Source organism: Coregonus clupeaformis, chromosome 25 (genome assembly GCF_020615455.1).
Source record: "Coregonus clupeaformis isolate EN_2021a chromosome 25, ASM2061545v1, whole genome shotgun sequence".
Lineage (NCBI taxonomy): Eukaryota > Metazoa > Chordata > Actinopteri > Salmoniformes > Salmonidae > Coregonus > Coregonus clupeaformis.
In genome coordinates, this window is record NC_059216.1 from 4,278,026 (window position 1) to 4,350,114 (window position 72,089).

Consider the following 72,089-nt stretch of genomic DNA (forward strand, 5'->3'; position numbering starts at 1 on the left):
CAAAGACGCTCTCTGACTGACACACACAAACACCCACACACACAGAAACACACACACATATCCACTACAACACACACACACACACACAAAAACACCCAAACACACAGACATAATGCAGACACACTTGCACGCATGACGGCACACACGTATTCACGCACGTATGCAAGCGCAATCACACACACACACACACATTCCCCTTTTCATCATTTTATGGGCCTTTGCTAGAAGAGCAACTACAAGACCGTAAGGAAACGTTATTTCTTAGACCACCAAAATATCTGTGCTCAGGCCTTGTCAGAACTAATTAGAGTGTAAATAGCGGTTGCTGCCAGATTCACAAAGAGCGCTTATTGCTCATTTAGCGTTTTGTGTCTCTTCTGAGACCGCCAACATTCCAGAATGTGTCATCAGGCCAACAACAGTCAGATTAGTTAGGGAAAACATGACGGCGTGAAGTCGGCTAGGTTGTCACTTATCTTGGTTTAGATAGAATCAACTCTGAGTTAAAGAGTTACTGTCACGATCGTCAGGGTAAGGAGTAGACCAATGCGCAGCGTGATGAATGAACATGTTACTTTATTATATTACAGCACGAACAAAAACAATAAACGACTCGTGAAGTCCACGGTGACAATGACCGAACACGGAACAAGAACCCACAAACACAAAAGGAAAACAGACAGTATAAATATGGCTCCCAATCAGAGACAACCAGCCAACAGCTGACACTCGTTGCCTCTGATTGGGAGTCACTCAGGCCAACATAGAAATACACAACCTAGAACCCCCAACATAGAAATAGAACACATAGAATGAACACACCCTGGCTCAACATATAGAGTCCCAGAGCCAGGGTGTGACAGTACCCCCCCCTAAAGGCGCGGACTGCGACCGCGCCTCAATAAGAGCAAAACAGGGGAGGGCTGGGTGGGCATACCTCCTCGGCGGCGGTTCTGGCTCCGGCCTTGCCCACCACCCTCCAATAATCCCCCCATAGCGCCCCTGGTCCGGTCTGGCCCCGCTGGCAGGAGCTGACCTGAACGTAGCAGGAACGGCTTGCTTCAGCTCCGTTGTGGAGCAGTTGAGCGGTACCTGATTTGGCACCGATGACCCAGGCACGGTTGTGCCGGACTGACGACGCGCACCCCTGGCTTGGTGCGTGAGGCCGGAACGGACCGGACCGGGCTGACGATGCGCACCCCTGGCTTAGTGCGTGGAGCAGCAACGGGCCGAACGGGCTGACGATACGCACCCCTGGCTTGGTGCGTGGGGCGAACGGGCCTCACCGGACTGACGACTCGCACCCCTGGCTTGGTGCGTGGAGCAGCAACGGGCCGGACCGGGCTGACGATCGCACCCCTGGCTTGGTGCGTGGAGCCGGAACGGGCTTTACAGGGCTGACGACTCGCACCCCTGGCTTGGTGCGAGTAGCAGGAACGGGCTGGACCAGGCTGACGACTCGCACCCCTGGCTTGGTGCGAGTAGCAGGAACGTTCTGGACCAGGCTGACGACTCGCACCCCTGGCTTGGTGCGAGTGGCAGGAACAGGCCGGGCCGGGCTGGCGACTCGCACCCCTGGCTTGGTGCGAGTGGCAGGAACAGGCCGGGCCGGACTGGCGACGCGCACCGTAGGCTTGGTGCGAGTGGCAGGAACAGGCCGGGCCGGGCTGGCGACGCACACCGTAGGCTTGATGCGAGTGGCAGGAACAGGCCGGACTGGGCTGGCGACGCACCCCGTAGGCTTGGTGCGTGGAGCAGGGACAGGCCGGGCTGGGCTGGCGACGCACACCGTAGGCTTGGTGCGTGGAGCAGGGACAGGCCGGACTGGGCTGGCGATGCACACCGTAGGCTTGGTGCGTGGAGCAGGGACAGGCCGAACCGGGCTGTGGAGACGGATAGGAGACCTGGAGTGCAGAGCGGCCACAACCCGTCCTGGCTGAATGCCTACCCTCACACACTCTGTGTGAGGCATCCGCACAGGACGTACAGGGCTGTGTACCCGTACTGGCATAACAGCACGTGACACTGGAGCAGGATATCCGGGACCGCGGAGAGGCATTGGAGACCACGAGCGTTGAGCCGGCACACTCCGTCCTGGCTGCATACCCCCCTTCGCACGACACGTGCGGGGTGCTCGCACAGGACGTACAGGACTATGCCGGACCACTCGTGGCACAGTACGCCGCTCCGCATACCGCGGAACCTGCCCCGTCCCATGCTGCCATGCCTGAGTACGGGAAGTTGGTTCCGCTCTCCATCCAGGCTCCGCCAACCTGCCTTCTGGCCCCCCTAACCCGGTGGCCTCCTCTCCAAATCGCCCTGTGGCAGCCTCCTGCTGCCCAGCCGCCCATGCCGTGTGCCCCCCCCCCTAAAAAATGTTTGGGGTTGCCTCTCGTCCGTCCGACGATGGCACTGCTGACGCCGCTGCTCCTCTCTCGCCAGGGCCTTAATCCTAGCCCAAGGTCCCTTGCCCCCGAGCATGTCCTCCCAGGACCACGATTTGCCCACCTGGGCCATCGCCAACCTCTCCATCTCCTTACCCGGCGCTTCCTCCCATGTCCAGTCTGCCTGCTCCTGGACACGCTGCTTGGTCCTTTTATGGTGGGTTCTTCTGTCACGATCGTCAGGGTAAGGAGTAGACCAATGCGCAGCGTGATGAATGAACATGTTACTTTATTATATTACAGCACGAACAAAAACAATAAACGACTTGTGAAGTCCACGGTGACAATGACCGAACACGGAACAAGAACCCACAAACACAAAAGGAAAACAGACAGTATAAATATGGCTCCCAATCAGAGACAACCAGCCAACAGCTGACACTCGTTGCCTCTGATTGGGAGTCACTCAGGCCAACATAGAAATACACAACCTAGAACCCCCAACATAGAAATAGAACACATAGAATGAACACACCCTGGCTCAACATATAGAGTCCCAGAGCCAGGGTGTGACAGTTACCCTCTGCTTAAACCTTTTAAAACAACTATAGTAGCTGTTAGCTTTTTCCATAGGAAAACATGTCACAATTAATGTAGTTGCCTTGCTACCATGAGTCACGCCTGTGCAAACTGGAAGTTCGGTCTGCGAGTTTGGTCTGTTTAGTGACATTTGCTGATGATGCAACAGGCGGATCGCTTTACTTACAGTATGAAAAATGAATACCGTCCTTGACAAATGTACAGTAGGTGATATGCACAACTTGTAAAATCCAGCATTAAAGGGGATGTTCAGCATTTTACAACGTAATGTTACATGGATCCTGCAAATGTCTGGTTTGCATCACTTAATACCCTGTGTTACATATACGTAACAAACCTTCAAGTGACTATAATTCGCCAACAATTACTCAGGCGTCTCTGGACATCATATGAGCATTTTGCATGCATTGAATTTCAGAAACTCACATTTTTGACAATGTTTGAGGCACATTTTAGATTTTCAGTGCCAATCTCCGATAATGGAGTCACAAAGATCGGCCACCAGATGGTCCCAAAGTGTTTATTGGGACCTCTTCTTGAAGATAGTGGTTTCCTTTTATGTATTGATTGTGTACAGACACTTTACCAGGTGTTTAGAGACAATTTTACATATATGTCACATTGGGCTTTAAGTATGCCACCGCTAACAATCAATGGGAGTGATAGGGGCAATTGTGCAAAGTTTTAATTTTTTTATGTCAAAATCAACTCAATGATTGTTTTGTTGTTACTTATAGGTAATTTATAAATGTTTATGTTTCCCAAACTATTTTCCACTGAGACACATAGAGTCGATTGACTTCGGGGTGACAGCACACAAGCATGCACGCACGGACGCACACACACACACAAACCACTTGAGGACCATAGTGATGATCTTGTTATAGCTCACTCCCACTTTGAGGGCTGGCAAAAGTAACAACTCTTCATTGCACAGGTGTGTGTGTGTGTGTCTGAGAGAGAGAAGGTTTTGAGTTAAAAACATGACTTCCATTCCATTTCAAATGGGTCATCGAGTCCCCACTCAGACATTTGCAAACCAACACACTATCACAGACACACTATCACATGAAATAGACACAAATTACTTATTTAAAATTTGTGACAGTCACCACACGATTTTCTTCATAACGCATTTGTGTCCAATACACAATTTCCTTGTTTTGGCTAACTTTAGCTAGGTTTGCTAGGTGGCTAACGTTAGCTAGGCTAGGGGTTAAGGTTAGGGTTAGGGGTAGGGTTAGGTAACATGCTAGCTAAGTAATTAAAGGGTTAAGGTTAGGGTAGCTAACATTCTAGCTAATCAGCTAAAATGCTGAAGTTGTCCATCATGTGATTTGAACACACAATGTTTGGGTAGCTTGACCTTCGCGTTATACGCCCACCCATCATCCCCTACCAACCTCCCTCCTATCCTTTATGACTAAAGTAACTTACTGCCTTTATCTGTAATTGAAATGCACTCTATACAAAATCATGTGGTGGACGTGAATTTTTGCATAAGTAATTCCTGTCTATTTCACGATAATTTGTGATAGTGGGTTGTGCACTGCAAACATAGCAACACATTATGCAACAAAAAATGCTTCATGCAAATTCTAGTTGTCATTCCGTATCTACATTATAAACTAAATGTATTCATTTCCCTTATGGCATGATAATTATTTTCATTATGGTTCCAGGCAACTCATGCCTTTGTATTGAATAATCAGAGTTAGACATAATATCAATAAAGTGGAAAGAATGATGTGGAACTGGCTTCGAGGTTCAGAGTTGAGTTTGATGGCACTAGTTGGTCCATCTGTTACACCAGAAGGGGTTAAGAAAGCTCCATGTTCCTGGACTGGTTGGCTAGGAGCTGTCCATTACGAAAGGTGCTGAATTATACTAATGGGCCCCATTCCAACACTTTCAAGATGCACCCTTCCTGCTGCCCCTTCCTTGAGGCAATCACTTATCTGGCTTGGTGCCCATTCTATGACTTTTCCATCATCCAACATGGTCAGTTTATTGAAGACTTCCATCAAGGAAGGGATAATTGAAGAGAGGAAAGAAGGTTTGGAATGTGTTTGAACGAGGCCATGGACTCTATTTCGCTTTGTTGTCTCTCCCACCCCCCCCCCCCCCCCCACCCCCCCCAACCCCCCAGCACCACCTGAGCCAAAGTCTCACTCCAGGGAGAGGAAGGTAACACAATGATATCTGGTCTTCTTTGAAATATAACATGTTACACTGATACTGTACAGCCCTAGAACGATTTATTATACTGAAAGTGTAACGGTGAAATCTAGCAAAGCTTCTTTTGCTACACTGTAATTATGTGCCACGATTGGTGCATACATTGGCGTAGCCTGTACTTCTGTATCCTGATTGGTGTGCTTCATTCTGATTCTGGTGTGTTTCGTGGTTGCTGTTTGTCCTGCAATTGTCCTGTAATTACAAATCAATGGCCTTATGACTCATCCTCATCATCCACCATATCAGTAATTTAACTCAATTATATACGTCTTGTTTTGATGAATCCCCCTTCAAACCTTTGTCTTGTCTAAGTATCTGTCCTCGTAAAGGGCCAGGCCCTGTTCCCTCATTCATCTATCTGCCTAACGTGTGTGTGTGTGTGTGTGTGTGTGTCTTAGGCCTCCTCTGATGTCTATCTCATAATGAAGCGCAGATGGGCAGGGAGGGAGAGAGAGCGGAGATAGAGAGGAGAGAGAGAGGAGAGAGAGAGGAGAGAGAGAGAAGGGAGAGAGTGAGGCGAGAGAAAAGAGAGAGAGGGGAGAGAGAAGGGAGAGAGGGGAGAGGCAGAAGGGAGAGAGGGGAGAGAGAAGGGAGAGGGGAGAGAGAAAGGGGAGAGAGAGAAGGGAGAGAGGTGAGAGAGAGGAGAGAGAGAAGGGAGAGAAGGGAGAGAGAGGAGAGAGAGGAGGGGAGAGAGAGGGGAGAGAGAAGAGAGATGAGGAGAGAGAGAGGGGAGAGAGAGGGGAGAGAGGGGAGAGAGTGGGGAGAGAGAGGGGAGAGAGGAGGGAGAGAGGTGAGAGAGGGGAGAGAGAGGAGAGAGAGGAGAGAGTGGGGAGAAAGAGGGGAGAGTAGAGAGTGGAGAGAGAGTGGGGAGAGAGGGGAGAGAGGGGAGAGAGAGAGGAGAGAGAGGGGAGAGAGAGGGGAGAGAGGAGAGAGAGGAGAGAGAGAAGGGAGAGAGAGGGGAGAGAGAGGAGAGAGAGAAGGGAGAGAGGAGAGAGAGAGAAGGGAGAGGGGAGAGAGAAGGGAGAGGGGAGAGAGAGAGGAGAGAAAGAGGGGAGAGAGAGAGAGGCAGAGCTCTGTGGAGCAAACAAAGGGATACGACTTCTGGGTCGTATCTCTGCAGCCACCAGCAGCCCACAGACCAGGAGCCACCAGCTACCCACAGACCAGGTCGCTGCCTCTGTCCTCCACAACTACAGAGAAAAAAACTAACATTTACACAAACAAGACAAAATGGTGGAATACCTTCAACTGTGAGGACGTCTACACTGATTGTAGTGGATTTAACAGGTGACATCAATAAGGGATCATAGCTTTCACCTGGATTCACCTGGTCAGTCTATGTCATGGAAACACTCAGTGTATATCCCAATGAGAGGATCTGTTTGGGTCAAACGTAGGGAAATTAAAACTTCATATTCATCATCTCCAGCACCACCCCAACATCAATATATGTGAAAATGGCGCATTTTTATGTTTTGTAGTAAAAAAGATAGAGGAAGATGATGTGTTTCCAATGACATCATCAACCAATTAGTGGACAATGCCTACTCATAATTGGTTAAAATCACATGATGCCATTGGAAACACTTATTCTACATTTTAGCAGACACTCTTATCCAGAGTGACTTTTAATTTTTTTATTTTATACTGTCCCCCCGTGGGAATCGAACCCACAACCCTGGCATTGCAAGCACCATGCTCTACCAACTGAGCTACAGGGGACTACAGTTTTAGTGAACTAAGGAGCAGCAGCTTGACTCCAGCCCAGGGTTACAGACTGACTGAGCTACACGGCCCATCTTCCTCTTTCTTTTTTACTATGAAACATAGAAATGCGCCATTTTCACATACAGTATGTTGATGGTGGGGAGGTGCTGGAGATAATGAATATGAAGTTGACATTTTAAAAAATGTCCCTTTAAAGGTTGTGAATCCTTTTGGTTGGATTTTTGTTCTTTGGCTAGAATGATGAACCAATGCTACCTGTAAGTGAGTAGCTGCATCGATAAGGATGAGCGATTAATGGACTGGATCATTGATTCGGACCAGGGTTTAGAGATAACACAATGAGATGAAGAGAAAGGAAATTATTATGGCTTTGTCATCTCGAGAATAGACTCAATTAATATAATTATAAAAAGGTCAGTCTTACCAAGATTATTATATCTTGAAGTAGGAAAGCGCAGAGGCGTCATGCTCATAGGGGGCATATAACTAGCTACCAAGAAGCCATTTCAGGCTATCAATCAAGTTAGAGTAGCTAGCTTGTCTAACTATCTTAGCTGACAAGCCTGCTGGTAAGGTTGGTAGTCTTCAGAAAAACAAGCAATAACTAAATGTACTGAATAAGACACATTCCTTTCCCTCTTTTAGGCCAGATTTTAGCAGAGATGCAGAGAAGCATATTTCGTTGCTTTAAAAAATGAACCACCAGTCAGGAGGATACAGACAGCTCAAGATGTATGCTTCGATATACAGACAAATATACATATATTTATATAGCATTAAGCATAATGATTATGGCTCTATAATGCAGGAAAAAGCTGTTACAGGTGTTAAAAAATGCAAAATGTGTTGGCTAGCTGAAGTAAGAGACTGCAGGTTATAGTCTGCATTGACACACTGATGTAAGTCTGCCTGTCCATCATATATAACAAGCCCCCCTACCTCCCTCCCTCCCTCTCTCTCTCTCTCTCTCTCTCTCTCTCTCTCTCTCTCTCTCTCTCTCTCTCTCTCTCTCTCTCTCAAGTGTCCCCCTTTCTCTCCCTCTCTCCAACCTCTCTCTCTCTCTCTCTCTCTCTCTCTCTCTCTCTCTCTCTCTCTCTCTCTCTCTCTCTCTCTCTCTCTCTCTCTTTCAAGTGTCCCCCTTTCTCTCCCTTTCTCTCCCTCTCTCCATCCCCCCTCTCTCTCTCTCTCTCTCTCTCTCTCACCCTCTTTCAAGTGTCCCCCTTTCTCTCCCTCTCTCCATCTCTCCAACCCCTCTCTCAATCTCTACCTCTCTCTCTCACTAGCTCTCTGTCTCTAAGTCTCCAACCCCTCCCTCTCTCTTTCCTCTCTCTCCATCCCCCTCCTCTCTGTGATGAAAGTGAAAGGGGGATGCAGGGGGCAGCACCAAAGGGAGGGATGTGCCCCTCTATAAGAGGTCTGAGCAACAGCCTGTCTGTATAGATGAAATACACTGAGAAAGAAGACAGGACACTAACTAGAGCTACTGCACTGTAGACCTAAATCACCTAAAGGACCTGCGCCCAAACCCGTCTCTAGTACTCAGGTAAGACTGACCTTAGACCTTAAGGCTTTGGCTTAAGGTGTGGGTGGGAGTGGGGGCGGGGAGGGGAACTCACCTGGCATGGTTTGAGCTGGGACATTTCCCAGACTGATACTGAAGGAGTTTGGGTTCAGTTTTAAACCTGAGAAATTGCCAACGGCTCAGTGCAGTTTGGCTTATCTTCTGGTGGCTAGTTCATTTATAAGGTGGCATGTGTAGGGCATTGGGTTGTTAGGGTTCGTTAGTTATGGGTTTGAGCAATGTAGCATTTCTCTCTGGGTTCTTGCTGATGTGAAATAACATGGCAATATATTAACCTGTTAGCGAATTCATTGTGCTGTACGGTATATAATTAATGGAGTTTTGCGATGTGTGCAAGAATAACTGCTGGTAGACACTCACTGCTTAAGCTGCTCATTTACTCTATCTCTCTCTCTCTGTTCTCTCTCTCACTCTCTCTGTACTCTCTCTCTTTCTGTGCTCTCTCTCTTTCTGAGCTCTCTCTCTCTCTCTTTCTGTGCTCTCTCTCTCTCTGTGCTCTCTCTCTCTGTGCTCTCTCTCTCTTTCTGTGCTCTCTCTCTCTTTCTGTGCTCTCTCTCGCTCTGTGCTCTCTCTCTCTTTCTGTGCTATCTCTTTCTGTGCTCTCTCTCTCTTTCTGTGCTCTCTCTCGCTCTGTGCTCTCTCTCTCTTTCCATGCTCTCTCTCTCTGTGCTCTCTCTCTCTTTCTGTGTTCTCTCTCTCTCTCTGTGCTCTCTCTCTCTTTCTGTGCTCTCTCTCTCTCTGTGCTCTCTCTCTCTTTCTGTGCTCTCTCTCTCTGTGCTCTCGCTCTCTTTCTGTGTTCTCTCTCTTGCTGTGCTCTCTCTCTCTTTCTGTGCTCTCTCTCTTTCTGTGCTCTCTCTCTCTGTGCTCTCTCTCTGTGCTCTCTCTCTCTCTGTGCTCTCTCTCTCTCTCTCTCTGTGTGTGTTCTCTCTGTCTTTCTGTGATCTCTCTCTCTGCTCTCTCTCTCTTTCTGTGCTCTCTCTCTCTTTCTGTGCTCTCTCTCGCTCTGTGCTCTCTCTCTCTCTGTGCTCTCTCTCTATGTGCTCTCTCTCTCTTTCTGTGCTATCTCTCTCTTTCTGTGCTCTCTCTCTCTGTGCTCTCTCTCTGTGCTCTCTCTGTTTCTGTGCTCTCTCTCTTTCTATGCTCTCTCTCTTTCTGTGCTCTCTCTCTCTTTCTGTGCTCTCTCTCTCTTTCTGTGCTCTCTCTCTCTCTTTCTGTGCTCTCTCTCTCTTTCCGTGCTCTCTCTCTCTTTCTGTGCTCTCTCTCTCTCTGTGCTCTCTCTCTTTCTGTGCTCTCTCTCTCTTTCTGTGTTCTCTCTCTCTCGCTCTGTGCTCTCTCTCTCTCTCTCTGTGCTCTCTCTCTCTTTCTGTGCTCTCTCTCTCCTTCTGTGCTCTCTCTTGCTCTGTGCTCTCTCTCTCTTTCTGTGCTCTCTCTCTCTTTCTGTGCTCTCTCTCTCTTTCTGTGCTCTTTCTCTCTCTTCTCGGTGCTTGTGGAACAGTTAAAGTCCTGACCCATGACAAGAGCATATTTCTCCCATCACTCTCATGATCATCCTATTGATCCCCTTGTCTTCAAATCAATGCATCTCCACCAAGATGATGCAAGACTATTATTTTCCACAGCTAACACCCCAGAGAGAAGGTTAGATGTTAAATCTTTATGCTTTCGGTGCAAAATACTGGCTGCAAATAAATGTCCTGTTGATGAGCTGATGACGGCAGAGAACAAACCACATAGCTGCCCATGACTTAGGCACGGGGGCAGTTTTTGTTGCTTTCCAGGACTCAGTTTGTGTGTTCTGTCAATGGACCACCACCATCACTTAATGAGGGGCTATCTACAACCGTAGTCCATAAATTGTATGTTTACAGTCGGAGAGAGTGGGGTAAGTTGAGCCCTTTTATACATTCAGCATCACTCTGTCAAGGGAAATATAGTATTAATTCTAACAAAGATCTACATATATTTCAGGATGTTGTGTATCCCTGGAAATAATCAGAATTCATGTAAACATTACAGTTTTGAAAACATAGCTTGTCAAAAAAAAGTGGTCTCTTGGCACAACTTAAGCCACGGGACAGGGTAAGTTAAGCCGCCTACACATTTCTGTACTGAATGAAATATTACCACTACCTTTTTAAAACCATGTCTATCTTTATTTTCCAAACACAATTCAACACAATCACAATTGCTTTTTTTTGTCTTTTAATCATTTTCTTAAGCATCTTTTACCACAGGCTTAACACCTAACAAACACTTTGTACTTAGGCCAGGCCCCATTGTTACCTCATATCTCAGCAATAATGCCTTGCATTTGCCTGGGAAGAAATACTTAAATTGGCTCAACTTACCCCAAGGTAAACATTTTGACTATATTAGCCCACACAGCTACAAGGATGCACTTTCATGCTAGGTTTATGACCTCATATTGAAGCTTATAGAGACCCCAACTGATGCATAGAACAATCTTAAATTGATCTACTTTAGTTTAGATACAAGCATCATGAAATCTCTAACACAATACATTCATTTGGGCCTAACTTGCTTACCACTTTTTTTCCATGTGGTTTCTTCCTTCACAGACTGATGACCTATTTTGAAATATTTTGTCAAATTATTAATTTTGTGTATGGTTTCCTAGAAACAAGGGTGGCTCAACTTACCCATTTGGCTCAACTTACCCCACTCTCCCATACTAGAATGATATTTACTGCCTTGAGCTATTCTGGTGCTGTGAATGAGAGGAAAGCCCTAGACAGTTAGCGGTGCAGTGGGTTAACATACAAGCCTTACTGCACTATCCACCAACCCTAAACGAACCAAGCCAATATAAGAGTGCTAGGGAGGTGCTCAGGGTCCTACAGTCGTGGTCAAAGGTTTTGAGAATGACACAAATACAAATTTTCACAAAGTCTGCTGCCTCAGTTTTTATGATGGCAATTTGCATATACTCCAGAATGTCATGAAGAGTGATCAGATGAATTGCAATTAATTGCAAAGTCCGTCTTTGCCATGAAAATGAACTTAATCCCCAAAAAACATTTCCACTGCATTTCAGCCCTGCCACAAAAGGACCAGCTGCCATCATGTCAGTGATTCTCTCGTTAACACAGGTGAGAGTGTTGACGAGGACAAGGCTGGAGATCACTCTGTTATGCTGATTGAGTTAGAATAACAGACTGGAAGCTTTAAAAGGAGGGTGGTGCTTGAAATCATTGTTCTTCCTCTGTTAACCATGGTTACCTGCAAGGAAACACGTGCCGTCATCATTGCTTTGCACAAAAAGGGCTTCACAGGCAAGGATATTGCTGCTAGTAAGATTGCACCTAAATCAAATATTTATCGGATCATCAAGAACTTCAAGGAGAGAGGTTCAATTGTTGTGAAGAAGGCGTCAGGGCACCCAAGAAAGTCCAGCAAGCACCAGGACCATCTCCTAAAGTTGATTCAGCTGCGGGATTGGGGCACCACCAGTGCAGAGCTTGCTCAGGAATGGCAGCAGGCAGGTGTGAGTGCATCTGCATGCACAGTGAGACGAAGAATTTTGGAGGATGGCCTGGTGTCAAGAAGGGCAGCAAAGAAGCCACTTCTCTCCAGGAAAAACTTCAGGGACAGACTGATAATCTGCAAAAGGTACAGGGATTGGACTGCTGAGGACTGGGGTAAAGTCATTTTCTCTGATGAGTCCCCTTTCCGATTGTTTGGGGCATCCGGAAAACACCTTGTCCGGGGAGAAGACAAGGTGAGCGCTACCATCAGTCCTGTGTCATGCCAACAGTAAAGCATCCTGAGACCATTCATGTGTGGGGTTGCTTCTCAGCAAAGGGAGTGGGCTCACTCACAATTTTGCCTAATAACACAGCCATGAACAAAGAATGGTACCAACACATCCTCCGAGAGCAACTTCTCCCAACCATCCAAGAACAGTTTGGTGACGACCAATGCCTTTTCCAGCATGATGGAGCAACTTGCCATAAGGCAAAAGTGATAACTAAGTGGCTCGGGGAACAAAACATCGACATTTTGGGTCCTTGGCCAGGAAACTCCCCAGACCTTAATCCCATTGAGAACTTGTGGTTGATCCTCAAGAGGCAGGTGGACAAACAAAAACCCACAAATTCTGACAAACTCCAAGCATTGATTATGCAAGAATGGGCTGCCATCAGTCAGGATGTGACCCAGAAGTGAATTGACAGCATGCCAGGGCGGATTGCAGAGGTCTTGAAAAAGAAGGGTCAACACTGCAAATATTGACTCTTTGCATAAACTTAATGTAATTGTCAATAAAAGCCTTTGACACTTATGGAATGCTTGTAATTATACTTCAGTGTACCATAGCAACGTCTGACAAAAATATTTCATAACACTGAAGCAGCGAACTTTGTGAAGACCAATACTTGTGTCATTCTCAAAACTTTTGACCATGACTGTATACAGATGTAGGATCTTAATTTGATCACCCTGTTGCAGGATAACTTTCCTAGAATGCAGGAAATGTAAAACTTGTAGTGTATTTGAGGTTTAAAAACGGGTTCAAATTAAGATCCCACATCTGTAGTTCTTGTTCCTCTGTCATTGCTTTGATTTAGAATCTTATTCCGGATTGTCTGGGGTTAATCAGGGTCAGTTTAATTCCTGGCTTTTAATTTGCTTTGATTATAGACTTAATATATACTTGGTTACCTAGATTATTTAAAAGGCTTATTCCATACCTGGTTTAACAGTAGTTTGATGTAGGTGTTTTTCTTTGAATATAAGTCAATATCAATTTGGGTTTGTTCAAAGGAGTCAATCAGGATTAGCTTTCAACTGATTATAGGCTTAAACTGTACATGGGTAGCTGCCCTATGGGTGATAAAGGCTAATCGGGGGGTGAATACTGTGGTTTCCAGAGAGAGGTGAAGGCACAGAGGGACCCAGGAGGTCAGGTTGAAAGCTGCACATCGACTGGAGCTGCTGTCGGTCAAACTTCATTATAGATAGAGGTTTCAGAGCACAATGGGAATCTACTCAATCAAATTAGCCTTTTCTTTTTCTCAGAAGATACTCGTTATATTCGCTGTGTTTCAAATTAGGCTTGTGTTAGCTCCCTTAGCAAATGCTTAGCCTTTAGCTCAGTGGGCTTTTACAGCTTTACGGTGCACAGACGACCCAGGGTGAAACCCAGTAGATCACACATGAGCTCTGTGACGGATAATATTGTCTCAAGGAAAATGTTTTTCTCCTCATACCCTGCGTCTTCTGATTAGACACAGAGAAAGAGAAAGAGAGAGAGAGAGAGAGAGAGAGAGAGAGAGAGAGAGAGAGAGAGAGAGAGAGAGAGAGAGAGAGAGAAAGAGAGAGAGAGAGAGAGAGAGAGAGAGAAAGAGAGAGAGAGAGAGAGAGAGAGAAAGAGAGAGAGAGAAAGAGAGAGAGAGAGAAGAGAGAGAGAGAGAGAGAGAGAGAGAGAGAGAGAGAGAGAGAGAGAGAGAGAGAGAGAGTTTGTGTGTGACTAGCTCTCACAGTCTCACGTCAGAATTAGACGTTCATCCATGTTTCTCAAACGTCAAATTTCAAAGTGTTTAAGGTTAAGTTTACGCGTTAACTCTTAATTTTTAAGGTTAGGGTTAAGTTTAGGCATTAACTCCGAAATCTTAAGGTTAGGCATTAACTCCGAATGGTTAAGGTACGGGTTAAGGTTTGGGATAGGCTGAAAACAAAAATCTCATAAACAACTTTCTATCGCTGGATTCGAACTTGCGACCTTTGATATCAGAGGCAGATGCTTACAAAACCAAAACCGACTTAAAGGTAACAGCGCTCACTGTTGCCCCTAGTGCCCGGTTGCCATGTCATCTCCCAACGTCCTCAGACATGGATGGACGTTGAATACTGACTTGTATCACGGGTCACCTGGCTGGTGTGTGTGTGCATGTTTGCTTGTTTGATCGCCTGCGCGTGTGTGTGTATGTGTGCCTGCGTATTTGCTTGCCTGTGTGTGTGTGTGTAAACGAGAGAGAGAGAGGAGTGTGTAAATGGGATTTTAAAGGGATTCCAAGACAATTATACGCAGCCTCCTCAGACCTGGGGGCAAAATAATTCAAAGCTCTTCCCATCCGGCGCGACACAGATTTGAGGAAACTGTGAAATTAGCCCTTGATCGGCTCTCTGTTGTTCTTCTGTGCAACAGTTTGAATGAGCCTCAGCATCAGATAGAGGAGCAAGATACGCTCTACTCTGGAGTCATGTTAATGATATAGTTTATGTTACGCTAGTTTGTAATAGTTTAACAGTTGTTGGAAACCCTCAAGTATAGTTGTAGATCAGTTGTATAGTACTACTACTGGCAGTAGTAGGCAGCCACTTAGCTTGAGGAAAAAGAGCGCATTAAGGCAAAAGGCATCCATATTAGGAAGTCGTCAAACTGCATTCCTAATATGGATGCCATACTGAACACGTTTTACAAATTTCGGATGAATTGAGGGAGAAATAAAAAATGAATTCACTACGTTTTGCATATCCCTATAGTACGCAGACCCCCAATTGAGAACCCATTCCAACAAGTCATGTGTTCAATAGGCACGAAATAGAAGAAAACGTTTTGAAACACTGAAATGGGGACATGCAACATTAACTCATCCAATAAGAACGCTCATTTTCATTTTCACGGTGGTGGGTGAGGACTTTGTGTCTCTCCATTCTCCCTCAATTCCTGACAGGGGTGTTCTTTGTCTAGAGGTCAGAGGTCGTGTGTGTGGAGGTGAACACCTGGCGAGGACTGTCCTAAACTCATGGGATTAGAGTGTATGTTAATCCAACCATAATGCCACAACTCAGTGGGGCTCCCCTCTATCTTTGTGTGTCTCTGTCCCAATTAGTATCCCTCTCTACAGTCAGGGAATGCAATAATCATGCAATAAAATGCACATTAATTACTTAAAAATCATACAATGTGATTTTCTGGATTTTTGTTTTAGATTCCGTCTCTCACAGCTGAAGTGTACCTATGATAAAAATTACAGACCTCTACATGCTTTGTAAGTAGGAAAACCTGCAAAATCGGCAGCGTATCAAATACTTGTTCTCCCCACTGTATGTGCGCATGTGTGTTACACACCTCTTTAAACTATATCACCTCTACTCTTAACCTCCAGTCAAGTGAATTAATCTCAATCAGAAGAGATATTGATTTAGGTCCATGTGTAACATAAGCATGAACATCTTTTAATGCCTTCTCCATTAGATCAGCCTCTGCCACATCACAGGTGTCACATCACATCAACTCTGCAGCTGCCTCTCACAGCATCACTGCAGGTCTGAGTCAGGTGTGTCATGCTATTATGGATAAATACAGATGTATGATCTTAATTTGACCCAGTTTCCTACAGCAGGAAAATAATCCTGCAGCAACAGGAAATGTGAATTATTATGTGGATTATAATTTATGGACATTTTTGTAGGGGTTGATACATTTTTCGTGACGGAAATGCAAGTCTGAAATTTCGAAGTGGAAATGCCAAACTTCAGAAGCCTTTTTAAACCTCAAATACACTAGAAGTTTTACATTTCCTGAATTGCAGGAAAGTTTGCCTGCAACAGGGTGATCAAATGAAGATCCTACATCTGTATAAAACAGTGTATAATTATATAGCCTCTGCCGAGTCCCCAACAACTGGATGTTCCAGATTTCAGGGGAGATGGAAAAAGAGCCTGTGACGTGACTTCCGCTTTTGGGCGTTAACAAGGCGACACTGCATCTGCTCCTCCTCTACATTTACTGAATTGGTTAAACAGAGCAGAGGAGAACCTCCCCCGACAGTTTTTGTCCTTCTCCTCAAGACCAGTATGTAGGGGATCTAGTTTCAGGCGTTTCTTTTACGCCTGCTAAGTTAGGTTAATAATTATATTATAGCTTATTGATAGATATTCATATTAGGTTCACAATGTTCTCACCTTGGCATGGTCATTTGGAGTCAGTGTGACTCAAATATAAAGGAGAATTTTCCATATTTGTTGGTCCGTTCAGATTGTGGGTTCATCTTCATCGACTTTTAGTGGTGGATGAATTTTTGCACCCAGGGGGATCCCTGATGGTGTTAATGATGGTAGAATGATAGTGTCAATGATGGTGTTAATGATGGTAGAATGATGGTGTCAATGATGGTGAATGATGGTGAAATCATTATGTTATTATTACAAAAATTACCAAAAATACACACATCAATATCAATAAAAGCAGAAAGAAAAATACTGTCATAAAAAACAAACACATTCATCAGTAATAAGGTCCTCAATGAGCCTGCTGAATTGCCCTACCAAAACATCAAATTTAACAAAATGTTGAAGATTGTTCGAAAGATAAAGTGCAAGAAAACTGATTTACCTAACTCCGTAGAGACCAAAGGACTTTCCAGAGTTAACCATCCCTGAGACATTTACATTTTAGTCATTTAGCAGACGCTCTTATCCAGAGCGACTTACAGTTAGTGAGTGCATAATTTCAACAAAAAAAATTATATCTATTTTTTTTTTCATACTGGCCCCCCGTGGGAAACGAACCCACAACCCTGGCGTTGCAAACGCCATGCTCTACCAACTGAGCTAAATCCCTGCCGGCCATTCCCTCCCCTACCCTGGACCAATTGTGCACCGCCCCATGGGTCTCCCGGTCACAGCCGGCTACAACAGAGCCTGGATTCAAACCAGGATCTCTAGTGGCACAGCTAGCACTGCGATGCTGTGCCTTAGACCACTGCGCCACTCGGGAGACCAGGTGTGGTAACTCGTATGTCTAAAGTTTAGTAAAGATGTTAGGTACAGTGGAACTTTTTGTAAAAGGGCTTTATAAATGAAAACATAGCAATGTATCAACCTACGTGACATCAAAGAGGGCCAACCGACTTTCTGGCAGAGAATGCTGTGAAGAGTACTAAAACTGACGCCCATAATAAAGCGCAGTGCGCTGTGATAAACTGCATCTAAAGGCTTTAATGAAGTGGCTGCTGGGTTCATATAGATGATGTCACCATAGTTATTCTGTAATACAATGAAGGCAGACTGTAGTTCAGATAGAGCCTGGTCAACCGTGGGGGCAATAGCATACACAACAGTATCATCGGCATACAAGTGCAGGTTACATTTTTTTTTATAGACAAGTTGTTAATGTAAACAGTAAAAAATACAGGACCCAGAATTGACCCCTGCGGGACACCTTTCGTAATATCCAGGAAATCTGATTTAACACCATCAGTAGATACACATTGAGTTCTATCTGTCAAGTAATTTTTAAACCAGTTACATTCAGCCTGGTCTAGGCCAATTGAGGAAAGCCTCTGAATTAGCAGTGAGTGATCAACAGTATCGAAAGCCTTTGACATGTTAATGAAGAGGGCAGCACAATGTTGCCTTTTACCATACAATTAACCACATCATTTATAATTAGGGATTCAGCAGAGATAGGGCTATGACCTGGTCTAAAACCTGACTGATGTACATTTAGAATACATTTCAAAGATAAGAAAGATCTTAGCTGAGAATTAATCAAGGATTCTAATATTTTTGTTGGCAAGAAAGTTTAGAAATAGGGCGATAATTATTTGATGGTGGAATGATGGTGTCAATGATGGTGTCAATGATGGTGGCAGTGGCGGCTCCTGAAAAAATTCTCAGGGGGGGCAATTTTTCTGATGATTTAGGTGACCTACACACATTTTAAAAAAGATATGTCCAGCAACAACATGAAGACAGGGGCAGCATATAAGTCAATACCAGAAGCATTTATTGACTGATCTCAAAAGTGTTGGCTTACCAGGGTTGGTGGAGCCCTCAGTTTCATCTTTGCCTCGCAAAGCTAACTCAAACACTCCGCAAAACTTCACACACTGGATTAGCCGGCTGAGGATGTGGCGGTTCTTGCTAATGTCGTAGTAAATATATTTGTTATAGTGAATATGGAATATGATATGTTGAGTAAAATGTTGTGCTAAGATCTATTTAGGTCAGGAGCTGGTTATAAGTTCTGTTCCTATCCAATAACAATGGACAAAAGGGTCCTATCTTGTCAGCCTTGTCAGCAGGTGGCCAAGGACAACACCCACGCCATAGGCCTCTCAGTTCTTCCAACTCACGAGTTCTTGCTCTGAGGCACACACACACACACACACAAACACACACACACACACATCATCACTGTTAAACAACACACACACACACACACACACACACACACACACACACACACACACATCATCACTGTTAAACACACACACACACACACACACACACAAAAATCCCCTCTCTTAGGCTGAACATTTGAAGACAGAGAACCCGACTCAGAGCCAATGCAACAGTGACACTAGCCTGGAGGTGACCTCGCCCAACTCATCAGGACCAATCAGAAGATCAGAACTACTAGATTCAACCTACTTCATTTATTGCATAAAATGTCTGCACACAATGAAACATTGTCTTCAGATAACGAACGGGTCCGTGCACGCGATTCCAGATATCTTTACCTCTGAATAAACTGCCTTTATTATACCATATCCAACCTGTCCAAAGTCTCTACTTGGTCTCAGTTCTCCAGTAAACTTGTGATTATCAACACTAACCTCATCGTTGTGGCGGCGGACAGCTAGCCTGTATCCCTCATCCAGTTGAGTGGCAATGTTCACTCCCCAAAGCAGACAATCTCAAACAGCTATCCATGTGGGTCTTTGACAGCTCATGTTTCTTAATCTTTCCTGAAAGATGGTGCATGTCCGTTACACACCAGTCGCTGTCCAAGCGGTGCTGTCTGCCGTGCCGCCTTCAGGGTGAAAGAGTAAGCAGGGGGTAGCAGAAGACTGCATTAGCTACATCGCAGCCTGCTAGCCAGGTTTTTCGTTCGTACTAATTTTTGGAAAATCCTCGGGTGTAGGACTTTCCGCCTTTAGTAGAAACCTGTTGAATTATTAAATTTGGTCTGGGAGGTCCTAATTGTTTCGTTGCCAATTTATCTTGATTTGTTCGCCGACAAAAAGTAACTTATTTCAAAGAGACAATCGAGTTGCACTGAACGCTATAGCAATCTTACCAGTAGTACGTGAATTGATTGACGCTGCTACCCGCTCTTTTCTTAGTTATGTTCATGGTTACGTTACGTATGACGAAAGCGCGTAAGTGCAAGCCCTCAGAAACCCATAGAGATTGTATTGAAAGCTCTGATATTTGAAAAAATAGATTTTACATGGGAGTCTATGAGAGACTTCTGGGCGATTTTCAACCTGACTGAAATCGCCCCAAAAGGGGGGGGGGGGGGCATTTGAAGCACGACTTTAGCCTGATTGGACATTTAGTGGCAGATCAGACGTCTAGATTACAACACTGATAACTACTGTTGCCGTGATATAATTGATTAGAAAAAAATCCCTTCCTTTTCCCGTTTGGCAGTGCGTCGCCCATATCGCCCTATTGAACACACCGCCCCTGGATGGTGGATGATGGTGGAATGATGGTGGAATGATGGTAGAATGATGGTGTCAATTATGGTGGAATGATGGTGTCAATGATGGTGTCAATGGTGGTGGAATGATGGTGGAATGATGTTGATTGATGAGTGGTTTGGCAACAGTGTGTTCTAATCTCCTGAGTGGCGCAGTGGTCTAAGGCACTGCATCGCAGTGCTAACTGTGCCACTAGATCCTGGTTCGAATCCAGGCTCTGTCGCAGCCGGCCGCGACCGGGAGATTCATGGGCGGCGCACAATTGGCCCAGCGTCGTCCAGGGTAGGGGAGGGAATGGCCGGCAGGGATGTAGCTCAGTTGATAGAGCATGGCGTTTGCAACGCCAGGGTTGTGGGTTCGATTCCCACGGGGGGCCAGTATAAAAAAATATGTATTCACTAACTGTAAGTCGCTCTGGATAAGAGCGTCTGCTAAATGACTAAAATGTAAATGTAAAGTGTGAATGGGGTGTGAGTGAATGATGTGGTGAGGTTTGTGATAGATCAGTGTTTCCCAAACCTCACCTCGAGTTTTCCATTCCACCTATTATATCTATACCTGTGCTTGTGGATTAGTTAAACAGTTGATTTGGTTTTCATATTGTGAAGAAGCTCAAAGTAAAACATGTAAAATGTATTTGCCAGTTGTAATGAATACATGGGTATTATTTGCCACAAGCTTTCACCACTGTGTGCTGTCCCTGTGTTGGCCTGTGGCTTGGTGACAAAGTTATAATCACATGTCACATTTGATCCATCAACAATGGTAGGCGAATATACACCCTAATAACCACTATAATACACTGCCCATAGCCAGCTGGGTGCCTGGACTGTGTACTGTCTCAACATGGTTTTCAATCTGATCAATGGGCCTAGTCACTGTCTCATGACTGATGTGTGCCCGCGTGTGTGTGTGTGCGCGTGTGTGTGTGTGTATGTATGTGTGTGTGTGTGTGTGTGTGTGTGTGTGTGTGTGTGTGTGTGTGTGTGTGTGTGTGTGTGTGTGTGTGTGTGTGTGTGTGTGTGTGTGTGTGTGCATTCGTACGTGTGTGAGCGGGCCTCGTGATCCTTAGTTACCTCTCTCTCCATTGATCTGACACATTTATTAGGGTTACTCCTGATGGGTTGAAACCCATTCATCGAGATGTATCCCTTGCTAGCTATAACCAGCCATTGATTACGTGGATGGTGAAAGCATTGGAGGGGATCTCTAAGTTAATATCAATCCATCTCTATATTGATCTGTGGTGCTGTGGGACCAATATTGACGTGGGTTTACGGGGTGGAAGACATTTAAGGGACAGATAATATACTGTTTATGCCGATAGAAGAGGAGTAAGATAGTGATGTATTTTATTGATAGAGTTAGGGGTGTATAGTATTGTTACGGAGGCTAATGTGTGGTATATTGCTGTTTGTCACTTTTGCCCCCTTGGTCACCGATAATTATGTATTGTAATGTGTTGAAGAACATTATCGTGACTGTCATTCTCGGTTGTGGTTGTTCATTTCCTCTTAGTACCATTCAGTACCATTCAGTACCATTCAGTACCATTCTATTCTACTATCTTTTCTTTCTTTTACCATTGAAGTCATGAGGTTGAAATGTTTTAGACACAGACCACAGTCACCAGAGTGGATGTAAAGTTGATGCAATGTGTTTACAATCTACTATTATTTTAAATCATCAACATCATTAGAGACTAATCTACTCCATCAAACAATATACTGGTCCTATTACTATTCCAGTGAGCACAAGATGTTGAAAATACATATTTTCAAAGTCTTTTCAACCCAAAATACATATTTTCAAAATATTTTGCTCATAGGGATGACTGTAGTGTAAGGGTGGGCAACTCCACTCCTCAGGGGCCTGATTCGTGTCACACTTTTGACCCAGCCTCAGCTAACACACCTGACTCCAAGAATCCTGATCTTCAGTTTAGAATGCAATTAGTTTAATCAGCTATGTTTGCTAGGGATGCGGAAAAGGTGTGACACCACTCCGGCCCCCAAGGACTGGTGTTGCCCATCCCTGCTGTAATGGGTACAGACAGTCAGGAGAGACACAGACCCTGTGGAGGATTCCTAGGCTATTATTAGCAGGTCTAGCAGTCAGATTCACCAGAGGACTTTGATTAATCAAATCAAATTAAGAAACAGTTGCTCACATGTGCCGAATACAACTGGTGTAGACTTTACAGCTAAATGCTTGCTTACAAGCCCTTCCCAACAATGCAGAGTTTAAAAAATATAGTAACACAAGGAATTAAATAAAATACAAAAGAATGGAGCTCTATACAGCTATTACCAGTATCAGATCAATGTGCAGAGGTACTTGAGGTAGATATGTAATGAAGGCAGGGTAAAGTGACTAGGCATCAGGACAGATAATAATAAGAATAAAGAACAGAGTAGCAGCAGCAAATGATGTGTAAAAGTGTGCACGTGTGTAATGTGTAATGTGTATGTATGTACAGTGGGGAGAACAAGTATTTGATATACTGCCGATTTTGCAGGTTTTCCTACTTACAAAGCATGTAGAGGTCTGTAAATGTTATCATAGGTACACTTCAACTGTGAGAGACGAAATCCAGAAAATCACATTGTATGATTTTTAAGTAAATAATTAGCATTTTATTGCATGACATAAGTATTTGATACATCAGAAAAGCAGACTTAATACAGATATCATATGTTTCCTGTAGGTCTTGACCAGGTTTGCACACACTGCAGCAGGGATTTTGGGCCACTCCTCCATACAGACCTTCTCCAGATCCTTCAGGTTTCGGGGCTGTAGCTGGGTAATACGGACTTTCAGCTCCCTCCAAAGATTTTCTATTGGGTTCAGGTCTGGAGACTGGCTAGGCCACTCCAGGACCTTGAGATGCTTCTTACGGAGCCACTCCTTAGTTGCCCTGGCTGTGTGTTTCGGGTCATTGTCATGCTGGAAGACCCAGCCACGACCCATCTTCAATGCTCCTACTGAGGAAAGGAGGTTGTTGGCCAAGATCTCGCGATACATGGCCCCATCCATCCTCCCCTCAATACGGTGCAGTCGTCTTGTCCCCTTTGCAGAAAAGCATCCCCAAAGAATGCTGTTTCCACCTCCATGCTTCATGGTTGGGATGGTGTTCTTGGGGTTGTACTCATCCTTCTTCTTCCTCCAAACACGGCAAGTGGAGTTTAGACCAAAAAGCTCTATTTTTGTCTCATCAGACCACATGACCTTCTCCCATTCCTCCTCTGGATCATCCAGATCGTCATTGGCAAACTTCATACGGGCCTGGACATGCGCTGGCTTGAGCAGGGGGACCTTGCGTGTGCTGCAGGATTTTAATCCATGACGGCGTAGTGTGTTACTAATGGTTTTCTTTGAGACTGTGGTCACAGCTCTCTTCAGGTCATTGACCAGGTCCTGCCGTGTAGTTCTGGGCTGATCCCTCACCTTCCTCATAATCATTGATGCCCCACGAGGTGAGATCTTGCATGGAGCCCCAGACCGAGGGTGATTGACCGTCATCTTGAACTTCTTCCATTTTCTAATAATTGCACCAACAGTTGTTGCCTTCTCACCAAGCTGCTTGCCTATTGTCCTGTAGCCCATCCCAGCCTTGTGCAGGTCTACAATTTTATCCCTGATGTCCTTACACAGCTCTCTGGTCTTGGCCATTGTGGAGAGGTTGGAGTCTGTTTGATTGAGTGTGTGGTGTCTTTTATACAGGTAACGAGTTCAAACAGGTGCAGTTAATACAGGTAATGAGTGGAGAACAGGAGGGCTTCTTAAAGAAAAACTAACAGGTCTGTGAGAGCCGGAATTCTTACTGGTTGGTAGGTGATCAAATACTTATGTCATGCAATAAAATGCAAATGAATTACTTAAAAATCATACAATGTGATTTTCTGGATTTTTGTTTTAGATTCCGTCTCTCACAGTTGAAGTGTACCTATGATAAAATGTACAGACCTCTACATGCTTTGTAAGTAGGAAAACCTGCAAAATCGGCAGTGTATCAAATACTTGTCCTCCCCACTGTATGTTTGTGTTGTGTCGGTATGTAGTGTATGTGAATGTGTGTGGGTTTTGTGTGGGAGTGTCAATGTAGTGTGTGAGTGAGTGTGTATATGGTGTGTATATATTGTCTAGTGAGTGTGTATATGGTGTGCATATATGGTCTAGTGAGTGTGTGTAGGGTCAATGCAAGATAGAGTCAGTGCAGATAGTTTAGGTACCTTTAATTGACTATTTAGCAGTCTGGCTATTTAGCAGTCTTATGGCTTGACCCAATTACTGTGTTTAATTAAGTGATTTCCTCAGCAATAAGCCAGTTAATTAAACAATTATAACTGGGCTATCTGGAGAAGGGGACCTGGAGAGGAGGACCTGGAGAGGGGGATGTGGAGAGGGGGATTTGGAGAGGGGGATTTGGAGAGAGGGACCTGGAGAGGGGGATGTGGAGAGGGGGACCTGGAGAGGGGGACCTGGAGAGGGGGATGTGGAGAGGGGGATTTGGAGAGAGGGACCTGGAGAGGGGGATGTGGAGAGGGGGACCTGGAGAGGGGGACCTGGAGAGGGGGATGTGGAGAGGGGGATGTGGAGAGGGGGATTTGGAGAGAGGGACCTGGAGAGGGGGATGTGGAGAGGGGGATTTGGAGAGAGGGACCTGGAGAGGGGGACCTGGAGAGGGGGCTGTGGAGAGGACCTGCTGAGGGGGACCTGGAGAGGGGCTGCAGATGTGAAGGATGGAATGAGAGCGCCAGGACAAACTCTCCAGACACTGGGGAAAGAATAGACAACACAGTATTGTGCCTGGCAATATGCTGTCTGAATTTGGATGTCTAAGTAAAAAAAACAGCCAAAATAATGTCTCTATCTCAAAGGTGTTGAATGGTATGCTGCTATGCGCCAACATTGGCAAACGGCAAATCCCTCCTTCACTCTCTCTCTCTCTGGCTCTAGTACTCCAACTTTAATTCCATTTCAGTTCTAGCTATTTGATTATGCTGTCTGTTCTGGTCTTGAACGTTCACCATGTCAGACACAAAATGCTTTTCCACAGAAGAATGTTCCGGACAAAGAATTTGAATTAGAATCCATTCTGATTCTATGGTTCCTGATTAGTCAGTGTTCCGGTGACGTCATCAGTCCACTATCTCTCTGTTGTTCTCGCAACACTTTTCTCATTACTGCAGTGTCCTCATCAAGGCTAGGAAATGTAAAACGACTAATCTCAAGGAAAGTGTTAAATCTGGATTATTCACACATGGCTGATTTTTTTGTCTGTCTAGGCCTCTCTCTACTTTCAAGGCTAATAAGTGCAATGATAACACAATAAGTTGGACTAAAGTGCAAGTATTTCCTGTTTTTCTTTTCTCATAGTTCCCCTGTGTTTGTAGAGGACTTTTCTGACAGTTAGCTACAATACCTGAAATCCCTCTAAATATTTTTCCTTATCCATGACATTCATTTGGAGTGCATTTTTCGCTTGGCCACAACCACACCCTGTTGTGATGTCATAATGCATTATTAGAAACTGGGTAGTTTGGGTCCTGGATGCTGATTGGCTGAAAACTGTGGTATATTTAAGCAATAAGGCCCAAGGGGGTGTGGTGTATGGTCAATATACCATGACAAAGGGCTGTTCTTATGCACAACGCAACCTGGAAACAGCCCTTAGCCGTGGTATATTGGCCATATACCACAAACCCCCTAAGGTGCCTTATTGTTATTATAAACTGGTTACCAATGTAATTAGAGCAGTAAAAACAAATGCTTTGTCGTACCCGTGGTATACGGTCTGATATACCACGGCTGTCAGCCAATCAGCATTCAGGGCTCGAACCACCCAGTTTATAACAGACAATATATCAGGGGTATGGCGCAAAATTACTTGTTTATTGTTCAAATTATGTTGGTAACCAGTTTATAATTGCAATAAGGCTCCTCAAGGATGTGTGGTATAGGGCCAATATACCAAGGCTAAGGGCTGTATCCAGGCACTCCGTGTTGCGTCATGCATAAGAACAGCCCTTAGCCGTGGTACAGTGAGGGAAAAAAGTATTTGATCCCCTGCTGATTTTGTACGTTTGCCCACTGACAAAGAAATGATCAGTCTATAATTTTAATGGTAGTTTTATTTGAACAGTGAGAGACAGAATAACAACAAAAAAATCCAGGAAAACGCATGTCAAAAATGTTATAAATTGATTTGCATTTTAATGAGGGAAATAAGTATTTGACCCCCTCTCAATCAGAAAGATTTCTGGCTCCCAGGTGTCTTTTATACAGGTAACGAGCTGAGATTAGGAGCACACTCTTAAAGGGAGTGCTCCTAATCTCAGTTTGTTACCTGTATATCAGACACCTGTCCACAGAAGAAATCAATCAATCAGATTCCAAACTCTCCACCATGGCCAAGACCAAAGAGCTCTCCAAGGATGTCAGGGACAAGATTGTAGACCTACACAAGGCTGGAATGTGCTACAAGACCATCGCCAAGCAGCTTGGTGAGAAGTTGACAACAGTTGGTGCGATTATTCGCAAATGGAAGAAACACAAAATAACTGTCAATCTCCCTCGGCCTGGGGCTCCATGCAAGATCTCACCTCGTGGAGTTGCAATGATAATGAGAACGGTGAGGAATCAGCCCAGAACTACACGGGAGGATCTTGTCAATGATCTCAAGGCAGCTGGGACCATAGTCACCAAGAAAACAATTGGTAACACACTACTCTGTGAAGGACTGAAATCCTGCAGCGCCCGCAAGGTCCCCCTGCTGAAGAAAGCACATATAAATGCCCGTCTGAAGTTTACCAATGAACATCTGAATGATTCAGAGGAGAACTGGGTGAAAGTGTTGTGGTCAGATGAGACCAAAATGGAGCTCTTTGGCATCAATTCAACTCGCCGTGTTTGGAGGAGGAGGAATGCTGCCTGTGACCCCAAGAACACCATCCCCACCGTCAAACATGGAGGTGGAAACATTATGCTTTGGGGGTGTTTTTCTGCTAAGGGGACAGGACAATTTCACTGCATCAAAGGGACGATGGATGGGGCCATGTACCGTCAAATCTTGGGTGGGAACCTCCTTCCCTCAGCCAGGGCATTGAAAATGGGTTGTGGATGTGTATTCCAGCATGACAATAACCCAAAACACACGGCCAAGTCAACAAAGGGGTGGCTCAAGAAGAAGCACATTAAGGTCCTGGAGTGGCCTAGCCAGTCTCCAGACCTTAATCCCATAGAAAATCAGTGGAGGGAGCTGAAGGTTCGAGTTGCCAAACGTCAGCCTCGAAACCTTAATGACTTGGAGAAGATCTGCAAAGAGGAGTGGGACAAAATCCCTCCTGAGATGTGTGCAAACCTGGTGGCCAACTACAAGAAACGTCTGACCTCTGTGATTGCCAACAAGGGTTTTGCCACCAAGTACTAAGTTATGTTTTGCAGAGGGGTCGAATACTTATTTCCTTCATTAAAATGCAAATCAATTTATAACATTTTTGACATGCGTTTTTCTGGATTGTTTTGTTGTTATTCTGTCTCTCACTGTTCAAATAAACCTACCATTAAAATTATAGACTGTTCATTTCTTTGCCAGTGGGCAAACGTACAAAATCAGCAAGGGATCAAATACTTTTTTCCCTCACTGTATATTGGCCATATACCACACCCCCTCGGGCCTTATTGCTTAAATATTCTCTTTCTACTCCATTTTCCTTCCTGATGATGCCTTCCTATCGATAGTGACATCGTCAGTCATTCTAAATGTGTGTTTCTCTGGGGAATACCCCTGGTCCCACCATACCACACACACACACACACACACACACACACAAGTGCTCAATGAAGTTTGAGAACCTAATGGTGCTTTCAGCACACGACTCATTTGTCAATCCTATCAGTGGCTCAGACCCAGTGGTATTTACACTGGTACTGGTACTAGCTGCTTTAGTCTAGTAATGAGCTCTCATAGAGGGAGTCTCCCTATTTCTTATCAGTAATGTATCTGGATGAACTACCCCTACAACAAGCATACAATAAACAGTTTTAGTGACTAGGTAAGACCACTTGTTGTCGAGTGAAGAGTGAAAATCTCCAAAAACCTAAAATTGAATGATTTGGTGCCTCTAGGGCATTTCAGACAGCAGATTGTGGAAATGTTTTATGTAGATTGTGTTTGTTTTCTATGACTATGTTTTGTATCTCTGTTTTGCTTATCATATTGTATTGATGTGTATATTTTATAATTACAGGGCTCACCTGGAAAAGAGACCTTGGTCTTAACATGATTTCCTGTCAAAAGAAAGGTTAAATAAATAAATAAAAGAGTGCAGTGCTAACTCTGAGCCTTGGGCATCTCATATCTCATTTCAATCACATGTCCCCTTTTCTCACATCCAGACCTTGAGGCTAGAAGTACTTGAGATTTTCAGCCTTTCTTTCCTTTTTCGAGTGCCTTCACTAATTCAACGTGGTCCTTCGAGCCAGATAATCAGTGACTGATTCAGACCTGGGACACCAGTTGAGTGGACTTTCTGGCCAACCAGTGACATCAATCAATTAATTAATTACCAGGTAAAAAAGAAAACCAGCAGGGCACTCCAGACCTCCAGGCTGGGTTATGATTACCGCTGCCATATACAGTCCATATACTGTACAGTCCTTTGTCTATCATACAGTCCATATACATCATGCTTCAGCCTCAATCTTATTACCTTCCCTTCAACCTGTCTTCCTATGTCCAGCCACGAGCCACGGGCCAAGCTAAAAATCAATAAGGTGGTTTTAAGAGCACACCATCGCCAAATCCTCCTTTGTCCGCCCTGCCAGATCCCCGCGTATCGTATTCTTCATTCACTCCCCTACTTTATGATCACTCGCCACCGCCAGACTATCTTTAGCTGTTCCACGGGACGGCATTAAATAAAAACTCCCTCAAGGCGGATCTTGATTCGGTGAGGAGTGGTGAAGGGGCTTTAGTTTCTTGACTGAGTTAGATTAGGGCCTTTAGGCAATACAGTGACAGAAAGAAGAAGAGATGTGAAAGACATGTATTTCTACTGTTTGTAGTAAAAGTGCTGATTCCACAATAGAGAGAGGAGCGTGGAAGTGTCCAGTTCACTGCAATGGGAAATAATAACCAGTAAACACTATAGATTTAAAAAATTTAAATTTTAGTCATTTAGCAGACGCTCTTATCCAGAGCGACTTACAGTTAGTGAGTGCATACATTTTTCATACTGATCAGGGCTCTCCAACCCTGTTCCTGGAGAGCTACCATCCTGTAGGTTTTCACTCTAACCCTAATCTAGCACACCTGATTTTAATAATTAGCTGGTTGGTAAACTGAATCAGGTTAGTTACAACTGGGTTGGAGCAAAAACCTAAAGGAGGGTAGCTCTCCAGGAACAGGGTTGGAGAACCCTGCTATAGATTGTTAATGAGGAAATGCAGGCACTGTCTTGTACTGCACTCAACGGAATGACGTAATTAATAATGGACAACACAGTGTACTTTTTGATTCTTTTCAGCACTATTTCCCCTTGGGGTCGCAGGTGAATGGCCTGTGGTTCCTGGATATGTAATGTTCTCTCTCTGTGTATATCCATGTCTCATACAATATGAAAATGTATGCACTCACTAACTGTAAGTCGCTCTGGATAAGAGCGTCTGCTAAATGACTAAAATGTAAAATGTAAATACAGTAGACACCTTTGGTTATATGAAAAATAAATGGGAAAGTTTGTGATGCTGCATTGGGGCCTGCATCTCCCATTGACTCAATAAAGTACTTGAAAAGCTAAAAACACAGGGGAGAGACTACTGTCAAGATAACTACTTTTCCCTTTCCTTATCTGGGTTCATTCACACATGCTATTCTGCAATCACACTCATCCTTATCCAACTGCCATTTTTCTATAATAAACCAGTTTTAATTAGTTTAGGTATGCTGCTCTCAGGACATGAATGATAAAAGTGAATCATCGTTACCCCATTATTACTGCAAATTAATTAAAACTTTCAGTACAATTAAAATGTCCCTGCCAAACAAGTTTATGCTCTAATTATTTTAATTCCATAATAGATACACACCTATTAATTGCAGTTTTGGGCATAATGCCTTTGTGTGTGCCTCACTGAGATAAAGATGTGTGTGAATGTGTGTGTGTGTGTGCATTATTCCTTGTTCTCTGTCTGTTTCAAGTGCAACACAGCTTCAGATTCCTCTCTCTATATCTATCCATATCGGCAATTGTGCTCCCTCTCATCATGCAAAAAGCACTAATTCAGACTTCAATTAAGGCGATGATGAGTCTGGTTAATGAGGTACAAATAGGTGTTGCTTTTCTTATGTCGTTGTTGTCGTGTGGGGCGGAGAGACAGAGAAACAGCCAGACAAACAAAGGCTTAAGTGTTTTTCACTTAACTTGTCGGGCGATCCTGTCTGTCTGGCTGTTTCTCTGTCTCTCTCTCTCACTTTCTCTCCCCTTCTCTCGCTCTCTCGCTCTCCCCCCTCCTCTCTTTCAGTCTGGCTGTTCACTGTAAATTATGACTGTACAGAAGACAGTGAATTGACCTCTGATCTCTCTCCCCTGTCATGTCCCAGGCTGTCCCTATCATCTCCATAGTTAGGATACTGAGGACCATGAAGACCCCTCTCTGGTCCCTGCTGCTGCTGTGTCTGTGTGTCCCGGGACACTGTAGTGAATGCCAGGGGGACTGCCTGGCCTGTGGCCACATCCTGCCGCAGGAGATCAACTTCAACACACTGGTGAGGGTCTCTACAGCCTCCTGTTGTCAACTCTCTCTCTCTCTGCCTCTGTCTCTGCCCCAGCCAACAGCCAGCTCTGGCCTATACACACTCTATCCTACAGCCTTCTGTCCCTCAATGTATTTATTCTCCATTCCTGTTCCTATCTCTGCCACAATCAGTTCCTGCCCACAGATATCAATGTCAATACAGTAAGAGACCTCCTTGACTCTATTGTGTCAACAGGGCCCTGACTGAATCACACAGTCCTTAAAAGGTTGTTTGTCTGTGGGGCAATAGAGCTAATTCACTCAGGAGATGTTGTTTTGACTTTAAATGTCTGTGGCAATCCAGTTAACTTATGAAAACCACACACAATAAACAGCAGCTGGTTGGCCCGCTGCCGCCGCCACCGGCAGAGATCGAGTAAGTCACAAAGAGGTTGCCTAAGAGAGAGTGAGCAGGACCCCCCATACAGAAACAGGCATGCACGCACAGACGCATCTACCATACCGCTTACTCTGCGTACCCCTCCTCCTCTCCTTCCTCCTCCACGTCTCCCACCCCCCGTCCTTCTCCCCAACTACCCTTCCCTCCTCAAACTACTCTTCCTTCCTCAAACTACCCTTCCCTCCTCTAACTACCCTTCCCTCCTCAAACTACCCTTCCCTCCTCTAACTACCCTTCCCTCCTCTAACTACCCTTCCCTCCTCTAACTACCCTTCCCTCCTCAAACTACCCTTCCCTCCTCAAACTACCCTTCCCTCCTCTAACTACCCTTCCCTCCTCAAACTACCCTTCCCTCCTCTAACTACCCTTCCCTCCTCTAACTACCCTTCCCTCCTCAAACTACCCTTCCCTCCTCAAACTACCCTTCCCTCCTCTAACTACCCTTCCTTCCTCAAACTACCCTTCCTTCCTCTAACTACCCTTCCCTCCTCAAACTACCCTTCCCTCCTCTAACTACCCTTCCCTCCTCAAACTACCCTTCCCTCCTCTAACTACCCTTCCCTCCTCTAACTACCCTTCCCTCCTCTAACTACCCTTCCCTCCTCAAACTACCCTTCCCTCCTCAAACTACCCTTCCCTCCTCTAACTACCCTTCCTTCCTCAAACTACCCTTCCTTCCTCTAACTACCCTTCCCTCCTCAAACTACCCTTCCCTCCTCTAACTACCCTTCCTTCCTCAAACTACCCTTCCCTCCTCAAACTACCCTTCCCTCCTCAAACTACCCTTCCCTCCTCTAACTACCCTTCCTTCCTCTAACTACCCTTCCCTCCTCAAACTACCCTTCCCTCCTCTAACTACCCTTCCTTCCTCAAACTACCCTTCCCTCCTCAAACTACCCTTCCCTCCTCAAACTACCCTTCCTTCCTCAAACTACCCTTCCTTCCTCAAACTACCCTTCCCTCCTCTAACTACCCTTCCTTCCTCAAACTACCCCCCCCCTTTCTATCTCCCTCCTTCATCTCCTATACTGTCGATGATCTCTGACTCATAGTATTATGCCCTCCCAGCCTCCCGGCATCTGGATTTTAATTTGCATTGGCTAATTGATTCCTGAGGATAGACGTGAGTGTTCTGCCCTCCCTCCAGTCTCTTCATCTCAATGCTTGTGGTTTAGTACACCACCGACCCCCCTCTCTTTGTCTAGTGGCTTCAGTGTATTTTCGTATGTGCTGTGGGGTAAATATGTTCCCCTCACTATGATCAGTAAGTCAACTCTCCTGTTAAAGTTAAGTATCTCCGATTTTGTCCTTGAAGTAAAACAATAGCTTTCTTCGATAAGAAAAACAATTAATGTATTATCAAAAAAATTAATGTGATATCCAATTCTATAATTCCAGGATCCATCAATCCCTCTTTGCTTCCAATCATATCGGGCAGGGTATATTTGTCTCTTTCTCTCTAGAGAAGTCATCTCTCTGCAAGGTATACTTGTCTCTTTCTCTCTAGAGAAGTCGTCTCTCTGCAGGGTATACTTGTCTCTTTCTCTCTAGAGAAGTCATCTCTCTGCAGGGTAGACTTGTCTATTTCTCTCTAGAGAAGTCATCTCTCTGCAGGGTATACTTGTCTCTTTCTCTCTAGAGAAGTCATCTCTATGCAGGGTATATTTGTCTCTTTCTCTCTAGAGAAGTCGTCTCTCTGCAGGGTATATTTGTCTCTTTCTCTCTAGAGAAGTCATCTCTCTGCAGGGTATACTTGTCTCTTTCTCTCTAGAGAAGTCATCTCTCTGCAGGGTATACTTGTCTCTTTCTCTCTAGAGAAGTCATCTCTCTGCAGGGTATACTTGTCTCTTTCTCTCTAGAGAAGTCATCTCTCTGCAGGGTATATTTGTCTCTTTCTCTCTAGAGAAGTCGTCTCTCTGCAGGGTTTATTTGTCTCTTTCTCTCTAGAGAAGTCATCTCTATGCAGGGTATACTTGTCTCTTTCTCTCTAGAGAAGTCGTCTCTCTGCAAGGTATACTGTACACCTCTCTCTTCAGTTTGTCGTTGAACCAGAACCATACTTAAGTCGAACTGAATGCATTTTGAGATGAGGATAATGTGTGTGTGGGTGTGCATGTGCGTGTGTGTGTGTGTGTGTGTGCGTTGATATCAGGTTCAGCTCAGACTTGGGGCATCTCCACTGAGAGACTCCAAGACGAGACTGTGATGCATTCAGAGAAACCCTCTGACGGATTCTAGATATACAAATCACATAGTAATCTCTTGCTCTGTTGGGACTGTGAGCCATATGGAAATATCTTGTTCTGTTCCACGGGGATGCTGGCCCATGTTGACTTCAATGCTTCCCACAGTTGTGCCAAGTTGGCTGGATGTCCTTTGGGTGGTGGACTATTCTTGATGCACATGGGAAACTAGAGCAATGCCCTATCATGGACAGCCCTCTTCCCATTTTAGCAACCATTGAGTCTATATTTTTTGACAATGACAGCTTGCTATCTAGGGTTACACCCAGCAGTTTAGTGTCCTTAACTTGCTCAATAACCACATTTTTCAATAATATATCTAAGCCAGGCTTAGCGTTGAGTGAGTAATTTGTCCAAAAATTATGCTTTTAGTTTTTGAGATATTTAGCACCAGCCTGTTGCTAGTTGCCCATTCTAAAACTGACTGGAGCTCTATGTTAAGTGTCTCAGTTATTTATTTTACTGTTGCATCCGATGTGTATACTGTTGCGTCGTCATCGTACATAGACACACAGGCTTTATTCAAGGTCAGTGGAAGGTCATTAGTAAAAACAGAAAACAATAATGGCCCTAGCCGGCTGCCCTGCAGTACACCACACTCAACTGAATTTGCATGAGAGAGGCTTACATTAATGAAAACCCTTTGTGTTCTATTAGATAAGTAACTCTCAATCCATAATAAGGCAGAGGATGCAAATCCATAACACCTAAGTCTTTTCAGCAATAGGTTATGATCAATGACATCAAAAGCTGCACCGAAGTCTAACAAAACAGCTCCACAATCTTCTAACTATCAATTTATTTCAGCCAATCATCAGTCATTTGTGTCAGTGCCGAGCATGTTGAGTGCCCTTCCCTATAAGCATGCTGAAAGTCTGTTGTTAATTTGTTTTCTGTAAAATAACTTTGTATTTGATAAAACACATTTTTTTCCCAAAGGTTTGCTAAGCACTTGTAACCATTAAACCATTAAAGGGTGCTCTGCTATTCTTTGGTAGCAGAATGACCTTTGACTCCCCATGTCTGAGGGCACACACCGTCTTCTTGGCTTAAATTGAAGATGTGGCAAACAGGAGTCACAATGTATTCCGCTACCAAAATCAGCAATTTACCATCCAGTTTGTCAGAACCAGGTGGTTTGTCCTTATTTATAGATAGCAACAATTGTTTCACCTCTTCAACCTATTTACTATTCCCTTTGCCTCAACCCTCTCAAACATACATACAATCCACAGGGATTTGGCAGTTCTAACAGTCAGTTTCTTGATGGGTGCATGCCTATCAGTAACTGGAAGAAGCAGTTTCATAAATGATTAAAGTGCAGCGTCCGGATGTTCCTCATTACACACATCAGAACAACAATTATTTTTCACATCTTCAACATCCAAACCTCTTGTATGATCGTTTATACACCATTTTAGGTCCAGCCTTTGGAACTTTGGTTTTTCTAGATATGGCTATTATATTATGATCACTACATCTGATGGGTGTGGATACAGCTTTAGAGCAGATTTCTGCAACATTAGTAAAGATGTGATCAATACACGTGGATGATTTAGTTCCTGTTCTGTTTGTAAATGCCCTAGTAGGTTGACTGATGACTTGAACCAGATTGCAGGCACTGGTTACAGCTTGGAGCTTGTTTTTGAGTGTGCAGCTTGATGACAACCAGTCAATATTTAGGTCAACCAGAAAATATACCTCTCTGTTGATATCACATACATTATCCAACATTTCACACATAGTCAAAATACTGACTTTTATCACTTGGTGGTCTATAGCAACTTCCTACGAGAATAGGCTTTAGGTGAGGCAGATGAACCTGTAGCCATTTTACTTCCACATCATCTGACATGAGATCCTCTCTCAGCCTAACATGAATATTACTCTGGACATACATGGCAACCCCTCCTCTATTTGCATTTGTATCTTTCCTATATATTATTTAACCATGTATAGGTACTAATGCATCATCAAAGGAATTATCTGGAGTGTGTTTCAGAGATGGCCAGAATATGAATGTTTTCTGATGTTAAGAAGTTGTCAATTTCATGAACCTTGTTTCTCAGGCCATATGTTAATATGGGCTATTTTTAGTCCTTTTCTGGGTTGCTTGTTTGTTTTTAGTGCTATTCTGAGAGGCTGATCCGAGGTAGACATGTCAGTGCAAACAGTGGAATTCAAATCTATGTGCATATGATTATTGCAGACAATACCCTCGGAGCTAACAGTTAAAGGAACATAGATTTGGTTACTTACATGGACTGCACTTCTATTTATCTGGGATATTATATGATTTCCATGTCCTCTGTTGCTTATTAGGGGGAGACAGGGAGGACTGGAGCGCTACCAAACCCAGGCCGTCAGTCTCTTAAGCCGTTCGCTATGTTGGAGATAATCCTGGAACCCCTGCGGTTAGGGTGAATCGCATCTTTTAAAGAGTGTTGGTTGCTCCCAGAACAAGTCAAAATTGTCACAAAAGGAGACATTCCTGTCTTTGCAGAGATTCTTCAGGAACTTGTTTAGGGCAGCAAGGTGGCTGTAATGTTCCGAACCCCTTCTATAGCACGGCAGGGGGCTAGAGATGACTGTTCTCTTCCCTGTGCAAACAAGGGTGTTCAAGAGAATGTTGTAGTCCTTCTGCAGTTCCTCAGATTGCCGAAAGCGAATGTCTTTAAATCCAACGTGAGTTACAATGGTGCCAATATTAGAGTAGTTGGCTAGAACTGTGGGCAGGAGGGAGTTGATGTCTTGGACACGGGCGCCTGGGTGACAGTGGAGCTTGGTCGGCCAACAGGCCGCAAGCAGGCCAAAATCTCTCACCATCGAGCTGCCCACGACGATGGTGGTCGTGATGGAATCCGATAGGGAAGGAAGAGGGGGAACAGAACGGGCCTGCCTCGGGCAGGGGGGAGGAGGTGTGCTTTGACTCATGCCAGCCTGACTCACCGCACATCTACCAGTAGCAGCGGATGGCGTCAGAATCCTCGGGGAGATGGAGGAGGGCCCAAGACCTTGTTTCCTCTGGTCAGCGACCGGCTGAGCTGTGGAGGGTGCCTCTGGAAGGCTGCTGGCTGTTGGTGTACTCCAAGGATCAGAGTTGACTCCCGGCGCCGGTATGTCCGCCTCCAGCGGGGCAAAGCTGTTTAATAGCTGGAACTGATCTTCTAGGATATATGGAGGCTGGCCAGACTGCCTCCCACCCGACCTCCTTCGCCTTGCCAGTGTCCAGTCTCCCACTGGCCGCGGCGTTGAGCTTACCATCTGTCCAGTGGATTGGAGCAGGTCAGTACCGCCTGACTCATCGACCCTTTGGCTGTAGGAGGCATTCAGAACTGAAATTATGTGTGCCTGGGCTGCATCAAAGTACTTAGAAAGCACATCTTGTTTTTCCCACAGCTGAGCTAGCAGCCGGAGAATCTCTTCCCTAAACTGCTTGATGATGATACATTTGTAACAGACAAATATTTTATGTTCATTTATCAGTTCCACCTTATTTTCCTCCTCTTGCGTAGCTATCATCTTGCACCTAGCGCATTTATGATCTATTGGATTGAGGTCTGGGGACTGGGCAGGCCGCTCAAGTAAACTGAACTTGCTGACATGTTCCAGGCAATGCTTTTCCACTGCTCAATTGTCCAGTGTTGGTGATCACATGTCCACTGGAGCCGCTTCTTCTTGTTTTTAACTGATAGGATTGGTCGTCTGCTGCAATTGCCCATCCGTGACAAGGTTTGAGGAGTTGTGTGTTCCGAGATGCCGTTCTGCACACCACTGTGGTACTGCACCGTTATTTGTCTGTTTGTGGCCCTCTGTTAGCTTGCACGATTCTTGCCATTCTCCTTCAACCACTCTCATCAACGAGCTGTTTTCGCTCACAGGACTACCGCTGACTGGATGTTTTTTGTTTGTCGCACCATTCTCGGTAAACCCTAGACACTGTTGTGCGTGAAATGCCCAATAATCAATGAACAGCAGCGTAATGGTAGAAATAAATCAAACCAATTATCATTATAGCAGCAGCGTAGGTATGAGGGGTGTCTACGTGTTGGTGTAAGTGTGTGAGTGAAGGTTTATGTGAGAGTTTGTATGTGAGTATGTGTGTGCGTTTGAGTGAGTAACAGTGAAGTTGCCAGAGTGGATGGGCATAGAGTCAGAGTGGATGGGCAGAGAGTCATAGTGGATGGGCAGAGAGTCATAGTGGATGGGCATAGAGTCAGAGTGGATGGGCAGAGAGTCAGAGTGGATGGGCAGAGAGTCATAGTGGATGGGCATAGAGTCAGAGTGGATGGGCAGAGAGTCAGAGTGGATGGGCATAGAGTCAGAGTGGATGGGCATAGAGTCAGTGTGGATGGGCAGAGAGTCAGTGTGGATGGGCAGAGAGTCAGTGTGGATGGGCATAGAGTCAGAGTGGATGGGCAGAGAGTCAGAGTGGATGGACATAGAGTCAGAGTGGATGGACATAGAGTCAGAGTGGATGGGCAGTGAGTCAGTGTGGATGGGCAGAGAGTCAGTGTGGATGGGCATAGAGTCAGAGTGGATAGTCTGTGGGATTGCTGCTCTCTAACGGCCATGTGCTCTGTGTTTCCCTCCCCCTCTCCTCTCAGGTGTGTCTGGTGGAGTGTGAGGGTAACGTCTCCCCTGCCTTCACTTGGGACCTGTGCCGCAAGGCCTCAGCGTCCCCACAGTTACCCTCCATGTCCATAGGGGGCGCTGCCATGCTGAAGCGGGCCCAGGAGGAGGTGGAGGCCATGCTGCCAGAGGAAGAAGAGCAGCAGGGGGATGGGGGGCTGATGTACCCAGTAGCCTTGCAGAGGTTTGACCACGTGGTCCGTGCTCTGGGCATAGACGAGCTGGGCAGTGACAGCTGGCTAACCGCTGATGCCTACAACTCCCAGCTGCCCCAGGAAATGCAGGAAAGGGATGAGGAAGTTGGGGATGAGGAAGAGAGGGAGAACGCGATGGAGAGAGAGCAGGACGGAGCGGCGGGGATAAGTCTGTCAAAGCGCTTCGGGGGGTTCCTGAAGGGAAGGCATGGCTACAGGAAGTTGATGAGCCCCGGGAGGCCCTTGCAGAAGCGCTATGGCGGGTTCATAGGCGTCCGGAAATCTGCCCGCAAGTGGAACAACCAGAAACGGTTCAGTGAGTTCCTGAAGCAGTACCTGGGCATGAGCACCCGAGCTAGCAAATCCTACAACAGCGTCTCCGCTGACATCACCCAACAGAACAAGGTGTAGCCACACACACGGCAACTGTATCCCTGGCAACGACGCACCTGTCATAACCTAGCAACCCCAGACCCCGCCCTACATATTCAAATCCGTCACCAAGGTGATGATTAAACTTCTGTTCCGAACACAACCCCTCATGAAAATCCACACTGGAGCATTATAGATTCAATCTTGTGTACTGCATTACCTCATTGATAACGAGAACAACGTATTATGAATAAAAGCTAAGAAAATAGTAAAAAAATACCATGTATATAGCTAAATGGTTTATCAGATAATCACATTGGATTAATTTAGACACACCAACACACTGTATTTGTTTTGATTTTCTATACTGTATCTGTAATGTAACTTTTGAAACCATGTTCGCCTTCATCAATCATGGCTATTATTATTACATAGATTAATTCAGTGGAAACTTCATGAATTTAAATAACTTACTAGTGAAGTTTCCATGGATTTCCTGAACCAGTACAGTACATGAGAGGGAGACCCGGGCATGCCACTCTTTATTATGCTCCCCTCTAGTGGCTAACCCCAAAATTACTTTCAGATATCCAATTGAAAATGCACTAGGATATGTTCATGACTATTTTATATAACACAATCTCAGTATTAGGTTTGTGGATGGCTTGTAACTATTCACATCTTCAGAACTATTCTCCAAACTTCAATCTCAACCCTGACAGTGTCTACTATAATTTGGAGCAAAACATCACAATTAACTGTTACTACTGTATAAGACTACAAGAAGCTATCCATGCTCATGTATCAATGATCTGTTGGCAAAACTAATGTTCTGACTTGAGAATTAACCTTGGCGTGTGTTTTTTGAAGCAGACACAGATGTAGCCTAGGCCTATTCAATCAGATCAAGTGTTAACTGGCGATAGCAGACAGCCTCATAGCGGATGTTTTGACGGTGTTGGAGATGGAACTGTGTTCTCCAGCAGTCAAATCGGTGAGCAGCTGCTCTTGCGATCATTGTCACCAAGCCACACCCGCCCCACTAGTGTTAGAAGTTCAGAAGGAGAAAGTGTAGGCCAGGGTTCCCCAACTGGCGGCCCGACAAAAAAATAAAAATGTGAACATAAAAGACAAAAAACATCAGCAAATCAGCTCCAAGTGGTTTTAAATTGAGGAAATCTGTTCCAAAGTATTCCCACACAGAGATATATGTGATCATGTACAAATGTCGGGCCGAGGCTAAATCAAGTTGATGATACCTGGTGTAGGCTATATATAAATAATTACGCTCAAATTCAAAATCATTAAACGATATGAGGATTTCTATCATCCTAATAGAGGTGTAGATTACATCTCACATTCCACTGCTAGAACTTGTAAACAAGGCTGCATGGGGTTTCTCTTAATGCAACTCGTACAGCCAATGGCAATGTCTGCTTTAGGTATAATGCCAGGAGCCGCTTGTGGATTTGACTGCTCTAATGCAGTTCCACTTCCAACACCACCAAAACAAACACTATGCAGACGTCGGCTAAAGCAGATCTGATTGAATAGAGCCCATACTGTGTGTGTGAACAGTGGTCTTTGAGTTATTACGTGAATCCATTTCGCTGTGCAGTATAAAACCTGTAAATAGCAGAAATTTAACATATCAATAAAGATAGTAAACTATTTGTTTCGTGGCTTGTAATGCAGCAAATGATTCTGTGTCTTGAGGTGTTTTGTTGCAACGTTCTAGAAAGTTCACAAGACGATGACATCATCTTGTATGAATCCCACAATGCTCCATTTATTAAACAAAAAATGTCCACACCAATATTGTCTTGTATAATAACAATAATAAAAGTCCTCTCTTGAACAAATACAATCTCTGTATAGATGCAGGCTCACAACTCAACATGGAACGATGTATAACTATACATCTAACTTACAAGGCCCAGGACAAGATTTTAAAAAGGAGAATAAAAAAAATAGAAGACTACTAGAGACAGGGTTCATCTTTATCAAGCATATTTTAACACCAAAAAGACCAAAACATTTCAGATTCCATAGAAAAATAGTGCATCATTATAAAAAGAAATACTTTATTCAATGGTAATTTCTCTCTCCAGGTACAGTACATACAGGTAACTGCCAAAATAAAGAAAACACCAACATAAAGTGTCTTAAATAGGGTGTTGGCCACCACGAGCCGCCAGAACAGCTTCAATGCGCCTTGACATAGATTCTACATGTCTCTGGAACTCTATTGGAGAGATGCGGCACCATTCCATCATTTTGTGTTTTGTTGATGGTGGTGGAAAGCGCAGTCTCAGGCAACGCTCCAGAATCTCCCATAAGTGTTCAATTGGGTTGAGATCTGGTGACAGATACACACACACACACACACACACCCTTTAAACCCCCTATGCACCTTTAAGATCCCTCTTTCAAAGTCACTGAGATCTCTTCTTCTAGCCATGGTAGCCAAAATAATGGGCAACTTTACACATGACCCTAAGTATGCGGGGATGTTAATTGTTTAACTCAGGAACCAGACCTGTGTGGAAGCACCTGATTTCAATATACTTTGTATCCCTCATTTTCTCAAGTGTTTCCATTAATTTTGGCAGTTACCTGTACATAACACAATATATATTTATATATAAGTGCTTTTTGCTTCTGTGGATTCATTGGCTTACTGCAAGGAAACATGAGTTTCAATAAACAATCATTCATGTATTTTATGCTGAACGATGTATGCATGTTAATTTACAATAGGTGTCAGGGTGACAAGGGTTTGGATTAGGGCCACAATGCCCTTGAGCAGCGTATCATTCTAGATAAGCCCTTAGCCATGTAAATGTTTTCAGACTCAATCCTGGCACCATAATTAAAGTTCTTATTATTGGCACCACGTGGCACATTCCACATCAAACCTCGATAACATCATTCAGTTAGTGTCTCAGCAGAACTGAGGCTGGTACTGGAGGGTTGGATATCCAAGTATATGGCAAATGTATGGAGATAGATTCCTGACAAAATGTATTTATACAAATGGCTCATTTTATTACAACGATGTGAGTATATAAGAGACCAAAGCTGCCAATGACTATGTTTTACAGGCACCCAATATTTTCATGTCCTATTCTGTCAGAGTCTCTTTAATTATAGACTACAGTGCTCTGAAATGATATCCGTTAGAGTAACCAAAGCCCGTTAAGAGGCTATATTATAGACAATTTCTGGTGTAACTCTAAGAAGACTTTAAGGCATAACTGAAAGGATAGCTACTGTAGCTGTTAACAACAAGGATGAGATACTGGGTCTTTAACAGTTGGTTGCGTCATGCTCAGAGAAGTGAAAATCAATGTGTATGACATCTGATTGGTCTAAAGTATGTAAATTGATTCCTATATCCCACAACATGGTCATTCTTGGCGGAACATTGTATTTAACACACCTTAGAAAAACGACAAGTTGCAAAATATAGACAACATTGCTGCATAATATAACGAAACACACAATACAAATTAAAATAGTTGACATCGCCAAATAATATTTTTTTGTTCCCTTAAATCAAAATACATAAAAAAGCTACATACAAGTTTGCAGGAATAAATGGCTTATAAACATCAGACAGGTTGGGCTAATGACTCCCAAATCTGCATTTTACTTCTCCTCCAATCACAACTCTCCAATCCATTCTCAATGTTTAGGACACAACTTCCTGGTTACCGATGATTGGTAGATCATGAGCAAATGTGGATTCTCCCAGCCAATCCGTGCACTATATGCAATTGACAAGAGCTGGTATAAATGAAACTCAATACTTATTAACAAATAAATGAGCAAGTTGATGGCTAGCAACTCTCCTCTCTGACATAAATCCTGTAATTAGCATGTTTGTTAGTAAGTATTTAGTGAAGCTTCACCTCGGTCACGTAGGGCGAGCTCCCTCCTAGTATCACTTTACATTCTTATCCTTGTCATCATTCTCCACTACACACACAGACAGTAAGCCAAAGCCTGATGGATTGGTTAACCTTTGTATCATATGGATCTGTTCTTGCCCAGGCGTTTGGAAGTTGGGTTAATTTACAGATCAGATATTCTGCTCAGCACCTGCCTGGCTCAGGCCCACAATTGGCAACAGGCTGCAAGCCTTCTTTCCAAGCCAGGTTATGGATGGCATGATGTCATAGATCTATAGACATCCCCTATATAGCTGCTGGGTATAGAAGAGCTGCTGTTTATAGGTTATAGCCAAAGATTTGGAAGGGAAGAGGATCACGGTCCACTTCCTTTATAGCCCCTCCCTGGGCAGGAAGACAGAGGAACTGAGATGCAGGACTATGCTGCTGGTAAAGGTCATAGGTTACCAGTCATAGGTCCTTTAGCTGCCCCCCCCGCAGAGTTCACCGTGAGCACCAATACACAAGAACCCAAAGTTGTCAAAGACATGAACAAAAGTTAGTAAAGTCATAAAAAGTACAAAAAGGTTTTTAAAAAGAAATAAATAAACACCAACGTACATGGTGCTCCACTGGTTGACCCCCAGATCTTTCGTCAGTCTTCACTTGAAGAGGTGACTGCTCCATCTTTCTTTCTCGCTCTTCATCCCCCTCTTCTGTGAGGGGTTCAGTCGAGGAAGCGCTGGCAGGCTTTCTTCCAGCGACAGGCGGTGCACCACTGGTCCCGGTGCTCGATGCCGTACACCTTACGGCACTTCTTCGCCTCGCCACGGATCCTCCTGTAGACAGAGGGAGGGAGAAAGTCAATTGAGTTCATTTACAGTAAATGTAATGAATGGAAATGAAGAGAGAGACAAGTAAAGAGATGCATAGATAAGAGTGAGGATGATACAGAAAATCAGAGAGCGACAAGAAGGGAAATGACTGTAGACTCAGACTGACTGAGGCAGATATGAAGGACGATGTGCATTAAAATGTTAGCAATAGTGATACATTAGTAATAGTATACTAAAATATAGTATAGTATCTCACCTTGTGGACCAGTGGCTGCGTGGGGGAGAGGTGCTGACAGGGTGTGGCCTGATGGGGAGACTGTGCTGCTGCAGCCACTGTTCTCCCACACTGACTGACCTCACACGGAACGACTCACCCTGGTGGACGGAGGGGGAAACACAGGTGAGCTGCAGTACATAGAAAAACAACAGAACATACACATTATGACTGCCTTTGTTATGGGTGATGAAAAGCAGAATGCCAAATCCAATCCTTTCAAAAGGCTTCTTCTCCATGTCTCCTCTCCTTTACCTGCACTGATGGGAAAGGATCTGCAGATGAGGGGAGGAGACAAGGACAGCCACTATAAATAAGTGTAAACTCAGTTTTTTGGTAAGTGGTTAGTGACTACTAACTAATCTGTCTACTTTTATACAAATAACCCTCAACTGAATTGAACATAGATTTATAATTAGTAAATACAAATTAATATCAATAATACCATACTACACATATTTACTGCAGATGGGAACTGAGCTGTGTAGATCAATCTGGTTCAATGCATTTGTTGTGCATGGTCATTGACAAATAAACTAATAAAATAAATGAGAAAATATTGCATTTGATGTTGCCATCTCACAATGCTGCAAGGTCCAGCAAAACAACACTGATTAATTAGCAAGGAAAATCTTCATCCACTATTTTAGCATTCATGCAATGCGTATTTAGATTACAGTAAACTGAACGATCCATATTAACTCCTGAAAGGGCATCAGCTTTGATTTCTTTGTGTGCACTGCTGCAGACTACTGCAGTGGCTTGATCATGCCAGTGTCCATGTGTTGTTACATAAAAATGACCAGCAGTTCCTACTACAGATCGATAGGTGGCAGTGTTGTAGCATCAGTGAAGACAAAGGCAGGCAAGTTCAGCGATGGAAAGAAAATATGATCAAATCAACAAGGGGATTAGCTGGTAAATATCCATGACACTATTGGCAGTATAGAGCTGCTCTGGAGACAGGGTACTAAATCTAAGTGCTCTTTTTCCCTGATGGACTGACTTCTACTCCCCAAACACATACCGGCAAAGGCTCTGTAGGGGAAATGTTTCTGCAAATTGCACACTTAAAAGCAAGCATGTGATGAATTCAAAATGCTTGGAGATTCTGTGTTTAAAGGGCAAAAATGTAGAATTCTACCAGTGAAAATAGAATATACCTGGACATACAACATGAAACATGAACAGCAGTTGTGCTGTAGATTCTTTACTGAGTGTTTATAAATCAATTATCTACAGGAAATTTCCCTTGAGATTCTCCTATTGGATTCTACAGTTAGGGTTGCGTTGATTGTCATTTTATTGCTGTAGTCGGTTGTCCAGCTCCTTTACCAACACATTTCTCTCCAAGCACATTTGTTTTAGCTCAGCCGGGGTGTCCTTTGGTCCCAAAGTGCAAACTCTACCCACCCAGTGCATCAGGCAAGCATACCTGTCTTGGATGGGAGGTTGAGGTGGGCGTGGTCCAACGGTAGGAGGTGGAGACAGAGATGGGTGGCGCCACCACCTGGACTGGAGCAGGAGCAGGAGCCTGCAGAGGTAAATAAAGTGATCAATGGTTGCGATCAGGTAGGATCAATGAATGCAAAAATATGAAACAATAGGCTATATAACCACATTCAAAAATATATAGAGTTTGCAATAGGTGCTCATAGCATGCTTGTTATGTATTTAACTCAAGAAACACGTGTTTTCCCACTTTTCATGTCCAGAGTGCAGAACAGAGATAACGTAGACATGAATAGCAGGGAGGGCAGTTGTCCTAGTGCCTACCTGGTAGGAGTGCTCAGAGTGGACCTGCCAGAAGAAGCACGGGGTGGAGGGGGCAGACTGGCTGAGCTGGGGGCTCACTTCTGTGGGGGAGACTCCTCCAGCTCCAGCCCCTGGTCCTACGCCAGCGGGAGAGGGGCTGGATGGGGATGTGCAGGCCGGCCAGGGGGTGCTGGGGGTAGGGATGGGGGTGGGGGTGGAGACCCCTAGAGCTGGGGTGAGAGGCTGCGGCTCCCGCTGATGGATCTCTGTGTAGTAGAAGTCCTCCTCACTGCAGGAGCAACGCTCATGCTCACCGCTTTGGCTGAGGGAAAACACGTGGATATACAGTGCATAGATTAATGTAACAGTTGTTTTCTTGTGCCACTATTACTGCTAGTAGAAGCACTGTCACGTCATCTGATAATAAAAGTTAAGACCTTATAATTTCAACCGCCGCCATGTTTGCACCAAAGATCAGTCGCATCCCTAGACACTTACCCCAGGTGCAGGGTACGGATGTGACGTTTAATCCCGACGACAGACTTCAGAATCTTCCCACAGTTGGGCCACAGACACCTGTAGGCCACCTTCACTGAGTTCTGAGAGGAAACAAGTTCACAGGTAAGCAAGGTAGATGGAACTGACTCAACTTTAAATTAAGAACAAGTAGCTGATGTGCTTGCCAGTAAATTATTTCACATATTGCCACATTGGTCAATTTTAGCAAGGCTGTCTCCGTGACTACCCTACTCACCCTGCGTTTCCGTGGTGTTGGCTCGTCAAACAGCACCTGCTCCATGTCCAATCCCTCATCAGGGGGCATGGCCAGGCTGTGACCCTCTGTTTCTGTGATTGGTGGAGAGGGGGCCGGGCTTCCGTAGCCATGGTCACAGCTCCAGTAGCCACTACTGCTGCTGTCTGAGAGTTCCCCGCCTCCACACTCCATACCAGCAGAACCTGCTGTACACACACACACACACGTCATTTATCCAGAGGTCACTTATAGTGCATACGTTTTCGTACTGGTCCCCCGTGGGAATCGAACCTACAACCCTGGTGTTGCAAGCATTATGCTCTACCAACTCAGGCATACACACACACCTTACTAGAGCTGCAATGGTTGACAAAAAACTGGACAGGAAAAATATAACCAAGAGCTTATCACTCAATCAATTATTCTGTCATTGAATTACCTGTGACTGTGTCGCTCTGAGTTGGGCTCTGAACCAGAGGGCTGCAGGACAGGCTGGTCAGAACCAGGGCTGCCATCATCTCATCCATTTCCACCGACTCTGGACTCCTGTAGCAGGGAGAAAGATAAGGTACATTGAGAGAGAGATAAGGTACAGACACACAGAGACAGACACACACACTGACAGGGGCATGCATACCCTGCTCCCATTAACACACAAATCCTGCCCCCCCCCCACACACAACATTACACTTACCTCCTGGGCACATCGATGCAGGAGGACACTTGGTGTGGTCTGCCTGTGCCCTGTGTCATAGTAGAAGGTGGAGGAGGGACTGTGGGGCAGGTCCATACATCCTCTAGTTTCCTCAGGACATGCTGTCCCAGAGCAGGCAGTAGGATGGCCACCTCATTATCCACATGGTTGTGTTGCTCCACTACCCCTGTGCACTCACGCCCTCCACACAACACATACACCTAAAGAGAGAGGGAGGGAGGGAGCGACAGAAGTGTAATTGAGGACGGAGGAAAAAGGAGGGATGTACAAGGATGGAGGGAGCGAGGCGGAGAGAGTCCTAAACAGAGAGTACACAGTGGCAGAATACCTGACCACTGTGACTGACCCAAAATTATGAAAATCCTTGAATATGTACAGACTCAGTGAGCATAGCCTTGCTATTGAGAGAGGCTTCCATAGAGAAGACAGGATATGTGCCCACTGTCCACAAAATTGGTGGAAACTGAGCTGCACTTCCTGACCTGTATGACCACAGACAAATATTTCCCTCAGATCACACAGACCCACAAATAATTTGAAAACAAATATGTGGTAACTTGACAAGGAATATCCACAAGCGTTTTAATGTTCATTGCAAACTAGAAAATAAAGGTGTACAGCCATTTACAAACGGTAGAAAACAGGAGAGCGATATACCCAACTCAACATGAGGTAGTGTCACGTTAATAATGTACCGACTCTGGGTAAAGGTCACATTCAACATTAACGTCCATAATAACAATGCTCCGATGAATAGTAATAATACTATACTGCAGTTAAGTACACCACATATTCAGTAGGAATTATTTGTAGTGTCCACACTATAACAAAATCCAACATTGATAAACTCCCATATTTGTTAGGTGAAATACCACAATGTGCAATCACAGCAGCAAGATTTGTGGCCCATTGCCATGAGAAAACGGCAACCAGAGGAGCACAAACATTGTAAATATCACCAATACTTATGTTTACCTTCTCCCACTATTCGTACTACATATATTTGCACATTGCTAAAACACTGTACATAGCTGATAATATAACACTTCAAATGTCTTTATCTTTGAAACCTTTGAGTTCAATGTTTACTGTTAATTTCTAATAGTTTTTTGTTGATGTTGTAAAACAAAAATCTCACTTTTGTTTATTTTACTTGCTTTGGCAATGTAAACATTTGTTTCCCATGCCAATAAAACCCCTTCGAGTTGAGAGAGAGCGAGAAAGAGACAGAGAGCGACAGAGAGAGAGTGTGCGGTACAACGACAGAGAGAGCGACAGAGAGAGAGAGCTGTACAACGACAGAGAGAGAGAGAGCTGTACAACGACAGAGAGAGAGAGAGCGAGAGTGTGCTGTACAACGACAGAGAGAGAGCGCTGTACAACGACAGAGAGAGCGACAGAGAGAGTGTGCTGTACAACGACAGAGTGAGAGAGAGATGTACAACAACAAGTCAAAAAGAACAAGTCAGGGTTAGTGTTAAGCTAGGGGGAGAGTAGAGGGAAAGGCCTAGTAAGAGAGAGACCGATATAAAAGTAAGAGAGAGAGAGATACCTCGAGGACAGATAGAGGGAATTCATTCAAACAATCAGAATTGGAATTGGAATTCGAGAGCGACAGACAGATTGTCTGTGTTCTCTCAAGCATGACATAAAAATGCTACATTTAAAAAAGGTGTGTAGCTGGTCATGTAATCCTGAAAGCCCACAATGATTCCCAGTCATATCCTTTGAGGGTAAAAAAATACTAGAATAAAGAGTTTCTTATGCTTTAAGTATGTGTTGTATGCGTTTGGCTTCCTAGCACATTCTCTCATTCGCCCTCCAACTCTCCTCTCTTCCCCATCGTTGTCCCCCCTCCCTACATCACTTTCCCACCCCTCCCCTCCAGTCTCCCTCACCTTCTGTCCAGGAAGTAGTTTGTTGTTGAACCTGCTGAGATGCTGGGGCCCTGGTGATCCCATGGTTGGGCTCCCCACCCCCCCCTCAGGTTCCACGTGACCCCCTGTCTCCAGTGTGCTCTCCATGGAGGGGCATGAGGTACACACCAACGCCCCTAGTGGGGAACGCTTCCCCAGACGAGTCTTGGGTAACATGTTCGGCAGTAACACTGTCTGTAGACTCAGAAGATCTATTGAGAACGGACAGAGAGAGAGAGAGGTAGAGCTGAAAAAGAAGAAACAGGAGTAGAGTTTGGGTTTAGTTACTGTAGGAAGAGAGTACTGATTCTGCCTTAGAAATCATGGTGTGTTACGTTCTGGGAAATGTACTCTGGTTGTCATTGGTAACCATTTTTCCATTTCAAAAGATCTTAGAAGAGCGCATGTTTATGAACTTCAAGGTTTAGCTGTAGAACTACAATCCTGATTGAACTAATGAATCTCACGAGCCCTTTACCAATACTTTAAAAAATGTTAAATAACCTTAATCTCTTTTACAGTCAAATGCCAAACCTGGAGGGGCATGATGATTGAGAAATTGACCATCTGCTTTCAACACATCACATGACAGAAAAAATCTGCGCTCAGTTTGCGATTTTATTTCACGTTTCGAAGCTCTATAAAGTTGCCTTTATTGACATTGTCATATCCATCCAGATGCATGTGTGGATGACAGCTCATCCATTCTGCCATGAATGTTGATGGATTGATTAAGTGTGTGGGGAGGGCATTCTTGGTAGCTAATCAATTACATAATTGATCTTCATCAGCACTTGAATGAACACCCGTCTCAGACCAGAATCGACCCCCTCCCCATAAACGTTCTAGGTTGAAATTGCTCCTGATATTGCATCGTACTGGTCCCCCGTGGGAATCATATCCACAACCCTGGCGTTGCAAGCGCCATGCTCTACCAACTGAGCCACAAGGTTTGCCTTGACCTTTACAGAGAGGGAGAGCTGGTTGCTGGTTAAACCTCCTCCACACAGAGCTAAAGTTAGCTGACATTCAACATCCCAATGGAATGTGTAGGCCTACTGTAGGTCTTAAGATTATATTCACAGGCTACTGTTGTGTAATAGTATCTTCAAACCAGAGAATATATTAATTACAGTTATTACAAAAAGAGTACCTTATGACTCTTCATTTGTTGAATTTGATGTGGTTCAAGTTACAATGCACATATTCAAAAATACACGATTACAGCTAAATGCTTTGTATTTACCCTGCTTAGGGGATAGGATGAAGGCAGTGCTCCAATAAAAGTCTCCAATAAATTGAGGTGTGGGCTTCTCCAAAAACAGTCTCTCAATAGTGTATGCAAAGTGATTCTACCTCTAATCCCATTAACTCATTCTACCATCAATCACCCTGCCTGTCTCACGTCGCCAATAAAAACATTCAGATGGGAATCAGTATTTGGACGTCATCATGATAACTGATGCAATTCTGGAAACCAGAGACGAAGACAGACAGTGAGTCACCCCTTCTAGAACAATGTACAGTTGGGAAAGATTTAGGGTGGGGAATGGGGAGGACCAGATTTGCTCTGTTGAGTGGTCACGGGCCATCAAAAAAAAAATCACATCAAAGAGAGAGGGGGGGAGTGTGTGTGTGTAAGCAACATCAACGCCACCAGAGAAGCCAAAGGCAGAGTATGAGAGAGAGAGAATGGTCTGGTAAGGTTTCTCGCCACCCCCTCCTTGATTCCAGTAATGGTTGACTCACTGGTGTAATGGTGAACCAACCTGATGGTAACAGAATTTCCTTTGATTTCACAACATTGGCCCGCTGTGTAACAGCAGAGGCATACAGTAGCCACCAGCCACGTGGCATACTGTAACTCTCTACCAGGAATACAGGGGAAAATAACACACGTCCTATAAGGGGAAAGGGGATACCTAGTCAGTTGCACAACTGAATGTATTAAACCGAAATGTGGTACTCTTGACAAAACTGAAAAGTCTGAGAAAGAAGCAAAATAAATGAACTAGCACACCCTCAAACTCTACTCCACCAGTTTGGTATTATACTTCATCAACGTTTACGTCACTCAATCAATATTTTCAAAATGGTTATGATGCATTGCATCTGCCAGGCACATTGAGCCACGGCTCAGTGTGGGAAAGAAATCATGCAACAAGTTATCACCGCCCGTTCCATTCTGTTGATTTACTCGGCGGATGTGATTAACAAGGAATGAGCAGCCTAATAACCCACATACTAGAATTGTTTGCCCACAAATGTCTGTCAGGAGGCATTTATGGTCTGTTACAATAAGGACTATTATACAGAAAATTGGTTTAAACCGGTATAAACTGTAATAATTATATGACAATATTTCTTACACCATTTCTGATACAGAGCATTCAGAAAGTATTCAGACCCCTTCCCTTTTGTTACGTTACAGACTTATTCTAAAAATGTTTTGTATTATTTTTTATTTTTTTTACAAATCCTCAATCTACACACAGTACCCCATAATGACAAAGCTAAAACAGGTTTAGAACGGAAGCCACTCCTCAGTAAAAAAAAGGCACATGACAGCACGCTTGGAGTTTGCCAAAAGGCACATAAAGGACTCTCAGACCATGAGAAACAAGATTCTACATAAGTATTCAGACCCTTTACTCAGTACTTTGTTGAAGCTCCTTTGGCAGCGATTACAGCATTGAGTTCTTGGGTACGACCCTACAAGCTTGGCACACCTGTATTTGGGGAGTTTCTCCCATTCTTCTCTGCAGATCCTCTCAAACTCTGTCAGGTTGGATGGGGAGCGGTGCTGCACAACTATTTTCAGGCCTCTCCAGAGATGTTTGATCGGGTTCAATTCCGGGCTCTGGCTGTGCCACTCAAGAACATTCAGAGACCCGAAGCCACTCCTGCGTTGTCTTAGCTGTGTGCTTAAGGTCGTTGTCCTGTTGGAAGGTGAACCTTCGCCCCAGTCTGAGGTCCTGAGCGCTCTGGCGCAGGTTTTCATCAAGGATCTCTGTACTTTGCTCTGTTAATCTTTCCCTCTATCCTGACTAGTCTCCCAGTCCCTGCCGCTGAAAAACATCCTCACAGCATGATGCTGCCACCACCATGCTTCACCGTAGAGATGGTGCCAGGTTTCCTCCAGACATGACGCTTGGCATTCAGGCCAAAGAGTTCAATCTTGGTTTCATCAGACCAGAGAATCTTGTTTCTCATGGTCTGCGTCCTTTAGGTGCCTTTTGGCAAACTCCAAGCGGGCGGTCATGTGCCTTTTACTGAGGAGTGGCTTCCGTCTGGCCACTCTACCATAAAGGCCTGATTGGTGGAGTGCTGCAGAGATGGCTGTCCTTCTGGAAGGTTCTCCATCTCCAGAGGAACTCTGAAGCTCTGTCAGAGTGACCATCGGGTTCTTGGTCATCTCCCTGACCAAGGCCCTTCTCCCCAGATTGCTCAGTTTGGCCGGGCGGCCAGCTCTAGGAAGAGTCTTGGTGGTTCCAAACAGGATGCACCTGACCTCAATTTTGAGACTCATAGCAAAGCGTCTGAATACTTACGTAAATAAAGGTATGTCGTTTTTTTATACATTAGCAAACATTTCTAAAAACCTGTTTTTGGTTTGTCATTATGGGGTATTGTGTGTAGATTGATGAGAGAAATAATCCATTTTAGAATAAGGCTGTAACGTAAAATGTGGAAAAAGTCAAGGGGTCTGAATACTTTCCGAATGCACTATATATTACATACATGCCTTACTTTTATTTTCCTGCATAAGTAAAAGCAGGAGCTGCATCACCTATGCCTCTTTTGCCATTCATTCCCATAGAGCCCCACAGTGGAGGTGTCATAATACCCATAAAACCTAGCAGTCAAACAGGGAAGTGGTTCCAATCATTTTTCCACCATTCATTTTTCCCCATAGGGGTATTTAGAAACAAAATAAGGACTGAGTTTCGTGTAGGCTTACCCTGGTGTGACGTTTTGATAACTCTCGGACAAGGTGACTTTTATCAATATATTCGGCTCTAGTTACTCTCAGATTCGAAAATGCTAATTAGCAGTAGATCATGCAAAACTACAAATCCCTGCACCTCATCTCTGGCTGACACCTTTGCTAACAGGTATTCTCAATTTAAAACTTGCACAAGACTTCACAGAATTGTCCATTTAAAGAAATGTATCCAATTTATTCATTACTACATTTAGCTAACATTAGATAGTTAATCCTGAGATTCTTACCTTTGCCTCGATTCGGCAGTCTCGTCCAGATCATCATGGCATTTGTAGTTCTTTATTATAGCCACATCAACAGCTAATTAGCACTTCATTTTTGGGGGTGAAATATAGGGAAATATTGATAAGTCACATTGTCCTAGAGATTTACACGGTTATCAAAACGGCAGGTCACGCCAGGGTAAGCCTACACGAAACAAGTTTCCAAAATCCCCTATGGGAAAAATGAATGGTGGAAAAACGATTGGAACCATTTCCCTGTTTGACCGCAAGGTTTTATGGGTATTATGACTCATACTGTGGTACTCTAAGACTGGTTTGGATTTCTCCCTGACCAAAATGGCTGCCATTCTCAGACCATTCTAGAACTTGAGGGTTTATGACATAGCTGTCCACCGCCCTATCGGTAGAAAGTAGCATGCCCGCACTAACTGTCCATTGTGTATTTCTCTTACCAAAACTAGCAAAAATAGACCATGAAAACACCCTCATCTTATCCTTATTGCAGCAAGATCATCACTACGACACTTTTAATGTAGATACTTTAGTATAATGCGTCATCTATTTTTAATTAGTTTTGTTTGCATGTTTACTGGTTTCACAATAATATAATAATCTTGGAAGTTGTTTTTAAAAGGAATACATTCTGTAAGGTTGTCACAAAGGATCTATGCACACATGAGATTTTAGGATGCAAAACATCACTTTTACACTAGCCTATATTCTGCAACTCATGTTTTGTAATAAAAATGTAATATAAGGCACTACTTAGCATTGCTTAATTGAACAATGAATGACAGCCCACAAATAACAAGCGTCTGTATTGACTGGGTCCTAATATGATTTGCCACTTGATAAACATGGCCATATAAAAAGCAGCCTCAATGCATTTTGCAGCGATCAGATCAACATGTTTTTTCCCCCCATGTTTACAATAAAAATATACACTAACAATCAAAACCTTATTCACTGCATAAGCAATCTACTAACATGTTGAAAAACATGCATCCTAAACAGCACTTTTCCTTGAGAAAACCAACCCACAGTTCCAATGGGTACAATGCACTTACCTTCACCAATGTTCAATACACCAGCTTCCTTTAAGCTCGCTTTAACCGGCTGTAACTTGAAATGCTATTTTCCCTGCCTGAAAAAGGGTTGTATGCTGGTTATATCCAAACCCGGTATGGATTTAGGGGCAAGATTGGAATGGAGCTTTTCTTCTGCGAAAACATTATCAAGTAAATACCATTCACTGTACTCGGACGTAAATAACCGTTTACTTTACATATTTGACTAAACGTAATAGATAAATCAGCGGCAGTGAAACAGTTTTAGCGTGAAAATATAGCTGTAGGTGTCGAGTTTTGTTAAGAAGGAACGAAATACACTTCCGGGTTTTCTTTCATCTGTTTTCAGCGCGTTTTCAGGTCTTGTAGTAAACAAGCTAACCATGTGTTAAGGATGTCAGCGTTCATTGGTCAAACCCTGTTTTTCTAGACACACGCCCCACAAAGCTCACTTGTTTACAGTAGCTTGGAGTTGGGCTTGCTTGAGTGGAGCTCACAATGGACATACAGTAACTAAACTAGGTTACATTGTTGTATCCCTGCTGCAGAAAGCAAATAGCTACATTGTAACATTGCTCTTAATTTCAGTGCAAGCTTAGACATTGTAACATTGCAAGTTTGTCATAGGCTACAATAGGGAATTTGGTGATGTTCGAAATGAATGAATATTATAATAAATATGTTATTTGTATTAGGACTATTATCAGCCCTGTTATTGTCATATCATACCCCTCTGCAACATTAACAATTTTGCTACTGTAATGTCACAGCTCCATTCTAATCTCACTATTAATCAGCGTTAAACGAGTCAGACGAGATTTGCTGTGTGATTTACACAGTAGCCTATGCAGTCCACTGCCTTTATTTACACTAATTATAAGGTGTTGGCTTTTCTTGAGGTGAAAAACATGTATATGGATGGCTTGTGTGGGCAGGGAGTCCCCTATATACAGTAGTTTACATCAGTGGTTCTCAAACATTTCCTCAGGGACCCCCTGATGTTTCACAATTGTATAGGTCAAATACATGGAACGGCTGGGGGTCCCCAAGGAGATGTTTGAGAACCACTGGTTTACATAAAAATAGATCAGTGGTTCTCAGACCTCTCCTCAGGGACCCAAAGCCATTCCCTGTATTTGATCTCTTCCAGAGCTAGCACACCTGATTCAACTTGCCAACTAATCATCAAGTCCTTGTCTAGGTGAATCAGGTGAGCTAGTTGAGGGCTACAACAGAGAGGAAGAAGCAAGAGGATTTACTCCCCCCAAAATCTGTTTGTGTGAGATAAGCCCATTTTGTATGGAGGTCTTTGAGAAAGTGTAGAGTTATGTGGGGCTTATTTGATCTAATAGAAGTTTCTTAATGTTTAAGCTGTTACAAATTTAGACTACTGATATAAGCATTCCGGAAAATTCGAGAAAAACGACTTAGTTCTGCCTGCTCTTCAAACGCCTATCTGCCCTCTCATTGGATAGAATGGTCCCGCCTGATCTCGCCTCCTCCCGCCTGCCTTCCATTTTTGAGGACATGAATTTCTATTGTTAGAGCGGTCACTTGACTATCTTGTCAATATAATAGAAAATCTTAGGCTACAACAAAATTGTGAAACGTCTGGGGGTCCCGAATGAGAGGTTTGAGAACCACATAGATGGACTGCAGCTATAAAGATACAGGGCCAGGGATGCTGTTTTAATGTATATATTATTATTATTTATTTTTTTACATTCCGTGAATGTATAGAGATGTGACGACGTTCCCATGCCGTTGCATTCATGGCGATTTTAGCCTAAGCCTTCTGGCTCGATTGATAGTAGTTCGTTATTTTGTAGCTCTTACTGCATGGGGAGCTCGTGCTCTACGTGCGAGTGAGCATCTGGTCGATCTGGCAGATATATGCACGCGCGCACGTGCGCACACATTGAAGAGCTGCACGTAGAGAGCGTACAACACGTCGTCCTTGGTGTGTGGCGCTCTAAAGAATGTTGTTTCGAAATAGGCCTACACTCTGGTCCACTGACCCACATACAGCAGAGTTAGTTTATAGTTAGTTACTCAGTCCATGGGCTCCCTTCTCGGCTTTCACACATGCATATAAATGTTTCCGCCTGGCAACTAATTTACCCCGTCTTAATCCTGTGAAAATAAGGGCAACGTTCCCTGTAAAAAATAAAATAAATTATACAAGCATAGGCTATTCACTGCAGCAAATCAGTTTGATTTTTTATCTCTCTCTCTCGCTCTCTCAAGTAAATTCAAAGGGCTTTATTGGCATGGGAAACATGTTTACATTGTCAAAGCAAGTTAAATAGATAAACAAAAGTGAAATAAAATTAACAGTAAACATTACTCAGAAAAGTACCAAAAGAATAAAGACATTTCAAATGTCATATTATGTACATATACAGTGTTGTAACGATGTGCAAATAGTTAAAGTACAAACGCGAAAATTAATAAAATAAATATGGGTTGTATTTACGATGGTGTTTGTTCTTCATTGGTTGCCCTTTTCTTGTGGCAACAGGTCACAAATCTTGCTGTTGTGATGACACACTGTGGTATTTCACCCAATTGATATGGGAGTTTATAAAAATTGGATTTGTTTTTGAATTCTTTGTGGGTCTGTGTAGTTTGAGGGAAATACAGTGAGGGAAAAAAGTATTTGATCCCCTGCTGATTTTGTACGTTTGCCCACTGACAAAGAAATGATCAGTCGATAATTTTAATGGTAGTTTGATTTAAACAGTGAGAGACAGAATAACAACAAAAAAATCCAGAAAAACAAGTCCAAAATGTTATAAATGTATTTGCATTTTAATGAGGGAAATAAGTATTTGACCCCCTCTCAATCAGATAGATTTCTGGCTCCCAGTTGTCTTTTATACAGGTAACGAGCTGAGATTAGGAGCACACTGTTAAAGGGAGTGCTCCTAATCTCAGTTTGTTACCTATATAAAAGACACCTGTCCACAGAAGCAATCAATCAATCAGATTCCAAACTCTCCACCATGGCCAATACCAAAGAGCTCTCCAAGGATGTCAGGGACAAGATTGTAGACCTACACAAGGCTGGAATGGGCTACAAGACCATCGCCAAGCAGCTTGGTGAGAAGGTGACAACAGTTGGTGTGATTATTCGCAAAAGGAAGAAACACAAAATAACTGTCAATCTCCCTCGGCCTGGGGCTTCATGCAAGATCTCACCTTGTGGAGTTGCAATGATCATGAGAACGGTGAGGAATCAGACCAGAACTACACGGGAGGATCTTGTCAATGATCTCAAGGCAGCTGGGACCGTAGTCACCAAGAAAACAATTGGTAACACACTATGCCGTGAAGGACTGAAATCCTGCAGCGCCCGTAAGGTCCCCCGGCTCAAGAAAGCACATATACAGGGCCGTCTGAAGTTTGCCAATGAACATCTGAATGATTCAGAGGAGAACTGGGTGAAAGTGTTGTGGTCAGATGAGACCAGAATCGAACTCTTTGGCATCAACTCAACTCGCTGTGTTTGGAGGAGGAGGAATGCTGCCTATGACCCCAAGAACACCATCCCCACTGTCAAACATGGAGGTGGAAACATTATGCTTTGTGGGTGTTTTTCTGCTAAGGGGACAGGACAACTTCACTGCATCAAAGGGACGATGGACGGGGCCATGTACCGTCAAATCTTGGGTGAGAACCTCCTTCCCTTAGCCAGGGCATTGAAAATGGGTCGTGGATGGGTATTCCAGCATGACAATGACCCAAAACACACGGCCAAGGAAACAAAGGAGTGGCTCAAGAAAAAGCACATTAAGGTCCTGGAGTGGCCTAGCCAGTCTCCAGACCTTAATCCCATAGAAAATCTGTGGAGGGAGCTGAAGGTTCGAGTTGCCAAACGTCAGCCTCGAAACCTTAATGACTTGGAGAAGATCTGCAAAGAGGAGTGGGACAAAATCCCTCCTGAGATGTGTGCAAACCTGGTGGCCAACTACAAGAAACGTCTGACCTCTGTGATTGCCAACAAGGGTTTTGCCACCAAGTAAAAAGTCATGTTTTGCAGAGGGGTCGAATACTTATTTCCCTCATTAAAATGCAAATAAATGTGTTTTTCTGGATTTTTTTGTTGTTATTCTGTCTCTCAATGTTCAAATAAACCTACCATTAAAATTATAGACTGATCATTTCTTTGTCAGTGGGCAAACGTACAAAATCAGCAGGCGATCAAATACTTTTTTCCCTCACTGTATGTGTCTCTAATATGGTCATACATTTGGCCGGAGGTTAGGAAGTGCAGCTCAGTTTCCACCTCATTTTGTGGGCAGTGTGTACATAGCCTGTCTTCTCTTGAGCGCCAGGTCTGTCTACCGTGGCCTTTCTCAATAGCAAGGCTATGCTCACTGAGTCTGTACATAGTCAAATCTTTCCTTAATTTTGGGTCACTCACAGTGGTCAGGTATTCTGCCTCTGTGTACTCTCTGTTTAGTTCGAAATAGCATTCTAGTTTGCTCAGTTTTTTTGTCAATTCTTTCCAATGTGTCAGTAATTATATTTTTGTTTTCTCATGATTTGGTTGGGTCTAATTGTGTTGCTGTCCTGGGGCTCTGTGGGGTCTGTTTGTGTTTGTGAACAGAGACCCAGTACCAGCTTGCTTAGGGGACTCTTCTCCAGGTTCATCTCTCTGTAGTTGATGGCTTTGTTATGGAAGGTTTGGGAATCGCTTCCTTTTAGGTGGTTGTAGAATTTAACGGCTCTTTTCTGGATTTGGTTCTGGAAGTATTCTCATGGTGATTATTAGGTTGCATAAATATGATTAGTGCTCCCCCCCCACAATTTTGGCCTTCAAATTGGCATAAATAAAGAGGAAAGGTTGCTGCTTTGTTATTTGTTATTGTTGCATTGTCGAGAAGGAACCTGCAAGTAAGCTTTTTCGTTGGATGGTGTATGTCTATCCCGTATATACCACTAATAATATACTTAAAACTTGCTGTTGGTCAATGGTCAAAGTCTGACTGGGGAGAGAAACAGGCTCGCTTGACCCTACTGCCTGAGGTTCATAGAAACAGCTTTCCTCTAATTACAGTGGGGGAAAAAAGTATTTAGTCAGCCACCAATTGTGCAAGTTCTCCCACTTAAAAAGATGAGAGAGGCCTGTAATTTTCATCACAGGTACACGTCAACTATGACAGACAAAATGAGAAAAAAAATCCAGAAAATCAAATTTTTTATGAATTTATTTGCAAATTATGGTGGAAAATACGTATTTGGTCACCTACAAACAAGCAAGATTTCTGTCTCTCACAGACCTGTAACTTCTTCTTTAAGAGGCTCCTCTGTCCTCCACTCATTACCTGTATTAATGGCACCTGTTTGAACTTGTTATCAGTATAAAAGACACCTGTCCACAACCTCAAACAGTCACACTCCAAACTCCACTATGGCCAAGACCAAAGAGCTGTCAAAGGACACCAGAAACAAAATTGTAGACCTGCACCAGGCTGGGAAGACTGAATCTGCAATAGGTAAGCAGCTTGGTTTGAAGAAATCAACTGTGGGAGCAATTATTAGGAAATGGAAGACATACAAGACCACTGATAATCTCCCTCGATCTGGGGCTCCACGCAAGATCTCACCCCGTGGGGTCAAAATGATCACAAGAACGGTGAGCAAAAATCCCAGAACCACACGGGGGGACCTAGTGAATGACCTGCAGAGAGCTGGGACCAAAGTAACAAAGCCTACCATCAGTAACACACTACGCCGCCAGGGACTCAAATCCTGCAGTGCAAGACGTGTCCCCTGCTTAAGCCAGTACATGTCCAGGCCCGTCTGAAGTTTGCTAGAGTGCATTTGGATGATCCAGAAGAGGATTGGGAGAATGTCATATGGTCAGATGAAACCAAAATATAACTTTTTGGTAAAAACTCAACTCGTCGTGTTTGGAGGACAAAGAATGCTGAGTTGCATCCAAAGAACACCATACCTACTGTGAAGCATGGGGGTGGAAACATCATGCTTTGGGGCTGTTTTTCTGCAAAGGGACCAGGACGACTGATCCGTGTAAAGGAAAGAATGAATGGGGCCATGTATCGTGAGATTTTGAGTGAAAACCTCCTTCCATCAGCAAGGGCATTGAAGATGAAACGTGGCTGGGTCTTTCAGCATGACAATGATCCCAAACACACCGCCCGGGCAACGAAGGAGTGGCTTCGTAAGAAGCATTTCAAGGTCCTGGAGTGGCCTAGCCAGTCTCCAGATCTCAACCCCATAGAAAATGTTTGGAGGGAGTTGAAAGTCCGTGTTGCTGCAGCGACAGCCCCAAAACATCACTGCTCTAGAGGAGATCTGCATGGAGGAATGGGCCAAAATACCAGCAACAGTGTGTGAAAACCTTGTGAAGACTTACAGAAAACGTTTGACCTGTGTCATTGCCAACAAAGGGTATATAACAAAGTATTGAGAAACTTTTGTTATTGACCAAATACTTATTTTCCACCATAATTTGCAAATAAATTCATTAAAAATCCTACAATGTGATTTTCTGGATTATTTTTTCTCATTTTGTCTGTCATAGTTGACGTGTACCTATGATGAAAATTACAGGCCTCTCTCATCTTTTTAAGTGGGAGAACTTGCACAATTGGTGGCTGACTAAATACTTTTTTTCCCCACTGTATGTAGCCTACTATAAAATATATATTTTAAGATTTATAATACTACCAAAGAGCCCAATATAACCGATACCAATTTCCACTTGGTTTGAGAAATAGCACTTATACACAAAATGCACATTTCGTCACTTCACAATAGAAGCTTTCTCCATTTGAAAATAACTAATTTTCTATATAATTCTTATTAGTGGTCATAAAATTACCATGTTCAATTTGACAGTACTATTTTCTTTGTGCCAAGTTAACTCACAGATTTGAAGGTTTGTTAAGAAAAGAGAGGAGATATTGCGCGTCTCCTTAACAAGCTTTGCTAAAAAAAAAATCCCTCCGCAAACCACAGCTTCTGAGGACTGGGCCAAACCAAAATCATATTTAGAGGCGGGGATCCAATTGTAAAAATTTGGAAATAAGTAGCACTGTGTGGTACTTCCGCTGAGGCTGCCTCCCCTCCTTGTTCGGGCAGGATCGGCATTCATCGTCACCGGCTTACTAGCTACTGCCGCTCCCATTCTCATCACTCCACTTGTCTTGTCTTGTCAATCACACACACCTGGTGTTCATCCCCTAATTAGTCTGTGTATAAGTGTTCCCTCTGCCCCCTTGTCTTTGTGAGTGATTGTTCTATGTGGGAGGAGAGTAGCTCGGTTGATTTTCCCCTGTGTCATTACATTTATTGTATTTTCTGAGACTGTGTTTGGTCAGGGAGGATTGTTTCCCCTGTACCTGTTTCGATTGCCGTTGTAGGCGCATTGTATGTCTGGAAGGAATAAATCTGCATCCGGTTATTTTACTCCTGCGCCTGACTCCGTCCATCATTCACCACAGAATCACTCACCCGCTGATATGGAGTCAGCAGGAGAAGACCGCATGCCTGGAGTCGTGGCAAGGGTCCAGGAGCATTCCACGATGCTGGCCAGCTTGGGGGAAGCGATGGATCGGGTTCTTCAGGTCGTCCAACGCCTGGAGAGGAGAGGACCCGATCTGTCGAGACCAGCTGGCCAACCGGATCCAGCCACCTACACCCCAGCACTCGGAGGGATGCAGATATCCCGGCCACCGGCGTTTGATGGGATGGCAGCGCGCTGTAAAGGATTCCTTCTCCAACTGGAGCTGTATTTCTCCAGCATCAGGCCGGCACCATTGGAGAGGGAGAAGGTATCCGTCCTCGTTTCCTGCCTCTGTGGGAAAGCCCTGGAGTGGGCCAGCGTGGTGTGTGACGAAGGAGGAGCCGCGTTGGAGGACTACAGGGAGTTCGCTCACCTCTTTCGGGCGGTTTTCGATCACCCGCCCGAGGGTCGAGAGGCGGGCGAGTGGCTGGTCCAGCTGAGGCAGGGGACGAGGACCGCACAGGACTACGCGCTGGAGTTCCGGACGCTGGCAGCGGGGTCCGGGTGGAACGAGCAGGCCCTGATTGACCATTTCCGGTGCCACCTACGGGAGGATGTCCGACGGGAGCTAGCCTGCCGGGATGCCATGCTATCGTTCTCCCAACTGGTGGACGGCCATCCGGCTGGACAATCTGCTGGCAGCCAGAGGACGTCCTGGTAGGGGTCTGCCCGTTCCCACCCCGGACGACTCGGATCCCGAGCAGATGGAGCTGGGTGGAGCCGCCGGTCGAGAGAGCGGAGGAGGACAGCGACAGTGCCACTCTGGTGGCACAAAGGGACAATACACCTCACGTCGCAGTCAACGTTCTTTTGGGTCTGGAGGTGGTAGGCAGGGCACTCATGCATCACCCCAGGTATCGAACACCCACACTTGTTCAGAGCCCTTTGCGGCGCACTGTACCCTATCTATCTCCTTTCCCGATCACATGGTAGTTCCCCAGTAGTAACCCGGACCCTAATAGTCGATTCAGGCGCAGCTGGGAACTTTATGGACAGGGCATTTGCACGCCGTCAAGGCATTTCATTGGTTCCCCTATCCATTCCACTCCCCATCAGAGCCCTTGATAGTCGACTATTAGGGTCCGGGTTAGTTAAGGAGATTACTGTACCAGTCACCATGATCACCCAGGAGACTCATTTTGAGCAGATCACCTTTTTGATTATTGAATCTCCTGCATACCCTGTAGTATTAGGTATCCCGTGGTTAGCCCTTCACAACCCCAATTTCTCATGGCCGCAGAGGGTTCTTACGGAGTGGTCGCAAGAGTGTCTGGGTAGGTGTTAGGTGTTTCCGTTGGTGCAACCACGGTGGAAAGTCCAGACGGTACCCCCACCATGTGCATTCCCCACCGAATACCATGATCTGGCACTCGTGTTTTCCTAGACGCAGGTGACTAAATGACCACCTCATCAGGAGGGGGATTGCGTGATAAACCTTCGGGTAGACGCTGTACCTCCCAGGAGTCATGTGTATCCCCTGTCGCAGGCTGAAACTGAGGCTATGGAGACATACGTCACAGAGTCCCTGGGCCAGGGGTATATACGTCCCTCCACTTCACCTGCTTCCTCAAGGTTCTTCTATGTGAAGAAGAAAGATGGCGGTTTACGCCCGTGCATTGATTATCGACCACTGAACAAGGTGACGATACGATGCATGAGGCCCACTTCTTCACCAAATTAGATCTCAGGAGTGCCTACAACCTGGTGCGTATTCGGGAAGGGGATGAGTGGAAAGCAGCATTCAGCACAACCTCGGGGCATTATGAATACCTGGTGATGCCCTACGGTTTGATGAATGCTCCATTCCTCTTCCAGTCCTTTGTGAATGAGGTGTTTCGGGACATGCTTGGTCGCGGTGTGGTGGTCTACATCGATGACATCCTGGTGTATTCTGCTACGCCTGCCAAGCATGTGTCCCTGGTTCGCAAGGTACTGGTACCACTGCTGGAGAATGACCTTTATGCCAAGGCAGAAAAGTGTGAGTTTTTCTAGCAGTCAGTCTCCTTCCTGGGATACCACATTACTACCTCAGGTGTGGAGATGGAGGGAGATCGCATTTCAGCCGTGCATAATTGGCCGACTCCAACCACGGTTAAGGAGGTGCAGCGCTTCCTTGGCTTTGCCAACTACTATCGGAGGTTTATCCGGGGCTTTGGCAAGGTCGCAGCTCCCATTACCTCCTTGTTGAAGGGTGGGCTGTCCTCAGCCACGGTACTGGCCCACCCCGATCCATCACTACTGTTCGTAGTGGAGGTGGATGCGTCCGAGGTAGGGATAGGCGCTGTCCCACTCAAGCTCCGTCCCTGTGCGTTCTTTTCTAAGAAGCTCAGCTCGGCGGAGCAGAACTACGACGTTGGTGATCGGGAGCTGCTGGCTGTTGTCCAAGCTTTGACCGTGTGGAGGCATTGGCTCGAAGGGGCGAAACACCCTTTCCTCATCTGGACAGACCACCGTAACCTGGAGTACATCCGGGCAGTGAGGAGGCTGAATCCTCGCCAGGCCAGGTGGGCCCTATTCTTCACCCGGTTTGATTTCACACTATCATACATTCCGGGTACGAAGAACGTGAAGGCAGACACACTGTCTCGACTGTATGACACAGAGGAGAGGCCCAGAGACAACACCCCCATACTCCCGGCCTCCTGCATCGTGGCGCCGGTAGTGTGGGCGATGGACGCGGGCATTACGCACAGATCCATCTCCACCTCAGTGTCTAGCTGGGCTGTGGTACGTGCCTGCTCTTATCCGTAATCGTTTGATCTACTGGGCACACACGTCACCCTCCTCTGGTCACCCAGGTATCGGTCGTACAGTGCGCTGCCTGACCGATAAATACTGGTGTCCTACCTTGGCTAAGGACGTGAGGGTGTATGCCTCCTCCTGCTCGGTGTGCGCCCAGAGTAAGGCACCTAGGCACCTCTCAGCAGGTAAGCTGCAACCATTACCAGTTCCACAACGACCATGGTCTCATCTAAGTATTGATTTTCTTACTGATCTTCCCCTCTCCCAAGGTAACACCACCATCCTGGTTGTTGTGGACCGCTTTTCGAAGTCCTGCCACCTCCTTCCTCTGCCCGGTCTCCCCACGGCCCTACAAGCGCCTTCTGTTGCAGGATTTCCACCGTCGCCATCCGGCGCGCCCTGCTCCGCGTCCTCCTGGCCGTCCACGAGGCCAGGGTTGGCGTGCTGCTGGAGCCGCGTGTCAAAGGGGGGGGTACTGTCTCGACTTCCGCTGAGGCTCATTACCCCGTCCCCCGCAAGTTACGCACCCTCTGGAAAAAGGGTGACAATAAAGTTAACCATTACAAGATAGGGCATGCAGGCCTGCTAGGCTGGTAGTGATGTTTGCCTGTTGTTTCTCTGTGTGTTTTGAGTTCACTGCAAGGATCTATCCCCTTAGCGCTACAGATCAAATCAAATCTAGATCTACGGTCTTTATTCCTATTCTATTATTATATACATTCAAATAATTGTTCTTCTATTTTCCTATAGCTGCTATAAGCGGCCTGTGGTTCCCTATAGCCAACAAAACATTCCTCCTATTGGTCTGCTCTATAGCCACTGGGGGTGTGGAACTATTAGCCTATCAGTGCCAAGTTGATGTTATTTTTTTGTCAAGCTGATGACTGCTTGTTCATGGACAAACTATCATCTTGCAGAGCAAATGTAATAATGTTTATGTAATATGTGCTGTATATGTAAATCTGGTCATCCCCAAACCTTTTTTTAATGATTAAGGCGATGTACAGATTAGTGAATCTCTCTAACCCTTTGTCTCTAACCCTAGTAATCAAGTAGTCAAGGTTTTCTGGCCATGAGATAAATAGTATTTTAGGGCCCTGAGTTTTTCCTGACCACAGGACCTTGCCAGGGAAAAAACTCTGGGCCCATTTAAAGACTATATCCTGGACTTGTTAATGATTAGTTAAAGAATATAGCTACAGTGATAGCCAGGGAGAAACCCTGATCAGTTGATGTTGTGGTTGTCACGGTCGTCTAGGAGCGAAGGAGACCAAGGCGCAGCGTGTGCAAGAAACATGACTTTATTAATTAAAGTTTCGAACAACAAACAAAAGACGACTCATGAAGTCCACGGTACACCGACCGAAACGGAACAAAAACCCACCAACACAAGGTGAAAACACACAGTTTAAATATGGCTCCCAATCAGAGATAACGAGCCGACAGCTGACACTCGTTACCTCCGATTGGGAGTCATATGACTAACAAGAACAACCAAAACCAAGCACACCCAAATACCCAACATAACCAAACAAACCCAACAAAACGAATACACCCTGGCTCAAATACAAAGTCCCGAGCCAGAGTGTGACATAACCCCCCCTTAAGGTGCGAACTCCGGGCGCACCAGCATAAAGTCTAGGGGAGGGTCTGGGAGGGCGTCTGTCCACGGTGGCGGCTCTGGCACAGGTCGTGGTCCCCACCCCACCATAGTCACTACCCGCTTACGTAGCCTCCTCCCAATGACCACCCACCAATCTAGGACCAGCCATGAGCACCCAGACCCTCCCCTAGACTTTATGCTGGTGCGCCCGGAGTTCGCACCTTAAGGGGGGGGTTATGTCACACTCTGGCTCCGGGACTTTGTATTTGAGCCAGGGTGTATTCGTTTTGTTGGGTTTGGTTTGCTGTTGGGTATTTGGGTGTGCTTGGTTTTGGTTGTTCTTGTTAGTCATATGACTCCCAATCGGAGGTAACGAGGTGCTGTCGGCTCGTTATTTGATTGGGAGCCATATTTAAACTGTGTGTTTTCACCTTGTGTTTGTGGGTTTTTGTTCCGTGTTCAGTCATTGTCACTGTTGGACTTCACTATCGTCATTTTGTTTTGTTGTTTCGTGGTTGCTTTAATATAATAAAGTCAACATGTTCGCTCAACACGCTGCGCCTTGGTCCGCTTCCTTAGACGATCGTGACAGTGGTGTTCTCTCACCACCACCCTGATACAGTAGTCTCCAGTTAGCACACTCCCAAGACTCGTTCAACACTCGGCTGTTGGGAACAAAAGAGAGGGAAAAGCCTGGAATCGCAGCTACAGTAATCTTCTTCTCTCATGTGTAAAACTGATCAGTGATCCTCAGGGGTGCAACTTTGGTTTTAGAAGTTGGTGGGACATAATTATATTTTAGTTTTTTTAATGTATTTTTTTGTTGGATAAACACTCCAAACAGCCTACCTGACTGCTCGGAGGCGTCCGCATGATCCTTTGCCTCGTTTTGTATCACATTCCAATGATAAAACTGGGGGGGACAAAAATGCAATTTCAGAATGTGGGGGGGACATGTACCCACAAACTCCCCCCGTCCCCGTCCCCGTCCCCAGTGAAAGTTGCGCCGAGGGTGATCCTATTGATCATCCTGGACCTAATCTATTTAACTACCTAGCTGCTGTGTCAGGCAATAGAAGACCTCTTAAGTTTAACTTGTAATGTGACCACAGTGGACTAAATGTCTAGCGGTAGCAATGTAAAGTCCCTAAAACGCATGCATAGGTGCACAAACACACACTCTCTCTCTCTCTCTCTCTCTCTCACTCACTCACTCACTCACACACTCACACAGACTCAGACTCATACACACACACACTGCTCCTTCACACACTGCTGACAAGTCACAAGACAAATTCCCCTTCTCACCATGTAATACTCTTGCCACTGATTGCAACAGATAATTGAACCGCTCCCAGTGAATTTCAGAATGTCAAGACAATGACCTCAATGCCAACAGGTGATAATGAGTAATGGTTGTTAAAGGCTGGTTATGACGTTAGATTAGTGTAATACTGTGGAAATCATCATTTCATGAAGTAATTCACATGTTTCTATTCAGAAAAGAAATGAGAGGCCTTACTTTACCTCAGCCCTTAATACGAAAGGCCTATGCCAGATGGCATGAATACTAATTATGACAATAACAATGGCAACAATGTAAAACATTTATCAATTCGGCTGTTACAAACTGACTTTAACTATCCTGTCAGGGCTTACCAAACAAAAATACAGATAGAGACTAAGTGGCCATTGTGAGAGATTACATAAAAAATATATATTCAGCGTTGTTGACTGTACTTTTCATGAACCCTTCAAAGTATACAAAAATGACTTAAGGCATTGACTAAATCTGAACCCCTTCTATGTGCATTAAACTATCGAATGTTATTTGAGTCATAATGCAAAAGCATTTGCCATCTCAATGCTTGGGGATATGCCCTTTGTCAGCCCCGCCCAACACACTATTCGTAGAATGTAGCCTAATGTTTGATCCAAAGTCAAGGATACAGCTGCTGTATCTGCCTACCGGTATACAGTGAGGGAATGAAGTATTTGATCCCCTGCTGATTTTGTACATTTGCCCACTGACAAAGACATTATCAGTCTATAATTTTAATGGTAGGTTTATTTGAACAGTGAGAGACAGAATAACAACAACAAAAAATCCAGAAAAACGCATGTCAAAAATGTTATAAGTTGATTTGCATTTTAATGAGGGAAATAAATATTTGACCCCTCTGCAAAACATGACTTAATACTTGGTGGCAAAACCCTTGTTGGCAATCACAGAGGTCCGACGTTTCTTGTAGTTGGCCACCAGGTTTGCACACATCTCAGGAGGGATTTTGTCCCACTCCTCTTTGCAGATCTTCTCCAAGTCATTAAGGTTTTGAGGCTGACGTTTGGCAACTCGGACCTTCAGCTCCTTCCACAGATTTTCTATGGGATTAAGGTCTGGAGACTGGCTAGGCCACTCCAGGACCTTAATATGCATCTTCTTGAGCCACTCCTTTGGCTGTGTGTTTTGGGTCATTGTCATGCTGGAATACCCATCCACGACCCATTTTCAATGCCCTGGCTGAGGGAAGAAGGTTCTCACCCAAGATTTGACGGTACATGCCCCGTCCATCTTCCCTTTGATGCGGTGAAGTTGTCCTGTCCCCTTAGCAGAAAAACACCCCCAAAGCATAATGTTTCCACCTCAATGTTTGACGGTGGGGATGGTGTTCTTGGAGTCATAGGCAGCATTCCTCCTCCTCCAAACACGGCGAGATGAGTTGATGCCAAAGAGCTCGATTTTGGTCTCATCTGACCACAACACTTTCACCCAGTTCTCCTCTGAATCATTCAGATGTTCATTGGCAAACTTCAGACGGGCCTGTATATGTGCTTTCAGTCCTTCACGGCGTAGTGTGTTACCAATTGTTTTCTTGGTGACTATGGTCCCAGCTGCCTTGAGATCATTGACAAGATCCTCCCGTGTAGTTCTGGGCTGATTCCTCACCGTTTTCATGATCATTGCAACTCCACGAGGTGAGATCTTGCATAGAGCACCAGGCCGAGGGAGATTGACAGTTATTTTGTGTTTCTTCCATTTCCGAATAATCGCACCAACTGTTGTCACCTTCTCACCAAGCTGCTTGGTGATGGTCTTGTAGCCCATTCCAGCCTTGTATAGGTCTACAATCTTGTCCTCTTTGGTCTTGGCCATGGTGGAGAGTTTGGAATCTGATTGATTGCTTCTGTGGACAGGTGTCTTTTATACAGGTAACAAGCTGAGTTTAGGAGCACTCCCTTTAAGAGTGTGCTCCTAATCTCAGCTCGTTACCTGTATAAAAGACACCTGGGAGCCAGAAATCTTTCTGATTACAGGGGGTCAAATATTTATTTCCCTAATTAAAATGCAAATCAATTTATAACATTTATTACATGCGTTTTTCTGGATTTTTTTGTTGGTATTCTGTCTCTCACTGTTCAAATAAACCTACCATTAACATTATAGACTGATCATTTCTTTGTCAGTGGGCAAACTTCCAAAATCAGCAGGGGATCAAATACTTTTTTCCCTCACTGTACAGTTGCACTTCGCTACAGGGTGTAACGATCCCGGCTGTCTGAGTCGGGTCCTGGCTGGTGACTAGTGTTCCTGTTCGTAATCTCCAGTTTCCCGAGGGTTCGGGAACGCTCCGGGGAGCGCTCTTGTTTTCCGCACCTGCATCCCATCAGCAATCTGCACACCTGGTCCTGATCATCACCCTTCTTAGGCTCTGGCCTAACATCCAGTTCCTGCCGGATCGTTAGCCATGAACATCTCTCACCCGAACCTTCACCCAACCTCTGCCTGATGGTCGGGCGGCTGCCCGAGCCATGTCTGGACCTACCACTGCACCCTCGAACAACTCCATCCACGCCACCCGCTCTGTCCCTGGATTATTCAGCCTCACTCGGGAGTCAATTAATAAACACTCACCTTTTTCTCTAAGTACCTTGTCCTGGTCTGCTTCTGGGTTCTGGCGTAGTAAACCGTGACAGAACGATCCGGCCAGTAATGAACCCAGCGGACCTGGACTCTGTTCGCCATGCCATTACCCATCAGGAGAAGATGTTGGGCCATCATAGCACGGTACTACAGGAGATCGCGTTGTCAGTTCGAACCTTTCTACCGGTCTGACGGAGGTCCAGAACCAACGCAAGTTTCCGGTGGAGGATCCACTACCGGTTTCACCCATCTCGCCTGCCGCTCGGGAGCTGTGTCCTTCCGTGAGCCCGAGGTTCCGACGCCGGATAGATATGAGGGGAGCTGGGAAGATGCCGTTCCTTCCTTATGCAGTGTGGATTAGTGTTCGATCTACAGCCCTACTCTTATGCCACAGACAAGGCTAGGATAGCCTTTGTGATTGCGTTGCTGCGTGGTCGAGCGCTGGAGTGGGCTTCAGCCGTTTGGGAAGCGACAAGACCCTGCATGGCTTCATACCAGGGGTTCACGGCCGAGATGAGGAAGCTCTTCGACCATTCCGTCCGAGGGAGGGACGCAGCTAGGCGCCTGTTTTCGCTTCACCAAGGAACTCGCAGCGTGGCCGACTCGTGATCGAGTTCAAGACGTTGGCTGTGGAGAGTGGGTGGAACGAGGAGTCTCTGCAAGCGGCCTTTACCAGGGTCTGTCGGAGCAGCTCAAGGATGAGTTGGATCTCCTATCCGGAGCCTAGTGACCTGGACAGCTTGGTAGCCTTGTCTATTCGGGTGGATAATCGAGTCCGAGAGCGAAGGAGGGAGAAGCAATGGGGTCCGTCCAATCGATCAGCTTCTCAGTTCCCAGTCGGGTCGGGTGGTGGACCAGAACACGCCGATCATTCTCCACCACAATGGATTAGTGGAGAGGTCCTCTCTCCCGATTCTGAACCCATGCAAGTGGGGGCGGCACGGGTTAACCAAGGAGGAGCGTCAACATAGACGTCAGACCAACTGCTGCCTCTACTGTGGTAGCTCGGGACATTACATCTCCACCTGTTCCCGGCGGTCGTCAAACTGCCCGGCTCGCTAAAGTTGGGAGGACTTTAGCGAGCCAGTTTCCAACCTCTCAGTACCTCTGTCAGACCCCCGTTTCCGGCTACCCTTGTGAACAGGAATCAGAGCTTAGCGCTTAACGCTTTTATCGATTCAGGTGCCGATGGAAGCTTTCTTGATGCCGAGTTGGTGGAACAGCTGGGGCTTTCCAAGGGCAATTGCCGGAAGCCATTGAAGCGACCACTCTGAAGGCAGTAGTCTGGCACGTATCACGATGAGGACTGAACCGGTTAAGATGCGGTTGTCGGGGAATCATTCTGAGATGATTTCATTCTTCATTCTGCCGTCTTCCCATGTTCCTCTGGTCCTTGGATACCCCTGGCTGAAGGAACACAATCCCACGTTCGATTGGGTGACGGGCAAGGTAACGAGTTGGAGCCTTGATTGTCATGCTAACTGTCTCAAGACTGCCTGCCCCCATTCGGTTCCCAGTCAGGTGATTGAGGCTAAACCCCCAGATTTGTCCCTGGTTCCCGAGACATATCACGATTTGGGGGAAGTTTTCAGTAAGCAGAAGGCTCTGTCACTCCCTCCCCACCGACCATATGATTGTGCCATCAACCTGGTCCCTGGAGCTGTCTACCCCAAGGGAAGGTTATACAGTATCTCTCCCGACCTGAACGTGAGGCGTTGGAGACCTACATCAAGGAGTCCCTAGCTGCTGGTCTGGTTCGCCCTCGTCATCACCCCCTGGGGGCAGGATTCTTCTTTGTGGGTAAGAAGGATGGCTCTCTTCGACCGTGTATTGATTATCGGGGGGTTGAATGACATCACGGTCAAGAACAAGTATCCCCTGCCCTTGATGAGTTCTGCCTTCGACTCTTACAGGGTGCTACGGTGTTCACTAAGCTAGACCTACGCAATGCGTATCACCTGGTCCGGATCAGAGAGGGGGACGAGTGGTTGACGGGTTTCAATACACCGATGGGTCACTTCGAGTATCAGGTGATGCCGTTTGACTGACCAATGCTCAGCGGTATTCCAGAGTATGGTGAACGACGTCCTGAGAGATATGATCGGTCTCTTTGTGTTTGTTTACCTGGATGACATTCTGATCTTCTCTCGAAGGAACCTTCCGACCACGTCCAGCATGTCCGGCAGGTTCTGCAGCGATTGTTGGAGAATCGC

The 72,089-nt window shown here is 45.0% G+C and overlaps 2 protein-coding genes across 4 annotated transcripts; one reads left to right on the plus strand and one right to left on the minus strand.

Moving 5' to 3' along the window:
• The first annotated feature begins 8,360 nt into the window (after positions 1-8,360).
• Positions 8,361-40,305, plus strand: LOC121539393 (proenkephalin-A-like). The gene is made up of 3 exons (XM_041847866.2): positions 8,361-8,493; positions 30,598-30,762; positions 38,042-40,305. Exons 2-3 carry the CDS (start codon positions 30,637-30,639, stop codon positions 38,669-38,671), a joined length of 756 nt encoding a protein of 251 aa, XP_041703800.1. The 5' UTR covers positions 8,361-8,493; positions 30,598-30,636; the 3' UTR covers positions 38,672-40,305.
• Positions 40,306-41,039: 734 nt separating this feature from the next.
• LOC121539394 (zinc finger protein 395) lies at positions 41,040-54,397 on the minus strand. Of its 3 annotated transcripts, none has more exons than XM_041847868.1 (10): positions 54,073-54,397; positions 48,758-49,022; positions 46,839-47,059; positions 46,584-46,690; positions 46,145-46,347; positions 45,889-45,989; positions 45,412-45,712; positions 45,071-45,169; positions 43,618-43,766; positions 41,040-43,364 (listed from the first exon to the last, which is right to left on the minus strand). In XM_041847868.1, the coding sequence occupies exons 2-10, from the start codon at positions 48,950-48,952 to the stop codon at positions 43,253-43,255; spliced, it is 1,488 nt and encodes a 495-aa protein (XP_041703802.1). In that variant the 5' UTR covers positions 48,953-49,022; positions 54,073-54,397; the 3' UTR covers positions 41,040-43,252. The 3 variants fall into 3 exon arrangements, with proteins under 3 accessions (XP_041703802.1, XP_041703803.1, XP_041703801.1); XM_041847869.1 differs by having other exon boundaries at positions 43,618-43,736; positions 46,145-46,350; XM_041847867.1 differs by having other exon boundaries at positions 46,145-46,350.
• Positions 54,398-72,089: the final 17,692 nt, after the last annotated feature.

Coding starts and splice junctions, on each gene's coding strand:
- LOC121539393 (XM_041847866.2), top strand. CDS start 30,637: ATGAAGACCCCTCTCTGGTCCCTGCTGCTGCTGTGTCTGTGTGTCCCG. Junction 30,763..38,041: donor AGATCAACTTCAACACACTG/GTGAGGGTCTCT, acceptor CTCTCCTCTCAG/GTGTGTCTGGTGGAGTGTGA.
- LOC121539394 (XM_041847867.1), bottom strand. CDS start 48,952: ATGTTACCCAAGACTCGTCTGGGGAAGCGTTCCCCACTAGGGGCGTTG. Junction 45,990..46,144: donor CAACACCACGGAAACGCAGG/GTGAGTAGGGTA, acceptor GTTTCCTCTCAG/AACTCAGTGAAGGTGGCCTA. Junction 45,170..45,411: donor ACTCTGAGCACTCCTACCAG/GTAGGCACTAGG, acceptor TTACCTCTGCAG/GCTCCTGCTCCTGCTCCAGT.